This window comes from Balaenoptera acutorostrata, chromosome 2, assembly GCF_949987535.1.
Source record: "Balaenoptera acutorostrata chromosome 2, mBalAcu1.1, whole genome shotgun sequence".
NCBI lineage: Eukaryota > Metazoa > Chordata > Mammalia > Artiodactyla > Balaenopteridae > Balaenoptera > Balaenoptera acutorostrata.
In genome coordinates, this window is record NC_080065.1 from 160,552,759 (window position 1) to 160,624,328 (window position 71,570).

General features: G+C 48.6%; 1 protein-coding gene across 3 annotated transcripts; it reads left to right on the plus strand.

Moving 5' to 3' along the window:
- The first annotated feature begins 10,555 nt into the window (after positions 1 to 10,555).
- Positions 10,556 to 58,551, plus strand: HRH2 (histamine receptor H2). Of its 3 annotated transcripts, XR_009006752.1 has the most exons (4): positions 10,556 to 10,711; positions 35,441 to 37,026; positions 43,801 to 43,940; positions 55,791 to 55,913. XR_009006752.1 is itself a non-coding variant. In XM_057539059.1 (3 exons), the coding sequence occupies exons 2-3, from the start codon at positions 35,951 to 35,953 to the stop codon at positions 55,981 to 55,983; spliced, it is 1,269 nt and encodes a 422-aa protein (XP_057395042.1). In that variant the 5' UTR covers positions 10,556 to 10,711; positions 35,441 to 35,950; the 3' UTR covers positions 55,984 to 58,551. The 3 variants fall into 3 exon arrangements, 2 of the variants coding, with proteins under 2 accessions (XP_057395042.1, XP_057395048.1); XM_057539059.1 differs by lacking the exon at positions 43,801 to 43,940 and having other exon boundaries at positions 55,791 to 58,551; XM_057539065.1 differs by lacking the exon at positions 43,801 to 43,940 and having other exon boundaries at positions 10,602 to 10,648; positions 55,791 to 58,551.
- Positions 58,552 to 71,570: the final 13,019 nt, after the last annotated feature.

The following is a 71,570-nucleotide window of genomic DNA, read 5'->3' on the forward strand; positions in this document are numbered from 1 at the left end:
AGGTCAAAAATGATAAAAGAAAAGATCAACACGTATAATCACATTGTGATTTAAAACTTCTTTATAGCACAAAGCACAGAGACAAAGAACAAAATGAGAAAATATATTCACAACATATTTGACGGACGACACTTGATACTCAAGGAGTTCTTGGAAGTCCATAAGGAAAAGAAAAGCACCTAACAGAAAAATGGGCAAAGGACACAAAACAGGCAACACTGGAAGGAAAGAGATCAGAGTATTGGGCATGTCGCTTGCCCCACACACTGCCCCTTCCATATAATGCACCTTGTAAGGATGGCCCTTCGGACTGATGCGAAGTGATACCACTTTGTAGCGTTGATTTGCACCCCGCACCTGCTTGGTTGGCCAGAAAAGGCATATGCGTTTTTCCTGAATGAAAAACGCATGCGCCCTTTTTGGCCAAAGGCATAGTTGAAGAAGTTTTGCCCCTTTCCATGTGCTTTCGAGGCGACACCAATCTCCCTCTTGAAATCCCGTTCCTGCAACTCTGCCTTGCTTTCAAGTCCTTTTTCGTGACTTACCTCAAGGCATTTTTCCACGTTAGGTATCATTTACAATCCTGCAGGATTGTGAATTGCAGGGCCCCTGAGCTCCACTTGTCAACTTGAATTAATAAGAATTAGGTTCAATCTACGTATACATGAAAAAAATGCAGGAAATGAAACGTGATATTTTAAACTATATTTTTAAACTATATTAAAAACACTTTTTTTACACTTTTTTTTAAAGTAAAAAACACTTTTTTATTAATAAAATAAATTTAAAAAAAAACACTTTTTAAAAATTTGTGGTGTGTGTATGTGTGTGTGTTTCAGATTCAAATTGCCTGGGTTGGAATCCCGGCTCTGACATATTAGCCGTATGGCCTTGGGCAAATTACTTGACCTCAGTTTCATCATCTATAAAATGAGGAATAACTGAATCATCTTCAAATGGTTATCTTATGAGTATTAAAACATATGATATCTTAGAACAATGCTAGGAACATACTAAATGCTCAGTAGCTGGGAGCTATCATCACCATCATCATTCATAGAGCAAAAAAAAAAAAAAACTAGAAGGATACACATCAAATTGTGAATGTCCACAGCTGTGAGAGGAGGGATTGGGGTGGGGATGACACTATTACGTTTGACTTTAGGCACGTCTCTATTAATTAACATTTTCATAACAAGTGTGTTTTCTTTGGAAACTAATAGAAAGCAATGAGGAAGATTTCTCCTCTAAGTGGAGGCGCTGTCAGTAAAGAAGGAGAAGAGAGAGGAGCTGGTGGGTGGAGAGAAGCAGAGACCCCTCCTGGTCCCCAGAGGGTGATCAGTGAATGAAGTAGCTGCAGGGAGTGGGGATGGACGACTTCAGCTTCCTGTAAGGCAAGGCAGTGATTTGTTTATGGTGTTGCTCTGTGTTCTTACAAAAAACAGCCTCTTTTTTTTTTTTAAACTTAAATGAGTTCCAATAGCTTTTTGTTCCTGGTAACCAAAAAATCCTGACCAAAACAAGTAGCTGATAACATAAGAAAATATACCCAACCTTATTGAGAAACAAAGAATTGCAAGCTAGAACACAGAGATATCTATTTTCACCTATCGTATTGAAAAATATTTAACAGATTGTTAAATGCTCAGTGTTGGTGATGGGGGGTGGGAAGAGTCAACATTCACACACGGCTGAAAGCATACATTTGGTCGACCTTTGGGAGAGCACTTACCCATGAAATTAATTTTTTTAAAAAAAGAGTTACATTAGATTTATTTGCATAAATATAGGGAAATGTCCCTGTTACTCTTGTGTTTAAAAAAAAGTAGATGGGGCTTCCCTGGTGGTGCAGTGGTTGGGAATCCGCCTGCCAATGCAGGGGACATGGGTTCAAGCCCTTGTCTGGGAAGATCCCACATGCCGCGGAGCAGCTAAGCCCGTGCGCCGCAACTGCTGAGCCTGCGCTCTGGAGCCCGTGAGCCACAACTACTGAGCCTGCGTGCCGCAACTACTGAGGCCTGCGCGCCTAGAGCCCGTGCTCCGCAACAAGAGAAGCCACCACAATGAGAAGCCTGCTCACTGCAACGAAGAGCAGCGCCCGCTCGCCGCAACTGGAGAAAGCCTTTGTGCAGCAACGAAGGCCCAATGCAGCCAAAAATATATAAAATAAATAAATTTTAAAAAATAAAAAATAAAAATAAATAAATAAATAAAAAATAAAAAAGTAGATGGCAGAATAGTATATGTGATATGATCCCATTTTACAAATAAATGTCTAAAAATATTTGTATGAATAGCTAAAAGTCTGGAATGAGATATAGATCAAACTACTCATAAGCTTATCTCAGGGAATAAGATTTCGGGAAACTCATGAAGGCCATATGGTTTGAATTTTTAAAACAAGCTTTATTGCTTTGAGACTCAAAATAATAATAATAATGAAAGTATTTCCATTTAGGAAAAACAATAATAATATATAGTTAAAATATCAAAGAACTTTAAAAAATATATTTTGTCATATGTGGGAGATACCGCTTAATGGCCAACCCAACACTTCCATTCCCAGCCCTCTTCTCCTTTGCCTGCTGTCCACATAGAGGCTGGAAGGGTGACATGGTCACTTTCTATGGTCACAGCTAGGGATGGCCATGTGATAGGTCTGGACAAATGAGACATAAGTGGAAGTCCAAAAGGAGGACAAATGTCACTGGCTTTCTCCCGTTTCCCTTTCTTCCTGGCCCCACAAAGTGTCCCCTGGTGGAAAGAAGCCATTGGAAGACCATATGACGTGTGCTATGATAGTGAAGGGGCATCAGGTGAAGAAGGCTTCATGGAGGGGCATGGGATCCAGACTGGGAACTTGAAGCTGAACTTCCAGAGAAAGTTAATACCTAAGCTTGGCAGGGGAGCAGGTGGAGAGGAAAAAGGAAGAATGCCCCAACAGAGGAAAATTGCCTTAGTTGCGGCATGCATGTGGAATCTAGTTCCCTGACCACGGATCGAACCCAGGCCCCCTGCATTGGGAGCACAGTCTTATCCACTGCACCAGCAGGGAAGTCCCTGGGACCTTGTTAATCCAGTGTGAGCTATGGACCAACATCATCAGCACCACCTGTGAGCTTTTAGAAATGCAGACTCTCAGGTCTCACTCCTACTTAATTAGAATCTACATTTTAACAAGGTCCCTAGGTGGTTTGTATGAATATTAGAGCTTGAGAAGTACTGGTCAGACACAGGTTCTCAAAAGTACCTTCATGTTGGAATTACAGGGGGAGATTTAAAAACTCCCAATGCCTGGCGTGGCAGAGGGATCGATTGGGACTTTGGGATTAGCAGATGCAAATTATTATATATAGAATGGATAAACAACAGGTCCTACTGTATAGCACAGGGAACTATATTCAGTATCCTGTGATAAATCATAATGGAAAAGAATATGAAAAAGAATGTGTATATATATATGTATAAGAATGTGTGTATATATATATATGTATAACTGAATCACTTTGCTGTACGGCAGAAATTAACACACCATTGTAAATCAACTATACTTCAATAAAATACATTTATTTAAATAAATTTATTTATTCATTTATTTAATTTTTGGCTGCATTGGGTCTTCGCTGCTGCACGCGGGCTTTCTCTAGTTGCAGTCAGCAGGGGCTACTCTTTGTTGCGGGGTGCAGGCTTCTTATTGTGGTGGCTTCTCTTGTTGCAGAGCACAGGCTCTAAGCACGCAGGCTTCAGTAGTTGTGGCACACTGGCTTCAGTAGTTGTGGCTTGCGGGCTCTAGAGCACAGGCTCAGTAGTTGTGGCACACGGGCTTAGTTGCTCCTTGGAATGTGGGATCTTCCCGGACCAGGGCTCGAACCTGTGTCCCCTGCATTGGCAGGCAGATTCTTAACCACTGCGCCACCAGGGAAGCCCCAAAAAATACATTTTAAAAAACTAAAAAAAAAAAAAAAATAATGCCCCAAAAGAGGAAAATTGAGTCACCATATTCTCAAAGAGCAGCAAATTGAGGATTGAGGATGGGATCACATTTTCTGCACATGTGTATGTTTCCTCCTTGAAGCAAGATGTGTTCAGCTGTAAATTGTAAAAACCCTGAATCACAGTGGGTGTTTCATTACTTCACAAGGGAAAAAGTTGGCAGGTCGGTGCTTCCGGGGCTGGTGCAGGAGCCCTACAGCGTGTGGGTTCTGAGTCCATTTCTTCCATGGTTTTTCCCTCACGGTCACAACATGGCTGCCTCAGCTGCACGATCCAAAGAAGGAAGTAGCAGAACAAGCAGGCAGGGCAGCAGGAGAAGTTGTGCCTTCCATCCCTCTTTCCTGTTACAGGTGGGAAATTTCCCACCCCTGCCCCAAAGATTTCCTCTTTCTCTCATTGGCCAAACTGGGTCACATGATAGTCTCTATCTATAATGGAGGCTGGCAAAGCAAGTCTTGGACTTTCCAGCCTTTAAGGTAGGTAAAGCGAGGACAAAGCAGGGGTGGAAATCAGTGTGATAGACAACAGCTCTCTGCTCTCTGCCCCTGCCTGGACCAGGGACAAGCTGCCTAAGACTTCTTAAGCTGGGCCCCAGTCTCACCTCCAAACCCCTTGCCTCCCAGGACTCTGATTAATGACCCAGCCAGGCTGCCAGAGGATCAGCCTAGCACGATTCCCAGACCTGGTTTTTCCTTTATTCCAGGAGTCCTCAGTTCTGGGCTGCCTGTGTCCACCAACACATCGTCCAGCTGCTCTAAATATTGTGTCCCATCCTTGCTTTAAGACATGGCTAATAGCTCCTATTCTGTGCATTAGTCAGGGTTCTTCAGAGAACAGAACCAATAGAATGTGGATAGAGAGAGAAAGAGAATTATTTTAAGGAATTGGCTCATGCCATTAAGGAGGCTGACAAGTCCAAAATCCACAGGGTGGGCTGGCTGGTTAGAGACCCAGGATGAATGCATCATCTCCTCCTTTGGATTCCCATGGAACAGTGTATTTTCTTGTGGAGTGGGCTGGGAGAGCTATTTAAAAGCAGGGGCTTTGGAGGTAGTCAAGTGAATCCCCCAGCTAACTGCAGGACCTTGGAGAAAACTCTGATTTTCTGAGTCTCAGTTTCCTCATCTGCAACCTGGGGGAAATAATAGTATTTACCTCACAGGGCTGTGGTGAGAATTATTTGAGATGATGTGTTATACAAAGAACACAGCATAGTATACAGAAGATGGTAGCTGCTCAACAAATTGTGTTACCTCCTATCTTGTGTGCCAGAACTAGGGCATCATGCAATCTTAAAGTCACTGGGAAAATAGCCAAGTTGGGCTCCTTGGAGTAGCCCCAGTAGGGTGGGAAACTGCTGCATCTGTCTGGGGAATCCAGCCCTGAGACTTTTCTGATGCTTCTCTCAAGACTCAGAGCACATCATGGCCAGGAAATGCACCCCACGCATCCCAACCACAGTCTAAGGTGCCCTACCACAAACCCAGAGCCTCTCAGAGCGCAGGACGGAGACAAGAAATAACTGATGACAAAACCAGTGGGCTTCATTGGAATTTTCTGCAGACCACTTCAGTAAATATTATCGCTATACCATGTCATTCGTTATGTTAATTGTTGCAAACTTTTTTTTTTTTTTCAATTTTAAGCTGTCAGACTCGGCAGAGATGACTCATCCAAAATGAGTAATCTCTCTCTTTTTTTTTTTTTTTTTCTATTTTGGTCAAATAGTGACTTGGGTTTCCTCAGAATGAGAAGGTTCTTCCAGCTTCCTTTGATAGATGGTTCTTACCTATTCAGAGCAAGGAGGAATTTGAGGTCATCAGATCTCAAAGCCCTCTTGCATGGTAAGCAGCCTACCAGTAATAATGATGATGTCTTCTATGATCAAAGTGCTTAGCTTCCAAAGGGCTTCAGATTTTTAGTACAGAACTGGAAACTTTCAGAGCTGGAAGAGTTTGCAAATGTCATCCCAATCTGTTGGGTGGCCAACCATGGATTGCCTCACTTTACAGTGTATGAAGGGTGTCAGTTCTCTATTAAAACCCTCCAGTGACTCAATTTCATTTAGGATGAAGTCCACATGCCTCATCATGACCTTGCGCCAATACCATTTCCAGCGATGGTCCCTCCCTCTCCTACACTCAGCCATGATGAACTTCTTCATGTTCCTTGCTGAGGCCAAGCACGTCCCTACCTTGGGGCATTTGCACCTACTGCTCCCTCTACATGGGACACTTCTCCCCCTTATCTTCATAATCCTGGCTCGGCTCAAATGTCACAAGCTCAGAAAAACTTTCTCCAACTGTCTTAAACAAAGTACCACCCCCAGTCACGCTCAACTACACTACCCTGCTTTGCTTTTCTCATAGCGATTCTCTTTAGCTAAAATTATCCGGCTTGTTTATTGTCTTTTTATGTCTTCTAGCATGTCAGATCTTTGTCTATCTTGTTCATCACTGTATCCCAGAGTTAACTCAGTGCCTGACACATTGTAGGTCCAGTATCCTGTGTTGAAAGAATGAATGAATTTAATATTCATTTCTTTTTTCATGTGAGCCTCATCCAAACCCTTTGAAGCAGAAGTTACTGTTATGCTTATTTAATGGTGAGTTGACATGGTTGAAATAAAGACATCTTTACAGATATCCAAGAAACGTATAGGTAACCCTTCAGTAAAAGGTCATAAAGTTAATGTCCATCCATGTTTTCTAAATGATTAGCCTCAGTTTTGTAAACCATGAAAACTGTAATTCTCAGACCATTATATCAGAAGAACAAGAATGTTTCTGAATGCTTGTAATCTGTATTTTGATTAAGGAACCTACAGCGGATTTTGAAAGGTTTTATTTAGACTATGTATGAAATTGACACATGTTAACTAATAAAATTGAATGTTTTTTAATTTTTTTTTTTTTTAAAAGCCTATTTCCTAAGTGGGCTTAGAGATGCAAACTGATTCCCAAGGCCCCTTATCTAGTTATTCATTGTTTTGTAATAAACCACCCCAGAGCTTACTGGTGTAAAACAACAAGAATATGTCATTTCCCTCAGTTCTGTGGGTTGGCTGAGTGGGTCTTGTGCTGGGCTTGCCTGAGTTCACCCATATGGCTATAAGAGCGCGGACAGCTGACCCTCTTCCTCCACGTGGTCCTTCAGATGTCTTCACAGCCTGGTGGCCTCAGGGCGTTATCCCAAGAGAGTAAAATCCAAAGCATCAAGGCCTCTTAAGGCCTAGCCTCGGAAATAGCACAGCATTACTTGCTCTGGGTTCTAGCCATCAAAGGCAGGCCCAAACTAGGGGAAAGGACATAGACTCCACTCTCAGTGGGAGGTGCTGTCACATTGCAAAGGAGCCAGGGCCATGTTGTGGCCATCTTTGAAAATCTGTCACAGATAGTAAGTGCTGGAACCAGCTTGACTGAAGCTCTGACTCAGCAAGGAAGACCAAGGGACCATGATTACCTGTGACTCCGCAAATCTAAATGGCCTGAATCAAATTTATCTCTCACTCACATTACGTGTCCACCAGGGGCTGGCTGGGCTTCTGAGACTTCACTCTGGGACCCAAAGTAAGGGAGCAACCTCTTCCTGGCATATCTCCTGAACAGAGCCAGTCTCGTGACACACAGGAAAGAGAAATGACAAGGACTCACTGGCCCAGAGCCTCTGCACAGAAGTGACACAAATCACATCCACCAATACATCATTGGCCAATCAGGTCACAGACATTTCCTCCTCTCCTGGGAGGGACACTGAATATGGGTGGACAATAATCTCATCCACATGGAGCCCATTTTCCTCTTCAGATCCTTTAAAAAAAATATCTTTCACAGAGCCAAAATCTGTCTCATTCCATTCCTACTGTTGGTCCAAGTGCTTCTGTCTCATCAGCTCCCTCTGCCCACAGAGCAGAGAGACGAAGGTCATTGGAGCCGTCTCTTCTCCAGGATGCACATCCCGGCCCTTCCAGCCACCCAGTGCAATAACCTGCCATAGCCTCCCATTGCTCCAAAGTCCTACCTGTGTCCTTATAAGTCTCCCATGGTCTGATTCCTGCCGGTCTGCCAGTCTGCACTCCATGAATGCCCCAGGCTGTTTGATGCCTTTTGCGGGTCTCCATGCTGTTTCCTCTGCCTCTGTGGCCCTTCCACTGTGAAATGTTTTCCTTTTAAGCTCTGCCTCGAAAACCACTCCTCTCTGAAGACAATTTTTGTTTCCTTTGGCAGGGTCAACCAACTTTTCCTTTTTCTAAACCTCTTCATTATAGCATCTATTCATTCACTCGTTTGACCAACACTTTTTTTTTTTAATTTTTTTTAATTTTTTATTTTTTTTTTAATGCTATTCTTGTCTGCTTACATTCTTTTTATGTATGTATGTATGTATGTATGTATGGCTGTGTTGGGTCTTCGTTTCTGTGCGAGGGCTTTCTCTAGTTGTGGCAAGCGGGGGCCACTCTTCATCGCGGTGTCGGGGGCCACTCTTCATCGCGGTGTGCGGGCCTCTCACTATCGTGGCCTCTCGTTGCCAAGCACAGGCTCCAGACACGCAGGCTCAGTAATTGTGGCTCACAGGCCGAGTTGCTCCGCGGCATGTGGGATCTTCCCAGACCAGGGCTCGAACCTGCGTCCCCTGCATTGGCAGGCAGATTCTCAACCACCGCACCACCAGGGAAGCCCTGACCAACACTTTTTGATCATTTATGACTGCTCCAGCCTCTGAGGAGACACAAGGAATAATACAAACAAGGTTATTGCTCCTTCACTCGTTCCATTCTGGTGCGTTAAAGCAGGCAATAAGCACATAAACAAATGAATAAAAAAAATAATTTTAGACAGTGATACGTGTTTTCATTACAATAAAAAAGGGATGATAGGAAAAACCCAGTGGCATGGAGGTGACTGCTTTAGGTAAGATGATCAGGCTTCGTGGCCTCTCTGATATTTGGGCAGCCGTGGGAAGATGTGGGGAAGAGCATTCCCGGCAGAGGGAACAGCCAGTGCAGATGGCCTGTCGTGTGGCCTGTTCTGGGCACAAGGAGGAACCAACTGCCGCTGAGGCACACAGAGGGAGGAGGAGAATGGTGAGACATGAGCTCAGAGAGGTGGGCCGTGGCCAGATCACGTTGACGGTGAGAAGAAGCTTGGATTTAATTCTAACTACAACCAGAAGTCCTGGAAGGGTTTTCATCAGGGGAGTAGAGAGGCGTGATCTGGTTTATACTTTTTTGAGATGACCTATATTGCTTTGTGAATTGCTGGTGAACAAGAGCAGAGGCTGCGAGACCAGCTTGGAGGCTCTTGCTGTCATTCCAAGATGCTGGTGACCTGGATGCACAGCCTTCAACAGCCTCCCAGAAGCTGTGACCTCAGAGGTCCAGGGAACTGTGACCTTAGTCTCTGCATCTCAGCACACACATAGCACAGGGTGGGCCCACAGGGACAGAATGACTTAGGATGGCGTGTCAATCATCAGTAGCACATGCCTGAAACTTACACCCAGCAGAACCAGCTCCCTTTCCCTCTCCTTTGTGAAGCTTCTGCGGAAACTCCCCTCCAGGTATCATATGCGGCAGCCCAGCTGACCACCTGCCTCGCTTACTCCGGGTTAGCAAGCCAGGCCTGGCACAACCCTCGCCATCCTGCCCATCCAGGCTCCGCTCCACCGAGGTCTGCGTGGTTAGCACAACAGCCTGGACATCTTGATATTTAAGAGAGAGTTTCTCCCATTGAGCCTCCATGTTTTCATCTGGAAGGTGGGTATCATTTTCCCTACCCCAAGAGCCCCTTTTCCCAAGACCCTCCTCCCTACCTCTTCTCTCTCTCCATCTATCCCTTCAACTAGAGCAAATCCACTTGGGGGGTTTCTGAAGCTCCACTGATTTTTTTTTTTCTTTTTTTAAATTAATAACCCCTGAACTGATTTCTCTGTGCCTTAAGCCTCGGGCCCTCTGTCTTTCCAGACTTCGGATCCCAGAATTATCCAGACTTTTCCCTTGAAACTAGTTCTTTCTCCCTCTTCTAGCTTGATTCCAGGCGGCTAGGAGCCGGGCACCCAAGGGAAGGGGTGCCACCTGATCCCGTGGGTCTAGCCCTCCCAGGGCAGGCCCTCCAGCGACGGGCAGAAGCCAGCGCTGGGCCGCAGAGGGAAGTCCCCTTGCACTCAGCCGGTTACTGCACACCTGGAAGCTGGCTCCCAGGCCAGGCAGTGCGGGGAGTGCGGGGAGTGGGTGGGGGGAGAAAAGCGAGAGAAAGAGGGGGCCGCCTGACAGAAAGAAAGACGAAAGGGAAAGTGTCAGAGCCAGAGAGAGAAGGAAAGAAGGTCCAGGAGAAAGGAAAAGAGAGAATGTGGGAGAGCGTGTGGAGAGGGAGAAAAGCCAAGGAAGAGAGAATGTGAGTGTGTGCGCGCCGCGCGCACGGAGTGGGAGAAAGAGAGGAGAGAGAGGGGGAGAGAAAGAGACTTGGAGAGGGAAGGAAGGGAAGGAGCGCTTGGAAGCCAGGAGGAGCGAGTTGGAGGCGGAGACGAGGAAGTGGGTGCGAGGCGCAGGGCGCGGGCGGGGCGCACCGCCAGCTCCATCCCCGGCCGGAGCGCAGCCGGCGCGGGCGCCGGACGGAGGCGAGCCGGAGCGGAACCACCGCAGCGGCAGCAGCTCCAGGTAGCACCGCCGCCGCCTCCCCGCGGGGCCTGAGCTCGGGGTGGGGTCCCCTGGCGGGCGCTGGTGAGTAGAGGAGCCGCCTCGGGCGGCTGCTCCCGGTTCCCCGCCGCCGTCTTGACTCTGACCCCGGGTTCGAACCCCGGCCCCTCCGCGCGCTGACTGTGCCTGACCTTGGGAACGTCGCTGCGCTGGCGAGCTTCAGTTACCCTCTGTGACTCGCGGGGGCGGGGGCGGGGGGTGGCGCCCTGGGACGCCTTGCGAGCGCGGGATGCAACCCCGGTCGGTCTGCGGCAGTGCTCTGGGCGCGGGGTCGGGTGGAGGTCCGCTCAAACCCCCTTGGGGGTGGATTTGGAAAATCCACTTTCGCCGAAATAGCCCTTGTTTTGTTCCCGGGTCTGGGCGCTGGCGGTTTCTCAGGGCCATGTGTCTGTGGGCACAGGGCACGACTTTCTGCTTAAGGAAAGCAGGTAGAGGGCAGGGGGTGGGCGGGGAGGAGGCTCCTAGATCCTCAGGCAGCCTCCGTCCCCCCGGATGCCCGATGCCCGGGAGCGGGAGCTTCCAGGATGAGCCCGGCAAGTGGCCTTGGCTTAGAGGCTTGGAAATCCAGTTGTGCCGCTTGAGTAGGACAGCTGACCTTGAGCGTGGGAGCCTCAGTTTCCTCCCCCATGAAAAGGGCCGTGCTAACGCCGCCTTTGAGGTGGTTGTGAGCATAAGGAGGTGGGGGTAGGAAAGTACCTGCGGGTTGTGGTATTCCCCAGTGGCAGCTGTCATATCCTAACTCGCGTGGCCAGAGTCCTGGTGCTGGTTGCCTCCTGGGAACTCATTTGTACGTGCTAGGTGCTCTCTGGTCTCCTATGCCAGAGATGGTTAGTGGTCCAGCTGGGCGTGAAGCAGGACCCAGAGAATGGGGGGCGGGGGTGTCAGGGGTCCCACTCCCCGACCCAGACATACATCCTGGTGGTTCTTTTAGACATGAAATCTTTGAGATGACAGCTTATGTCCAGTAGACTCCTGGCTGAATCTCTCCGAGCCTCAGTTTCCTTATTTGTGACAGAAAGTTATGAATTCCTCTCTATTCATGAGATTCCTGTTGCTGGAGGTTATGAAAGGCAATTAGTAAATTAGATTTATTGACATCTCTAGCTTGAGATATGAGGAGATTGAATAGAATGAGAAAAGAACACTTCTCTTGCACCTGCCCCGTGAAGGCCTGGTACTCAAAGCATTATGTATACGGTATTGGCTGTAGTCATGGCAATCATCATGGAAGCCGGCGCCATTAAACCCCAATCTACAGATAAGAAAATCAAGGCTCACAGGGTCTGTGATTTCCACAGGGTCACACTGGTGGCATGTGCCTGCCCTGGGACTGGCCCCAGTTCTGCCTGACTGTAGAGTGCTTCTCATAGGACCAAACCACCCCCAAAATATGTCTGTGAACGGTGTTCCTGGCACCTGGTTAGTTGGTTTCTTGTTGGCTGGTTTCTTGTTAAACATGTAATAGGAAGAGCTGCTACATAATCACTGGAGAAAGTGAGTCTGAAGGCTGGTGGTGGGGTGGGGGGGGTGCCTTTGCCAGGTGATTTCTCTAGGGGTCTGGAAGCAAGGAAGGTCACGACTCAACACCACATAGGAAGCAGACACCAGGCTGACTCATTCCAGCCCACCAACTTCTCTTCCTTCCTCTACCACCTTGTCCCAGTTCACCTCACCTCCATTAACCTCAGCCTAGACATCTCTGGGCTGCAAGAACGATTTCTGCATCCTCCCCTGATGACTAATGCAACTGACCCTACCAGCTGATGTGTCCTACGAGAAAAGAAGGCCAGCTGTTGTCCATCTCCACTAAGGCCTCCAGAGAAAGGGAAACAGGATTACGTCCCAATCCCAAGGATTTAGCTCAGCTTAGGGAGAAAGTCTCTGGTGATGGGAAAATGGACTCCTTGCTATGGGAAAATGGGTGTCCCAGCAGGCTGGAGAGGTTCCTTTGCCAAAAATGTTTTAAGAGAAGAGGAAGACATCCAAACAAAAGGATGGAAATATGGACAAAGGCTCTTTCAATTGGAAAGATATTCATCAACAATCAGAGAGCACCTAAATGTCTGACAGTAGGAGATCAATTAAGTAAACTATGAGACAGCCATGTGGCTACTAAAAATGGACAGTTCTTTTTTTTAATGATAAATTTTATGTTATGTCTATTTTACCACAATATTAAAATAAAAAACAAACTTGAATGGTCACCCATCTCAGACTAAAAGCCTAAATTCTTTTTTTTTTAATTATAGTTGATTTACAATGTTGTGTTAATTTCTGCTGTACGGCAAAGTGATTCAGTTATACATATACATATATATATATACATTCTTTTTTTAATATTCTTTTCCATTATGGTTTATCATAGGCTATTGAATGTAGTTCTCTGTGCTATACAATAGGACCCTGTTGCTTTTCCATTCTATATATAACAGCTTACATCTGCTAACCCCAAACTCCCACTCCGTCCCTCCCCCAACCCTCTCCCCCTTGGCCACCACCAGTCTCTTCTCTATGAAAAATGGACAGTTCTTAATGGATGGGGACATGCTTATGCTTATGCATATGCGTATATATGGCATAGTCACAAATTGGTGACAAGCACGTAAAAAAGACTGGAAGGAGATAAGTCAAATGGTGTTAACTGTGTTTGCCAGTGGGAGATTTATTCTTTCTTTATAATTTTTGAACTTTCCAGATTTTATGCAAATATAGTATTTTACACTATAATAATTAGCAGGCATAGAATTGTCTGGCTTCTAGTGACAATATACCCCACCCTCTCCCACCTCCTCCTGGTCAGCACCCAGGACAGGGCTGGTGCATGGATGCTTGTCAGTAATAAGGACACCTCTGTGTTGAGGTCTGGCAGGCACCTTAGAAGGAAGAAGGAATACTAAAATTTTAAGACCACTAATATCTGGCATTGGTTATGTTCTTACTGTGTGCTCATGATAACCCTATGAGGCAGGCACTATCAATACCCCATTTTACAGAGAAGAAACAAAGAGTCAGATACCTTCAGCCACTTGCCTAGTGTCACACAGGATTCAAGCCCAGGCCATCTAAATTCAGAGTCTACACTCCTAGCCAGAGTCCGGAAGTGTCAACAGACTCCATTGGCTGACATTTTAGTACCTATCACAGAAACCCTGGGGGAAGCAATGCATCTCTGCACTTTACAGGTAAAGAAATGGCTCAGGGAATTCCCCAGTGGTCCAGTGGTTAGGACTCGGCACTTTCACTGTGGGGGCCTGGGTTCGATCCCTGGTCATGGAACTAAAATAATAAATAAATAAAGATGGCAGCATCAACACCAATGTTCATAACGGCACTATTTACAATAGCCAAGACATGGAAGCAACCTAAATGTCCATCAACAGATGAATGGATAAAGAAGATGTGGTACATACATACAGTGGAATACTACTCAGCCATGAAAAAAATATATTATATATATAAATAACATATATTTTATATATATATCCTAATGGTTCTGTTTCTCTTCTCTGAAGAACTCTGACTGATACTTAGCATGTCAGAAACGGAACTCCTGTCCTTCCCCAAAGTCTGACCTACCTGCTCTCTTATTCATCTCAATTCATTGGCAGCTCCATCCTTTTGGTTGCCCAGACTGAAAATCTCAGAACCATCCTTTTCTTTTTTATTTTATTTATTTAAAAAAATTTTTAATCAATTTTTTAAGTTGAAGTATCATTGATTTTCAGTGTTGTGTTGGTTCGTGCAGCAAAGTGATTCAGATACCTATATGTACATGTGTTCTTTTTCGGATTCTTTTCCATTGTGGGTTGTTACGGGATGTTGAGTATGGTTCCTGGAGCCATCCTTAAAAGTTCTCTTTTTCTCATATATCACATGCAATCCATCATCAAATACCATTGGCTTTATCTTAAAAATATGTCCAGGGCTTCCCTGGTGGCGCAGTGGTTGAGAATCTGCCTGCCAATGCAGGGGACACGGGTTCGAGCCCTGGTCTGGGAGGATCCCACATGCCGCGGAGCAACTGGGCCCGTGAGCCACGGTTGCTGAGCCTGCGCGTCTGGAGCCTGTGCTCCGCAACAAGAGAGGCCGCGATGGTGAGAGGCCCGCGCACCGCGATGAAGAGTGGTCCCCACTTGCCACAACTAGAGAAAGCCCTCGCACAGAAACGAAGACCCAACACAGTCATAAATAAATAAATAAATAAATAAATAAAAAGAGAAAAAAAAAAATTCCATTTGAAAAAAAAAAAAATATATGTCCAAACTTACAGACTGGGAGAAAATATTTGCAAATGATGCAACTGACAAGGACTTAATTTCCAAAATATACAAACAGCTCAAACAACTCAATAACAAAAAAACAACCTGGACTTCCCTGGTGGCTCAGTGGTTAAGAATACGCCTGCCAATGCAGAGGATGTGGGTTTGATCCGGTCTGGGAACATCCCACATGCCATGGAGCAACTACGCCCATGCACCACAACTACTGAGCCTGTGCTCTAGAGCCCGCGAGCCACAACTACTGAAGCCTGCACGCCTAGAGCCCGTACTCTGCAACAAGAGAAGCCACCACAACGAGAAGCCCGCGCACTGCAACGAAGAGTAGTCCCCGCTCGCCGCAACTAGAGAAAGCCCACGTGCAGCAATGAAGACCCAACGCAGCCAAAAATAAATAATAAATTTATTTAAAAAAAAAATCCAGTCAAAAAATGGGCAGAAGACCTAAATAGACATTTCTACAAAGAAGACATACAGATAGCCAATAGGCATATGAAAATATGCTCAACATCGCTAATTACTAGAGAAATGCAAATCAAAACTACAGTGAGGTACCACCTCTCACCACTCAGAATGGCCATCATTAAAAAGTCCACAAATAACAAATGCTGGAGAGGGTGTGGAGAAAAGGGAACCCTCCTACACTGTTGGTGGGAATGTAAATTGACATAGCCACTATGGGAAACAGTATGGAGGTTCCTCAACAAACTAAAAATAAATTTGCCATATGATCCTGCAATCCCATTTCTGAGCATATATCTGGAGGAAACTATAATTTGAAAAGATACATTCACCCCAATGTTCATTGCACTATTTATAATTAGCCAACCTAAATGTCCATCGACAGATGAATGGATAAAGAAGATGTGGTACATATATACAATGGAATATTACCAGCCATAAAAAAGAACAAAATAATGCCATTTGCAGCAACGTGGATGCAACTAGAGATTATCATACTAAGTGAAGTAAGGCAGACAGAGAAAGACAAATACCACATGATATCACTTATATGTGGAATCTAAAATATGTCACAAATGAATGTACCTACGAAAAAGAAACAGACTCACAGACATAGGGAACAGACTTGTGGTTGCTGGGGGCGGGTGGGGAGAGGATGGAGTGGGAGTTTGGGGTGAGTAGATGCAAACTATTGTATATAGAATGGATAAACAACAAGGTCCTACCGTATAGCACAGGGAACTATATTCAATGTCTTGTGATAAACCATAATGGAAAAGAATATGAAAAAGAATGTATGTGTATGTATAACTGAATCACTTTGCTGTTCAGTAGAAATTAACACAACATTGTAAATCAACAAAACTTCAATTAAAAAAATGATTTTAAATGTCAAAAAAAAAAAAAAAGATCCCACAAGCCGCATGGCATGGCCAAAATAAAGGAAAAAATAATTAAGTTAAATTTCTTTTTAAAAAAGAAAACAAACGGCACAGCAGTGACCTCCAAAGTGCCAGGCCTTGTGCTGGATGCTGGGGACCCAAAGGTACATAAGGTGCCCTCCCTACACGGGTGTGGGGAAGAGTGGTGTGTAAACAGTGTCCCCAGGGCTTTCATGCAGGTGGGGTTGTTTAGGAAACTGTGGGACCTCAGAGGACGAAGGGTGAAGGCTCCCCAGACAAGATGATATCTGAAATGCTTCTGGAAGGATAAGCAGGAATCCACCAGGTGAGTAAGAGAGGATAGAACAGTAGTTCTCAACGGGGCACAGTTTGGTCCCCAGGGACATTTGTCGATGTCTGGAGATATTTTTGATTGTTACAACTGGGGTGGGGGGGTGTGCTGACATCTAGTGGGTAGAGGGCAGGTGTGCTGCTGAACATCCCACAATGCCCCCATAACAAAGAATTAACCTGTCCAAAATGTCAACAGTGCTGAGTTGAGGAACCCTGGCTCAGAAGAGAAGGGCCTTCCTGAGCAGGGATCGGCCTGCATGGATATTTACTAAGCGCCTCCTTTGAGCCTGTGATTGCACTGCTGGCTGTCTGGACTCCCTGCTGCCACTCTGCCCCCACCACCCACCAGAGTGGTCTCTTTTTTTAAAACATAAAAGCTGTATAGAGATATAAATCACATGCCATAAAATTCACCCCCTTAAATTATACAGGTCAGTTGCTTTGGGTATATTCACAGAATTGTACAACCATTACTGCTATCTAATTCCAGAACATTTTCATCACCCCAAAAAGAAACTTTGTAAACATTGGCTGTCACTCCCTATCCACCCCCACTCCCACCCAACCACTGATCTACTTTCTCTCTTTGTAGATGTGCCTATTCTGGACATTTCATACCAACGGAATCATACAGTGTGTGGCCTTTTGTGTCTGGCTTATTTCGCTTAGCATAATGTCCTCAAGGTTCATCCATGTTGTAGCGTGTGTCAGTACTTCATTGTTCTTTTATGGCCAAAATAATACTCCATTGTATAGATATACAGCATTTTGTTTATCCATTCATCAGTTGATGGCTATTTGGGTTGTTTCCACTTTTTTGGCTATTATGAATAATGTTGCTCTGAACATTTGTGTACAGGTTTTGTCAGGACATAAATTTTCATTTCTTTGGGGTACCTAAAAGTAGAATTATTAGGTCATATGATAACGCTATGTTTAATCCTTTGAGGAACCGTCAGAGTGTTTTCCAAAGCAGTGTTACCATTTTACATTCCCACCAGCAGTGTCTGAGGTTTCCAGCTTCTCCACACCCTCACCAATGTTTACGATCTGACTTTTGGATCCTAGCCATCCTAGTGGGTGTGAAGCGATATCATGGTGGTTTTGATTTGCATTCCCCGGATGGCTAATGAATTTTTGAACATCTTTTCGGGTGCTTATTAGCCATTTGTGTATCTTGTTTGCAGCACTGTCTATTCAGATCAGAATCATCTTTTGAAATTTGGTTGCGTCCTGCCCTTACTTAGACCGAAATGCAAACCCCATTAAGGTGTACAAGCCCTACAGGACTGGGCCTTGTCCCCACCTTCTACTGCACCTCCCCTGACTCACGCTGCTCTGGCCACGCTGGCCTCAAAGCAGCAAGCTGGTCCCCATGCAAGACTTTTGCACGGTTGGTCGAAACGCTGGTCGTTTCCTCTGCCCAGGTCATCATTTGCATAGCAGCTCTGGGGTCAGCCTCAGAAAGGGCTTCACTGTTCTCTCAGTCTCAAGGGGTTCCCTCCACCCCTAGGCCCTTTCTAGCACATCTCAAGGTTTCTTTTGATCATTATTTTTACTATCTAATAAGATCCAGGGGAACTGGCCTCCTGTGTGACCCTGGGCAAGCGGCTGTCCCTCTCTGGGTCCCAGCTGCCCCATCTGAAAACCAGAGGGGGCCGTATTGACTGATCTCATAGGGCCTTCTCAGCTTTGCCCTCCTTTGATGCCGGCTTCCCTGTGACAGTGCTGCCAGGAGGGCGCAGGCTTGGCGCCGTGGCAGTGAGGGAGAGATGGCTGGAGCCAAGTTGGTCACGGATCGGAACGGAGCAGGTGGCGTGGCTGATTATCGCCAGCCCCGTGGGGACAGTCTCTAGGAGCATGTGGCAGCCTGGACCTGGTGCCCAGCCTCCAGGAACGGCAGGAAGAATTGTCAACAGCTCCAACAAGGTCTCCACCTTGGCCACTTTCAGCTCTAGAGTCACCCACTTTTCCCATGAGAATAATCTTCTAACTTCCAAACCCTCTCTGAGCACTAGAGCCATTCAGTCCCGGGGGTCTGCTTGTGCCCTAGTCCTGGGCAGTGTGCCGAAGACACAGGGATGGATGAATGGGACACCTGCCAAAAGATTCCGGTGTAGTGGGGAAGGCAGACGTGTAACCCACAGTGGGACAGATGCAGCCCTGAAGCCATGAGCAAACCTCAGAGACTCCATTACCCACTGCCTTGGGGGAATCAGGGGAGGATTTGCAGAGCTGGGTGTGCAGGTGAAATGGAGTGCAGCAGGTAGACAGAGAGTGTCCGGGTATTAAAGGTGGAGAAAGAGGTGTGCAGAGACATAGCTGCGAAACCTCCAGGTGTGCTCAGGGCATTCAGAACAATTAGGTTTTGCCTGAGGCGCCAGGGACAGTGGAAGGAGGTAACGGAGGATTCGATTTGCCAGGGCCCTGATCATGAAAAGCCTGCAATGCCAAGCTGAGGAGTTTGGACTTTGCCCCTGTAGGCTGCAGGAGTCACGCAGAGACTTTAGGCTGAGGATAGAGGCGATTAGGTTGCACTTTTGAAAATGCCCTTTCTCCAGACAGCACGGAGGCAGGTGGGGCTGAGGAGAGAGTGGGAGGCCACGCACCTAATCGGGATGCCCTTGCTCTTGTCCAGGTGAGCAGGGATGAAGGCTGAAATGCTGCAGCTGGAGAGAAGACAACAGATTCAAAAGCTGTTTGGGAGGTAAAAGCACGTGAAGGAGGTGAGAGAGTCTAAATAATGAACGACACGGGAAGAGCTGATGCCAGCCTCCCAGGGTCCCAGCTATGACGAAGGAGGCACGGGAGCTGCGGGAGCTGGCGTAGGAGTGTGGCATTTTCCGGGTGGCTGAGAGACAGGATAGAGGCCTCGGGAGAGGGTGATCCAGACCCAGGGGTCAGGATGTACAAAGGCATGGAGGTGTGAGAATGTCGAGAGTTAAGGAAAGGGTGAGGCTTTCTGGTTGACTGGAGCACAGAGGGCATGATAGGAGGGGAGGGGAAACTGAGGCGGGGGAGGGCAGAAGGGGCAGAGGCTCTGGCATCGGGAGGCTGTTAGATGCCGGAGCAGAAGTCCCGGCTACAGCACTATTAAACCATCACTTCCAGACGCAGAGCGCTCACTACCCCCGAGAAAGCCCATCGCTAGGGTTAGTCACCCCTCTCCTGGACTCCTTACCAGACTTCCAGGGCAGAGATGGGTAAATGTCAGCCTGATCTTCAACCAGGAAGAAGACAGACTCCCCCCGAACAACTGACCAGTGAATTTGGTCTAGGGCAGAATTCTCAAAGGCATAATGAAAGGTAGGAGGGTGGTTAGAGAAGCAGGAAAATCCTGGGGGCTGACCTTGCCCTCCGAGAATACCGGGAGCGTGCCAAGATCATAGACGGTAGCTGGTGGAGGACATGCGCAGGGAACTCTAAGATATTTTTTTTTCAAAAGAGCCAACATTTAAAAATGAGGTTTCATTGAAAAGTTTGGATATTTTATTTTAAAGCCAGAAGAATTCACGTAAAAGCCAGATTTCCAGCTTCTCTTGCAGAATGTGGTGACTGGGGGGCGCTGGGCCCGTAGTGACCACAGTGGCCCCCCCTCTGGCCCAGGCAAGCATCCGCTGTCTGGGTCACCATGCCCACACCCACACAGTCCCACAGAGGGTGCAGACAGTTCACACACAGCCTGCCTGGGTCAGGAGGCCTTTGGATCTGGGAGGCAGAACCAGCCTCCTAACTTTCTCTTCCCCGGTGCCTTTCCCTTGCCCTGCATTCCCTAAACGGGTCCTCATTCTCAGGGGACCCTCCACGGTAAAAATAGGGCTGGGTGGGGGGACGGCGGAGAGCGGGTTCTAGGACCTTATTTGACCTTCTGGAAGCCCTGCAATCCAGAGCCCCTGTCAGTCACAGCACATGCCCGTGAGCTCAGTCAAGTCCACAGTAAGGCCCCAGCTGACTTGATTTGCCCCTGATTCATTCCCAGCACAGATTCCTTTGTTTAAGTAGCACCTTGTCCCCATTTGGGGAAATACTGCCTTTTTCGAAAGGTTTATTAGATAGTTAGGGCTTTTTCTTTTCACTTTTTGATTAAATAAAACACTGATACGGTTCAGAAGTGCAACATACAAAGGCGCGTGGTGTACAATCTACAAAGGCCCCCTCCACCCTGGCCCTGTCTGCCCTGCCCAAAAGAGAGGGTCAATTTTGTTATTTTGTTGCGATGTATCTTTTCAGATTTTCTTTATCCAAAAACATATACACTTCATATACAAACACATGTCTATGTACATATGTATTCTCACCTTTGACACAAGGGGAGCATATTATACACAGTTTTGCATCTTTGTGTTGATTTTTAGTCCCTGTAGAATTAATTCTTAGTGTAGAAGATTTTGAATAAGGAGATGTAGAAGAAAACAGTGACAAATCATTGTACTACCATCCAAAGAAAACCACTATTACCATTCAGCCTACCCTTCTACACATAAATTTTTTTTTAATTTATTTATTTATTTATTTATGGCTGTGCTGGGTCCTCGTTTCTGTGCGAGGGCTTTCTCCAGTTGCGGCAAGCGGGGGCCACTCCTCATCACGGTGCGCGGGCCTCCCACCGTCGCGGCCTCTCCCGTTACGGAGCACAGGCTCCAGACGCGCATGCTCAATAATTGTGGCTCACGGGCCCAGCCGCTCCGCGGCACGTGGGATCTTCCCAGACCAGGGCTCGAACCCGTGTCCCCTGCATTGGCAGGCAGATTCCCAACCACTGAGCCACCAGGGAAGCCCTACACATAAATTTTATTTGTTGTGTTTCTCCCCTGCCGGTTATCAGGGTAGGCGTAGTTACAATCTATATATACAATCTGAATCCCTCTATATACAATCTGAATCCTGCTGTTTTATTACTTAAATATAAGCATTTTCCCTTATTTCATAGTTTCCAAAATGTGATAGCAACAGCTCTAGTAATTCCATTACGGCATCATTTACTCAACTGTTCTTCTAGTTTTGACCGTGTAAAAGGCATTTGCAGTATTCACCTATCGTAAATAATAGTGAGACCTACAGTTCTGTATGTCTTTGGAGTTGTGTTGAGTGAGCACCTTCAGAAAGCCTGGCATCTAGAGCAGAAGCTGAGTAGCCATGAGTTGGTCCCCCAGGGCTGGTGGCTGGGGGGCTGGGAGAGCATAGCTGAGGGAGGGGATGTGGGTGAGGTCCTGGAAGAAGGGACCAGGAGGCCAGTGGGCAGCTGCAGGAAGGCGGGCTCTGGGCCCAGCATTGTGCTGAGTGCTTGTGCATCCGTAGAGCGTTCACACCTGCTGAGGGCTTGGTAAGCGCTGGGGCTTCACACACATTTGCCCAGTTACTCCTCACAACAGTCAGATAATGTGAGGATTATTGTTGTTTCCATTCTGCCAGGTGAGGAACCTGAGGTGGGAAGAATGCAAGCCGTTGTTCCCTACGGCTGCAGAGAGAAGCAGTGCAGCCAGAATTGGACCCAGGTAGCTGGTCCTAGGAGCACCTTGCTCTTAACCCCCACAAGCCTCTCGACACCCTTGTGTCTTTGGGATTATTATCCCCACTTCTCAGGAAGAAAAACTGAGGCTCAAAGCAGAGCCACCCAGCTAGCAGTGCCTCCCTGGCAAGCAACAGAGCTGGGATTCGAACGCACAGCAGCTGCTGGAAAAGACCTGATTTTCATCAGGGGGTCCTGGAGGCTGAGATGGGGGTGGGGTGAGGGGTGCACTGGGAGAAGCCTTCTGCCCCAAACTCAGACTCCGGGAGCCGCCCCTGTACTCAGACTCTTCCAGATGAAGACGTGTTTACTTGGGTGCCTTCTCTCGCGGGAGAGGAGGACAAGAAGACCAGAGAATGGCCATGGGGAGGGGAGGGACATTTACAGAGGAGGCATCACGCCTCTAGCACCATCCCTTTACCTTCACATTTCATCTTCCCAGCATCATGTGCTGTGGTTTTATGCCCATTTACAGGTGGGAAAACTGAGCCTCCGACTGGTTCTGGGTTCCTTTCCACTCTACGGTGTTAGCTTCCTGGCATGAGCAAAATACTCCCTTAAATGTGGGGCAGGCAGTCCTGGGGGTCCTGAAGTGGACTTGGGTGGTCAGTGGCACAGATAACCACAACCATCCAATCATACAGTGAGTGGGTTTTTCTTTCGATTCTCCTTCAGGCTTTCCTCTTTGTGTCAAAGAAAGTTATCAGTTAGGTGCTAATCTGTCTTTAATACCTTATAGCACAGCCTTTCTAATTAGGAGAGGGTTAGGCTGGCTTTTCAGGCAGCAGTAGCTACACGGAATTTAACAGCATCGTCTGTGTTTCCACTGCCTTTATTTTCAGGGTAATCTATTTGAGGGAAAGTGATCCTGGTGGTTACTGTAATGATAAAACAGTTTCTTTGGCAATTAATTCCATCACTTTAAAGAAAAATGTTAAGTACGAAATAGAACTGGTATTTTGTGGGTTTGGCAAAAATCATGGAGTTGGTACCTGAACGCATGAGGTTTGGGAAACACAGGAGGCTTAGGACAGGGTACGCTGTTGGCAATTGGAAACCGAGAGGGCTCTTCCCACCTCTGACCAGCTGTGTGGCCTCGGCCCAGGCATTCGGCCTCTCTGTGGCATCTTTGCCAAGTGGAGTAATAGTGACTCTGCCCTGGCGGCTCCATGGAGCTCTCCGGCAGGACTCAGGATGAGGTAATGAGCATGTGGAGGGACCATGGAAAGTGGGGGAGGGCAAAGAGGATTACATAAGATAACCAGTGTGTGTGAATGTTCCTGGCGAGCGTTAGCTGTTTGCTGTGGATATCTTTAAGGTGACCCAGCCGGCTTCAGGACTTTCGCCTTGTAAGAGCAAGCTGTACCCTGCTGGAAGGGCAACACCTTTCTGGAGTGAGTTTGGGGGAAAGAAGAACAGAGAGAAAGGAAGCTATGATGTTGGCGGGGGCGGTTCTGGTGCCCAGCTCTGCTGCCGCCGCTGGTGGTGATGGAGGTGGTGGTGGTGATAATGGTAGTGATTTTGGTGAAGGCAATACTGGCAGTGACAATGGCAGTGATGTGTCCAGTTGGAGGGCCTGAGGGCTTTTGTATCCATAGAGAAGCAACAACTCAGGAGCTCTGTGGGGCTGCCCGGAGGAAGGGACATAGATTTGTTCTCTGGGGCTTCAGAGCTTTTCAGGAGCCTACAAAAATGTCTGCAAACTCACACACACACACACACAGACATACCAGATCTAAAATACAAAAAAGACCCCACAAAATTTCAAGTAATAATTGTTTAATTGGAAACTTATGACAGCTAGTCAGTGGCAGCTCATTATACTAAACAGCTAAATATGAATCCTATTTTCTATGGAATGTGTTCTATGGATGTTACAATGCATTTATTATGCAGTATGGGGTATGCCTCCAGGAAAAAGAATACATAGGGCTCTATAAGGTTTTTAAATGGCCATGACTGATTGGCAAATAACTTGTAAGATAGTAAGCCCCCCATCGTTGGAAGTATGCAAGGCAATCAGGGATGACTGCCTCTCTGGGATGCTATAGAAGGGGTTCCTGAACACCAGATGACCACTGAGTTTTGTTTCTACCCAGAGCCCTCCTATTTTATTATTTTGGGGGCTACTGATTCCTTCCCTCCCACCCCCTCCAGACACACACACACATCAAGTTGCTGGAGGAAACATTTGAAATATTCTAAGCTTTTTTGCTGAGGAAACTGGGGGTACTAAACTAGTGGGAGGTAACATGGCAAGTCAGAGTCACACCAGGGACTCAAACTCAGGGTCCAAATTCCCAGCCCAGCGCCCTCTCCACCCCTCCCCGCCCCCCTGGGGAGTTTTGCCACTGGGTGGCAGAGATTCAGACCCCCCTGCAAACATTGGCGATCCAGGGTCTCACCTCCCCCAGAAGAACCAAGGTAGAATTTTCATTTGTCCCTGTCCAACCCCTGCCCTGAAAAGTCCACCCCAGGTCTTTCCCACACTTGCCAGCCCACTGCTGGCCGTGGGCTTTGGCCAAGTTACAAAACACCATAAACCTCAATTTCCTCATCTATAAAATGGAGATAAGTAATGGTGTCCATGTAAGAGGGTTGTTGCAGAGAGATTAAATTGGATAATATAAAATACTTAGAACATTGCGTACACTTTCCAAGGGCCCCATAAATAGGATATTATATTATGATGGTTGTTTTCAGTATGCATCAGTCAATCCAATAAATATTAATTTATTTAATAAATTAAGAGCCCCCATTAAGTGCCTGTCCAGGAACAAAAAATTGATCCTGGTCCTCACGATGCCTACATTCCACTTGGGAGAGAGATATAGGGAACAAATAGGGAAGCAAGAAAAAAAGCCAAGAAAAATTGTGCTCTGCAGAAAGCCAAATGGCAGGGATGTGATGGAAGGTCAAGGGAGCTGCTTTGGGGGTCGAGGAGGACCCCCTCCACAGAACTGGTATTTGCTCCAAGGTGCCAACGTCCACATCGGCAGCAGATCACAGGCAGAGCCCCAAGGAGGAGAGTGCAGCATGTCCAAGGCACTGGGGCAGGGGCACTGTGGCCAGGTAGCCACTGAGTCCTGAGGGTAAGGTAGGAGGTCAGAGAGGTGGGGCACAGATCCCATGGGGCCTTGTGAGCCAACGGGAGTGTGTAAAGGGACAGTGTGGGCGTGACAGAAGCAGGAGGGTGGTGCTGGGGACTGAAGGGAGTTGCAGGTTGCCTGTCGGGAGCAAAAGTCCAGGCAAGAGATGGTGCTGGCTTGGACTAGGACCAGGATGGCAGCAACCAAGGAAAGTAGCCGTACCCAAGATGTAGGTATTTCAGAGGCAGGATCCACTGGGCTTGCTGATGGGTTGGATGCTGGGGATGAAGGAAAGACAGGAGTCCAGGACGATGCTTGAATATGTAGCCTGATCCCCTAGGTGGATGAAGGGGAGGCAGAGGCTAGATAAGAGACTCAGGGATCCTCCCTCAGTCCCAAGTTACATGCACTTTGTGCCCACAATGTCCAGAATAGTCAAATCTATGGAGCCAGAAAGCAGGTTGGTGGTTGCCAGGGACCAGGGAGAGGGAGTGATTGCTTAATGGCCATGGAGTTTCCTTTTGGGGTGATGAACATGTTTTAAAACCAAATAGAGATGGTAGCTACACAACATTGTGAATGGACTGAATGCTACTGAATTGTACATTTCGATTTTACGTTATGTGCCTTTCACCTAAATTGAAAAAAACATATGAAGGAGAAATAAAGACTCTCTTAAACAAGCAGTGACCAAGGGAATTTGTTGTCACCAGATGTGGCTTCAGGTTCCCACATCAGCCATTGGCAGAAGCCAGGTAAATGGCCTGGGGTCTTTCACTGAAAAGAAAACACCACAAAAAGAACTGGTCACACAAATAGTCAGCGAATGAACTGGATTAGATGCATGTCTTGGAGGGGTGGTTGGCTTGGACACTCAGAGACTATGAAGTCAGTCAAAGCCCTGCCTGCCACTTTACCAGCTGTGTGCCCTTGGACAAGTGACTTAACCTCTCTGAACCTGAGTTTCACCATCTGTCAAATGGGAATAATAATAATCTCTGCCTCACAAAGATATTAAATTATCTGTGGGTGCTCAGTAAATGGAAAAGGTCAGTGTCCCGGCCTTTGGTCCAGGTCACCTTCCCCCTCACCGTGATGCTCGAGTGATAACATTCATCATAAGAAAATGTCCACTTTGATGCCACCATCCTTTTCTGGGCTGGTAGACACACATCGAAGGGGTGGGTGGGGCTCTTCAGCCACGGTTACAGAACCCGCCCCAAATTCCAGACAATATTTGGGTCTGTTCACCTCTCAGGCTGTGCAGAGGGGACCCGCCCCCCCCCCCCCCCCCGAGGGGCTGCAGTGCTTGGGACAAGATGAGCTTGAGAACAGAAGTGAAAACAATCCTGGCTTCTGGCCCCTCGTGGCTCAGAAGAAATGAAAGAGTGGGACCAAAACTCAGACCACCAGGAGCCCAGGGCCTTTCTCTCTAAAGAACAGCCTCAACCAGAAATCTGTTACTGCCTTAAGAGGCTTTTACCAAACGTCCAGCCCACTGTGGGGAAAGAGTTAGAAATCTGCAACCACAAAGATCAAAGACACCCTGGAATGGTATTGCAAAGGTGGAAGTATTTTCTGCTGCAAATGCCAGGGGACTCGTGCTATCTCTTTGAAAAGCCCTAAGGGTAGTTTCTTTCTCTATAGGAAAAGTGAAATGGTAACAACTGAGAACAGGGATTCTGGAGTCAGACAGACTGGGGTTCAAATCCTGACTTTTCCACTTGGTGATGTTGTGACTTTGGGCAACTTAACTTTTCTGAGCCTGGGTTTCTGCATTTGTAAAAAGAGGAAAAGATCTCTTGCCACAGGATGTTGCAATAAAGCATAAGTGAGAGGGTGTTCAGAGAGCAGAGAGCCCCCGGAGTGTTGTGAAGTAAGCATCCTACAGATGTTAATGAGTGAGAGAGGCCTCATTGATTGATGGCTGACTGGGATCCAGAGATCTGGGGTCCCAGATGCTACCAGTTCCCTGGGCAACCTCGGGCCTGTTGATTGAACCTTCAGGGCTGCCTATTGCCTTCAAAACTGAGTCCAAACTCCTTAGCACGCCATCCACAGCTACATTTCCACCCCCACCCTGAGAATCAGCTGGAGAGGTTGGCAGAGGCCAGATCATGCAGGGCCAGGGCTTGGCAGGCACTGGCATCTTTATGCAAACAACAGGGGAAACATTGGAGGGGCCTGGCCTGACCAGCCCAAGGCCTGCGCGGTGACTGCGGGGAGAGAGGTCCCTGAGGGTGATGAGCTTGGAGCGGTGGACTTACTGTTAAGGGGCTCCTGACTGAGCAGACCGAGCGCCAGCCCTGGCCTGGAGCCCTGATCAACCAGGTCCCGTTCCTAAGCATCACCTGAGCACACAGCTGCCTTTCCTTTGCTGTTGTTCCCTCTACCCCGTGTGCCCTCCCTCTTCCCTTCTCCACCCGCCAAACCGTGTGGCCTGGATGTTAGTTTGGCAATAGGTAACATCTACCCCAGGTAAAAAGATTCAAAAGGTCCCAAAGGACATACGGTGAAAGAAGTCTTCCCCCCACTCTTTGCCCAGCCCCCATATCCCACCCTGGAAGCAGTCAGTCCCTTTTCACACGTGCCCTTCCTGGGCCAGTCTGTGTGTCAATGCACGAGTGCACACACACGTTCCCCCTTTCGCATGTCACACTCCACACACGTGGAACCCATCCCACGTCAGCCCGAAAGCCTGCGACAGTCCTTTTTTTTAATTTTAATTTTTATTTATTTTTTATTGACGTATAGTTGATGTACAATATGATGTAAGTTACAGGTATACAATATAGTAATTCACAATTTTTTGATTAAACTCCATTTATAGTTATTATAAAATATTGGCTATATTCCCTGTGTTGTACAATATATCCTTGTAGCTTACTTTATACATAATAGTTTGTACCTCTTAATCCCCTACCCCTATATCACCCCTCCCGCCTTCCCTCTCCCTACTGGTAACCACTAGTTTGTTCTCTATATCTGAGTCTGCTTCTTTTTGTGGAAAATAGTATGGAGGTTTCTCAAAAAACTGTAAAAAGAACTACCATATGACCCAGCAATTCCACTCTTGGGTATATATCTGAAAACAACAAAAACACTAATTTGAAAAGACACATGCACCCCAATGCTCATAGCAGCTCTATTTACAATAGCCAAGGTATGGAAGCAACCTAAGTGTCCATCAACAGGTGAATGGATAAAGAAGATGTGGTATATGTATACAATGGAATAGTACTCAGCCATAGCAAAGAACGAAATATTACCATTTGCAGCAACATGGATGGACTTGGAGGGTATTATGCTACGTGAAATAAGTCAGACAGAGAAAGACAAATACTGTATGATATCACTTATACGTGGAATCCAAAAAATACAACAAACCAGTGCAACAGTCCTTTTGATGACTGCACTGCATGCTGTCACCACAGGCACTTTTACACCATTTCCAGGTCACACGATAAATTCCTAGAAGTGCAACTGCTGGGTCAGTAGTCTGTTTTTGTTTTTTCTGTTTTTTTGTTTTTTATTAAATTTATTTATTTATTTATTTTTGGCTGTGTTGGGTCTTCGTTTCTGTGCGAGGGCTTTCTCTAGTTGCGGCAAGTGGGGGCCACTCTTCATCGCGGTGCACGGGCCTGTCACTATCGCGGCCTCTCCCGTTGCAGAGCACAGGCTCCAGACGCGCAGGCTCAGTAGTTGTGGTTCACGGGCCTAGTTGCTCCGTGGCATGTGGGATCCTCCCAGACCAGGGCTCGAACCCGTGTCCCCTGCATTGGCAGGCAGATTCTCAACCACTGCGCCACCAGGGAAGCCCGGGAGGTGGATTCTCAATCGCTGCGCCACCAGGGAAGCCCCAGTAGTCTGTTTTTAATATTCATGGGGTTTTCCAGGCCCGATAAAACGTTGCTTTCTGCACACATATGTGCACACACACACACACACATGCACACAGCTGTCACCGGCGACCACCCACAGCATCAAACCTCATTCCTCCCAGTTTGCACAGCCTCTTGCTGCCCCCATCACGGCCCCTGCTACTCACCGCTAGGCTGTGTCTGAAGCGCCGGGGGCTGGGACCCCCCTCGTCCTTCAGGTTAGTCTCCCGGCCCTGGGCCTGCATCTTGCCTCGGGCTCCTGTGTGGAGGTGAGAAGGAGCCCCAAAGCGCCGCCAGCCTTTCGGAAGTGGAGCTGCAGCCAGTGGCTGGGCCTCAGTCACGTGGGTCAGCACCCCATGTGCGGCGGCCACCGTGGGGCTTGGAAGGCTCGTCTTCCCTCCTTAAAGAATGAAAGTCACCCCGCTGACGTTAACTCCCGCCTCTCAGGCCCCTTTGGGACTCCTGCCAGGGGCAGAGCTCCCGAGGGTCTGATGCTGCCGCCACTCGCTGATGCCCTCGGCACCGGGTACCCAGGACATTCAAAACGGCCAATGACAGGGGGAGCGTTCTGAGACATTACGGCTCATAAAGCTGAGGAACTGCCTGCCAGGGGCCCAGCGACACCAGCATCGCATTACCTGTGGTGGTAACTGGGAGCGGCCAGCAGGGCCCAGCTGGGCCTGCCCCCGCTGCCGCTCCCCCGGCGCCTGATGTCCCCGCGGGACAGCCGGACGTAGAGCCGTCTTCTGCCTTCCACTCACGTCACCCTCCGCTCACACTCCCCCCTCCACCCCCGCGGCTTCCCACGGTGCTGTGGTTAAAATCCACCATCTCTCTGCCTCCAAGTTTTTATAGGGGCTGTTCTCTGTGGAATCTACTTGTTCCCCATTTTCACTGAGTTAACCTTTTTCCTGTCTGTACAGATCTCAACTCACATATCCCCCAGACCAAGTCAGGTCTCCACACTACATATTCCTGGGTCTCCCTATGCTGCCCTTTTATATAACTGTCAACACACTGCAGTTAAATCAGCAGCTCTGCCGTGAGTTACTTCACGTTTGCCCCACGCCAAGCTGTCGTAGAAGCTCCAAGACGTGTCTGCCGGGCTCACCGCTGTACCCCAGCACCCAGCACAGTGTCTGCCCCTGAAAAGCACTCCATAGATATGTGGAGCATACGTGAATGCTATTTCCTGGTTGTGCCGCTTTAGACAATAATAAAAAATAATATTTATTATTATGAAATAATAATCTTATACTATTATTATGTATAATGTAATCTGCCATGCGCCAGGTACTAAGTGTTTTACAGACCTTTACTCTCTGCATTTTCACATTCACCCAGTGAACAAGGACATATTGTTATCCCCATTTTACAAATGAGAAAACTAAGGCTCGGAGGAGTTGCAGTCTTGTGCCCGAGGTCACAAAGTTATTAAATGACACCACTGGGATTAAAACCCAGATCTGTCCAATGTCAAAGTCCTTGCCTTTCAGCCCCTGGGGCTCCCTTCACTTCTCTGAGTGTCAGTTTTTGCAGAATAAGGATCAAACGACCTACTCCGCAGACTTGCCCACCGGCTCCCCCAGAAGGTGCCTGGCACACAGTGGTTGCCCGCTGGATATCGTTTAAAGAAAACAATTGTAAATGATGGCCTGGAAAATCAGATTCACCTTCAAGGTCAAGTGAGAAACCCATAGGAGCCTTAACTGATTCCCCCAAATTGCTGGCTACTCCCCCAGTGGCTGTGCCTGGGGTAACAGAAAAGGGGAGCTTCATTTTACTTCCTAATGAAAAGAGAAAAGTGTTGGACTCGGTTTGATAAAATTTGATGGGAGGAGACTCCAGCCCCCAGACTAGTTAATCTTCTAGATGACCTCGCCCCTCTGCTGGCAAACAGAACATACCACCAGTGGCATCTCTTCTGGGATTTTGTGGGTGAGGAGCAGTGAGAGGGGAGTTGGGGCATCAGGCAGACCCGGTTGGCCTTTGGGCTATACCTCTGCTGGTGGGGTGACCTTCAACCCTTCAAGCCCCCATTTTCTTTGCTGCCACAGGGGAGGATTGAGGAGGGTAATGATATTCTGGATTCCACCCACCACAACTCATTCCTAGGGAGACACATTCTGATGGGGAATCACCAAGGACCACACTCAGAGGAGAATTTTCCTAGGGCCCTGGAAACTCAGAATTCTACCCACTGGCATTAAAGAACCCCCCCCTTCCTGTGCACCCCAGAAATCACAAGCCTCTGCCAGAGGTGGGTATAAGTGGGAGGTAAAAGTGAGACGGGATGGAGCAGGTACCTCTGGAAGACTTCCTGGAGGAGGTGACAGCGGAAGCCAAGTCTTGAAGGAAGAGTGAGAGTTCCCCAGGCATGGAAGGGAGGAAGGGCACTCCAGGCAGTGGGAATAGCATGTGCAAAGGCACAGAGTCAGAATGGGCCTGGGACTTTCAAAACCAGGAGGAATTAAATGCCACCAGAGCTGTTTCTCAGAGTGTTGTCCAACTAAAGGGCACTCGGCAGCAGGAGCTAAGGCTAAAGAGAGAAGGCAGAACCAGGTCACGAAGAACCTTAAATGTCACATCAAAGATCTATCTATACTTAGAGACAACCAAGGCTGGTAATGGGAAGTGATCAAAGCAGACTTCCCCAGGCAGAGCCCAGCACAGTGGGTTTAATACACACCTATGAGCACATTGAGTGCATTTAACATACTCAGCTGCGGCTGCTCTTCAGGGCTAATTGGCCACCGTGGCCTCCCAGAGGCACTTGATGAGATGAGTCAGACTGAGCGGGGCCCTGCCTTTTGTTACGGCCACATTTGCTAGGTGATGACTGTAGGTGAAGGTCAGAAGCCTCCCCAGGGAGCAGTGAGGGACACAGCAACCCACGAGCAAATTCTCCAGAAAGTGCCTTTTCAGAGGCCCTTAAGACAAAGATGAGATGATGTGAGAGGAAGCAGTGTGACACATACAACTGCAGCATCTGTGGTCAACCTGCGAGATGGGGAGAGGAAGTGGCTGAAGCCGGTTTTAATGAACCCCATATCATTTTCACAGACACACATATATACATACACACACACTCTGTGTACCCTGGACCTCTCCCTTAGACAACAAGAAATGTTTGCTGGAGGGATGGACGGACAGGACAGATGGATAGGTGGATGGAAGGTGGAGAGGGGTGGTCCAGATCCAGGACCTGCTTGCGGACAGACGCAGAGCCGTATTAACAATGCAAGGTGCCAGCAGTATAACTCAGTACAAAGTGCGGGAGGGGGTGTCCCTGCCTGCAGGCGTTCAGGATGGGTTCAGGGTGCCCCTGCTTTTTGAAAGTTCACTTTACCCCACTTCTCTTTTACCAAAGACCTACATTAGTACCTGTTTTTGCTAACTGAAAGAAACCCAAGGAGGATTTTTGCTTTCACGAAAAAACGTGAAAAGCAAAAATAGCGTTCAGGTTTGTCTTGCGGTAAGCCATTATAGAGGCAGCATGCATCCCGAGCATAGGGCGGCCCCCCCCAGAGCTCCTTCCCCAGGAACCACATTCAGCATCTCAGCAACAAGTCACCGTAGCTGTGAACTGTGTCTGAGCATCTGTGCTTTATCTCGATTTATTGTGTGCATCCCTTGACAAGATGTGTCCTAAGATAACTTCTTTGCTTTACGCCATTTCAGCTTTCTAAAGGTTTCAAAAGAATGCTGTACTTTCAGATGGGGTGGGGGTGGGGGGGAAACGTGTTTGAGCCAGGCCTTGAAAAGGGAGTAGTTGACTGAAGACAGGGAAGAACGGGACTCCAGGTGAAGGAGACAGCAAAGGCAAAGGCAGGAGGGAAGAGACATGCTGCATTTGGGCAAAGTCCTGGTTGCCTGAACGGCAGAGTCAGGGGGACAATTACAGGGCTGTTTGTTGAGATCCACTTAGAAGGACAAGTTGAAGTCCGGTGCAAGAACGGGCATGAAGGCAGGCTGGAAGGGTGTGAGCCGAGTTTGAATCCAGGCTCTCTGGACACTTACTAAGGGTGAGATGTCACTTGGCCTCTCCAAGCCTTGCTCTCCTCAACTGTTAAATAGAGACAGTGATTCCCCTCACTTGGGGGTCATTGTGAGGATGAGATGATATTTCATTTAATATGTATGATATCACCTTGCCCAGGACTCTTCTACAGTACAGATGTGTCATCCTTGGTTGAACCATTCCCCTGCTGATGGACACTCAGGTTGCCTCCCATTGTTTGCCACTTGCACACCTGCTGATGCACACGTCCTTCTTCATGGCTCTTCTCATGGTGGTGGTTGTATTGCCACAGCCTAGGTTCCCAAAAGAATGAGTTAGATCTAAGTGATCCAGAGGGGTGTCCGTTATATAATAGGCATTTTAAAAGAAACGAGGAAAAGAAGTAGCAGTGTAATGTGTACAGTGTGTATAAAACAGTGTCCTACATGTGTCTGGTACATGCAGAGCTTCAGAGGAAGAATGTATGGTCTCCATCACACCAAATGGTGAGCAACGGTCACCTCCCTGGCGTGAGGGCTTGGGTACGTGATGGCCCAAATAGTTGGCCCTTCCTGTATACCTCAGGACCCCTGGTTTACTTCAATAAGCATGTCATTGCTTTTAACATTTGAAAGGAAAGTTCAAGAAAGCGTTTTTTATATTAACTGTGATAGTGACAATGACATTGATCATGATGACGGTGATCCTGGGGTGCCTTGACCCTCTAGGGCCATCATTCTACCCACAGATTGGCAAAAGCTCCTGCCTTCACAAAGGTCACTGGAAACTTCTGGGACTTAGGCTGTAAGACAGAAACATGACAGGGGTGGTTCTTATTTGAAACTCCAAGAAAAAAGGAACCACCACTCTAGCCCAGCCTGCTAGAGCGGCAGAAGGTGACCAGGAGCCGTGATCCCTGCACCAACACAGTGGTTATGACTAAATGATGTCTCTCGTATTCAGGTTGCAAAACAGCTCCAGGCAAGAGCCTAGGAGAGGCTTAATTTATGTCAGATGGTAATGAGCTTGTTTCTGAGAGGGGTTCCGCTGTCAGCTTGATTTTCTGCACACTCCCGGATCCCAGGAGATTGCCTGCTGGCTGCTCTCTGGAAAACCAGGATCAGCTTGAGATAAAGGGTCCAGGAATCAAACGGGGCCTTTGCTTGTTTTGCATCAATTGGAATCATAGAATATCACCAGTAGGAAGGAATTTAACCTGAGATTTAACCAAGAAGCATTGCATGTACAGCCATTCTGTTGAAGTGATGTTTGCCGTGAGACAGGAGGTAAGAAGGAAGGAGGAAGGAAGGAACTAGAAACAACCGAAATACCTGTGATAGAGTGATGATAAATAAACCACAGCCAGCCAACCTGGGGACTGTTATGCAGCCATTAGAAAGACTGAGTGAGTTCTGTACCAGCTGACCTGGAAAGTGAGGTTTAGAGAGGTGTTAAGAGCAGGTGTGGAGAGGGGCTGCAGTTGGCAGACTACAACAGCAAGCTAGATCTGGTCCTCTTCTTGGTTTTGTGCAGCCCATGATCTAAGAATAGCATTTACATTTTTAGCTTGGAAATTGTTTTAAAGAGTTTGAGAAAAAAAATCAAAAGAAGAAGAATATTTTGCAACACGAGAAAATGATGTAAAATTCAAATTTCAGTGTCCGTAGTAAAGTCTTCTTGGAGCACAGCCATGATCACTCATCTGCCCATTGTCTGTGGAGGTGCTTTCACACTAAACAAGAGTTGAGTAATTGCAGCAGAGACCTTGAAGAATGCAAACAGAAAATATTCGCTACCTGGCCCTTTCCTGAAAAAGTTTTTTGGCTCCGCATTTAGAGTATGGTGACATTTTGTAAAACGAGAGTGTGGAACACTGTTTTAGGCGCTTTATCAGAGTAAATGTATTACATTTGCTTATTTTTTGATTCATTTTATCATTTATTCATCATAGGCTTAATGCCTACCGGTGGGGCCAGGCACTGGGAACTAGCAGTGAACAAGCAGATGCAGCCCCTGTTTTCATGGAGCTTAGAGTCTGTGTCTAGACCTTTCTTTGTCTAGTATAAACAACCCTAGCCCCTCCAACTGTATCTCACATGATGACTTGGTGGTCCAGCCCCTTGCTTCCTGTTTTCCATCCTCCTCCCGCTATGTATGTTGATTGCTTCTGTCCCTTCTAAGGAGTGGTGCCGGACTGGTCCCATGCGTCCTGGTGTCTCGAAGGGAGGTCAAGGTCTTGAATCAGGTCACACTCTCAGTCTGGTTTCAACATGCTCAACACTCAATCTTTGCATTTCTAGCTCACGCTCTCCAGTGGACCCCAGAGGGAGAGGCAACAGTGCTAGACCCCCGTCACGTGGATGGGAGCAGCCGCCCGCTATGGAGAAGGCTGCAGCCATACCGCCACATGATGCCTCCCAAATAAAACCAAAGCCACCTCCAGACTCATGCCCCGGTGCGTCCGTCTCTATGCAAAACCTGGAGAGTGGAGATCTGTTCAGTCCCAGGAGGAAGCCGGCTCTGCCAAGGGGTCATTTGAGGACTGGCGTTTGAACCAGGAACCTCGCTTCAAGGACTAGCTTTCCCTCATCTTCCTTCATACTCATGCCCAACACCTCCTAAGAGACAGCTTTATTTATTTCTAGAAAAACAGCACTGGCTCGGTCATTGCAGCCTCTCCACATTCGGACACTTCTCTTGGCTCTGTTGGGCAGCTTGGAGACCAGTGGTTGACATAATTGACCCTTTGGGGAGCTGGAAGAGAAGCAAGCAGGGGCCGGAGGCAGGGGAAGGAGCCGTAGGGTCCCAGGATGGCATCCAATGGCACGACCTCTTCCTTTTGCCTGGACCCTGCTGCGTTGAAGATCACCGTCAGCGTGGTCCTCACCCTCCTCATCCTCATCACCATCGCCGGCAATGTAGTCGTCTGCCTGGCGGTGGGCTTGAACCGCCGGCTCCGCAGCCTGACCAACTGCTTCATCGTGTCCTTGGCCATCACTGACCTGCTCCTCGGCCTCCTGGTGCTGCCCTTTTCGGCCTTCCACCAGCTGTCCTGCAGGTGGAACTTCGGCAAGGTCTTCTGCAATATCTATACCAGCCTAGACGTCATGCTCTGCACGGCCTCCATCCTCAACCTCTTCATGATCAGCCTCGACCGGTACTGCGCCGTCACAGATCCCCTGCGCTACCCCATGCTGGTCACCCCTGTCCGTGTCACCATCTCCCTGGTCTTAATTTGGGTCATCTCCGTCACCCTATCCTTCCTGTGTATCCACCTGGGATGGAACAGCAGGACTGAGACCAGCAGTGCCAATCACACCATCCCAAAGTGCAAGGTCCAGGTCAACTTGGTGTATGGCCTGGTGGACGGGCTGGTCACCTTCTACCTGCCTCTGCTGGTCATGTGCATCACCTACTACCGCATCTTCAAGATCGCGTGGGACCAGGCCAAGAGGATCCATAACGTGGGCTCCCGGAGGACTGCCACCATCAGGGAACACAAAGCCACAGTGACCCTGGCAGCCGTGATGGGGGCCTTCATCATCTGCTGGTTCCCCTACTTCACCGTGTTTGTTTACCGTGGGCTAAAAGGGGATAATGCCATCAACGAGACCTTCGAAGCCGTGGTTCTGTGGCTGGGCTATGCCAACTCAGCCCTGAACCCCATCCTGTACGCTGCACTGAATAGAGACTTCCGCACGGCATACCAGCAGCTCTTCTGCTGCAGCCCCGCCGACCACGACACCCACAGAACTTCTCTGAAGTCCAACAGCTCTCAGCTGATGAGGATTCCAAGCCAAGGACCCAGGTGGCAGGAAGAGAGGCCCCTGAGGCTCCAGGTGTGGAGTGGGACAGAGGTCACGGCCCCCCAGGGAGGCACAGACAGGTAACTGCCCTGGCAGTTTGTGTGTGGGATCGGGCACAGGGACGGGGTCCCACTCGTGGTAACAGCTGTTCACGAGGTGCTGCTTTGGATGTTATGTGCTGGGAAATCTTTATGAGCACCTTGCAAACCTCGTGTTATTCCGTCCTCCCAAACACCCCCTGAGGTAGAACTTTTTACCTCCATTTTTAAAAGGAGCAAGTCAAATCGCAGAGAACTTGGCCAGGGCCACACAGCTGGGATCTGGATAGAGCTCCCCTGACTCAGAACTGGTGGACCTTTTTTCTAGCTACCCTGTCCTTACAATCAGGAGTCCTAAGTTTGAGGTCCAACTCAGCCACTTAGTTAATGGTCATAAGTGTTCACCTAAATCTGCCAGGACAGCCCTCAAATGGCCATGTAATAATGCTGCTGCCTGGGGGTTAAATCAGAGACCCCACTCAGCCCACCATCACTGAGCACCTTTTATGCATCAGCTCTTACTTTCGGGGTGCTCAAGTGGGAGGAGAAAGAGGACTGGCCAAGTTGGGAAGGCAAAGCCTAGAAAGCCAGGCTTGGACATTGTACTGTAGGTCTTAGGGGAAGATGGAAGGATCAGAAGCAAGGATGGGTATAACCCAAGCATCTCTGTACTTTGGAAAGAGGGCTCTGGTTGTCCCCTAAGACATGGACCAGAAGAATGAGATGGGGACAGCAGTGAAGGGGGATGTGGTACTGGTCCATGAGAGAGAAGAGAACAGAGCAAAATCTAGGAGGCTATTAAAAAATAGTCTTGTAGACCATTGGATGTCTGGGATGCAGGAGATGCAAGAGAGAGGATGCCCCAGGACTCCACCCCCGAGAGGTACCCAGGCTGAAAAGATAAACAGGATCAGAATGACATTGAGATCAACTCACTGTTGACAAAGCCCATGCAAGGTATTAAGGGGTACCTCACCAAAGACTTGAGTGGCCTGAGGAAGCTCACACATGGACAGAAGGTTTATAGGTCTGAGCAAGCTCTATCTAGCTGTTGAGAGGAATAAATGAAAGGATGCTGGTAAAACATCTGACACATACAAATGCTCAATAAATGTCACTTTCCTTTGTCTTCCCACAGACCATGCCTTTGCCCCCCAGAATGCTGGTCTGTGTGACTGACTCATCCATCCATCCATTCATTCATTCATTCATTTATTCATTCATTCACAAACATTTGTCAACTTCCTATCACATGCCAGGAACAGTGCTGAGCGCCAGGGATGTAGAAGTGACATTTTGGCGTATGTTTTGATGGACAGGTATGGCAAGTCAACTGTACAGCCTCGGTCTCAGCTCTGTGGCTTGAGCGAGCCTCTGCCCCTCTTGCGCCTCAGTTTCCTCATCTCGTAGAATGTGGGGTCTGTCTTCAAGCAGCCTGCCCTGGTCACCTCCCAGAGCCACCTGAAGCACACATGTGCTAAGGGGCGCCAACAGGCTCTAGGACCCCTGGTAGGATACTTGTCGTCTCTCGACCTTTGAGCATCAGACTTGAGAAAAGCTTGGATGGACTCTGCACACTCACCCGCTCTGGGTGCTGGTCCCTGTGGAGCATTGTGGGGGTGAAACTGCCCAACTGGACCCCTCGGCCTTGTGTCCCTCTGGTCCTTGCTGGAGCCAGGTGTGGAGTGTCCCCGCATAGACTTGGGTCCTGGACCCTCCACCTGTCCGCTGCTATCCTTCTGGAATAAGCTTCATTGCTCCTGCAACCAGCCTCCTCCAGGCCTCCCTGCCTCCAGTCTCTCCCTCTCAAATCCATCCTCCAAGCCACCCAAAGGCATCACTCCAAAATGCAGATGGGGAGGCTTCCACGTCTGGCCTTGATAGATAAGATGACCCTGTCCTTCCACACTGCCTCATTCAGGAAGCAGACTCTGGTACAAAGCAGATTTAGTTCACAAAACAAACAAAGGACAAAGCACGGGGTGTGGACTCTAGAGAAGGCCGTTGGCACTGTTCATTCTCGTTGCCATCCCACTTTCTACTGCTCTTACCTGTGGGACCCGGGTTAATAGGCTGCCTGTACCCCCAGTCCTTAGGGAGACACTCAGCAGGCACTCACCAGCAATGGCCAGCCCTCACTGAACACCCACTAGGTACCAGTTTTAGGTTTGCCACTATTTCTAGGTATTAATCTTTCTGTGACAGCATCTTATCCCCACCCCTGTACCAGGTGCTAGGGTGCAAAGGGAAATAAAGCCAGCCCCCCATCTCATGCCACCACCTTCACCACCTGTCTGGTTGAGGAACAGACTGGCCACGGTTCAGAGCAGCACGTGCCCAGGCTTGAAACCCAGTGCGCAGGGCAGCCAAAGGAGGCGGCGCCTGGCCCAAAGAGCCCGTCCCCGGGAGCAGACCTCTGAGCTGAGCCTCAAATGCGGAGGGGAAAGACCCATTCCTCCAGGGTGGTGCTGGATCCTTTAGACCCGGGGCCTCATTTCATTCTGCACACAACCCTGTGCAGTTGATGCTTGTTAGTTTCCACTTTACAGATGGGGAAACTGAGGCTCAGAGAACTTAAGTAAATTGTTCAAGGGACACAAGCTAGTGATGCAGCCAAAGCCAAGAGCTGAGCAAAAACGGAAACAGCAGCCCCATTACCACCTGTCTTCTGGGTGCCGGGCACGCTGGGGCAGGGAGCGTCCACCTCCTCTTCTGACCATCACAGCCACCCTGGCCACCAAGGCCAGCTGAGAGGCCGTGCCTGCCTGGATCACACACAGCAGCCGCGGAGCAGAGGGGTCTGGCAGAGGAGGATGGGGAACCGGTTGGAGGGCCTCATCCTATGGTTGGGGGGATGGGGATCCAGGAAGCCAGGAACAGCCAGAGTTTGATTTTCCAGTAGAGGCTGCCAGGGCGACTGGGGACTTGTGTGGCCTTCCATAAGGTTGGCGCCCAGCTTCCCTGATGACCGATAGTGTGTCCTTCCTGCTCCCCATCTGGGAACAAAACCCAGCATTGACCTGACAGAGAGCCCTTATCCCTGCCAAGGGGCCAGGTGTCTGCCCTTGGTTGGTGATGGCGGAGGTTGCGGGGGGGGGCGGGGGGGGCGGCACAGTCACCCAAGGGGAGACTCCAGGAGACAGTGACAGCTGGCTGGTCCTCCCTGCCCCGAGGCCAACCAGCAGCCACCTCCCCAGCAGGATGCTCTGTCTGCCCCTTCCTGATCCCATTGTCCACCCTCACCCCGCCCCTCATCACCTCTGCCCTTCTCTGACCCCGGGTCCCCAACCTCACCCCTTCTGCTCCACTGCTTCTACTGAATACAGGCCTGCATTCGTTTCCAAGGTAGGGCTGCTGTAACAAATGACGGTGAACTCAGTGACTGGAAACGAGACGGATTTCTTTTCTTACAGTTTGGGAGATCAAGAGACTGAGATCAAGATGTTGGTAGGGCTGGTTCTTTCTGGAGGCTTCAGAGGAGAATCCGTTTCCTTGCCTTTTCCGGCTTCTGGGGGCCACCCGCTCTGCTTGGCTTGTGGCCCCTTCCTCACATCACTCTGACCTCTCGCCTCCATGGCCACATCTCCTTCCCATCTTCTGTAGCCAAATCTCCCTCTGCCTCCTTCTTTTAATAAGGGCACTTGTGATTACATTTAGGGCCCACTGGGATAATCCCGGATAACCTCCCCATCCCAAAGTCCTTAACTTAATCACATCTGCAAAGTCCTTTTTGCCATATAAGATAACTTTCTCAGGTTCCAGCAATGAGGATGTAGACGTCTGGGGTCCATGTTCAGCTACCACAATTCCCAGCTCCCTGGCTTAGCATTAGAGACCCTTCATGATTTGGTCCCTGACCACCTCCTGACACCATCCCCAAGCCCACACCCACCCTCCAGCCCCTTCTGTCCCCACCAAAACGAACCACTCAGAGTTCATTCATTCACAAGCTCTCACCATGAATTTGCTACACGCCAGCACTGCTGGGGGTGTAGCAGTGAGCCAAGCAGAGGCCCTCCTCCCAGACGGATGTTATTCTAGGGCAGTGGTTCTCAAAATGTGGGCCCCCAGCCAGCAGCAGTCTTCTGGGAGCAAAGTAGCTGACATCGGGCCACACAGCCTCATCCATCTGTGGCAGAGCTAGGATTCCAGCCCAAGCCCGTCTGACCCCAAAGCCAGGCTCTTTCCATGAGGAAATGCTGAATGGACTTGAATTTAGCCCAGGCTCTGAGTGCTACTCCCATAGACAGCAGATGAGGCAACTAAGGCCCAGGGAGGCAAGTGACCTGAGGCCCAGAGCAAGCTGGGGAGGGGCAGGGAGTAGACCCTGTATCTCTGGACCCCTGCCCAGGGCCCTTGGGTCTTTCCCCATACACTCCCTTGCCCTGCGTAATCTCCCCAGGCAGGGAGATAAGGCTCCTGAGCGCCAGCCGTCTCTCTCCGGGGCAGGCGGGCACTTCCTCCCCTCTGCAGAGGCCCTGTGCTTGCGGCTGTCACCCTCCCAGGGTCTGGAGTTTGGAGTCAGAGCTCAGGAAGAAGAGGCGCAAAGGGAGGCCAGGAGCCACGGGTGCCCCCCTGCTGCCAGCTCTCTCCCCTCACAGGCCTCTCGCCAGCATTGCCAGGGCCCGCCCTCCTTCTGCTGCCAGTGAGAGAGCATTTCCTCCAGCTGGGAATGGGCCTCTGCTCTGCCCTTCTGGTGCTCTTGGACTCTGATACAGAGTTCTTATCCTGACCAACAAGGCCCTGCCCTGCCCGACTCTTTCCGCTGCCCTAACTCCTCCTCTGGGCCCCGCGGTCCTGTCCCCAGGCCATGCCTAGTCCCATCCCACGCACCCTCCTCTCAGCCCAAGGCAGTCTTCTTACCCCTCTTGGGACATCCTATCTGTTCTGTGTCTGCTCCCCAAGACCGCAAGCTCCCTGAGGGCAGGCTCACGTCTCTGTTGGTCCCTGTCTAACACCTAGCACAGTGCCTGGCACAGGATGCCCAGTAATATTTGTTGAATGAATAAGTGAATGAATGAATGCATGAATATCTCATTCTAGGTCCCCAAGAGCCCTGAGAAGTGACTAATACCACCAGTCGCTTTAGAGATCAGGGAACCAAGTCTCGAAATGCTAAGTTCCAGGAACACAGTGGGAACTCAGAAATTCCTGGTTCCCTTTTCTAACTTTGACATCACCGTGGGCCTCCCTCCAAGTAGTGGTGTCAGCAGCGGGCCTCACAGAGGAATCCACCGGCCGCTCTAAATCATAGAGTCTGCGGGTGGAAAGAGTCACACCCCTCACCCTGCCTCCCAGGAGAAGCGAAGGGATCCCGGAGTAGGGATGGGAATCCAGAGTTCGGACAAGCTGGACGCGGTCCATTGCATCTCCACGCCATGTCCCCATTTGGCCAGAGTTTGGGGGCTGGGGGAGGGCGGAGGTGGCTTTATCTTCTGCTCAAAGTCCAGTCTGGTCTGGCGGAGGAGGCTGCAATTCCCTTAGCAGTAAAAAGTTTACATGACTGATGTACACACACTTCTTAAGAAGGAACTTTGCTCAGAAAGGAAGTTTTGCATAATTTACCGCTTCAAGAGCCCAGACTTATTTATTTGTATCATTTGGGTCCTGAAATAGTCTAACTTTTTGGCACATTGATTCCAGCATCTCTTAAGGGGCCTTTCTGAGCACTCTTTGTAGAGGCGCCCAGAGCAGCTGGTCCCCCTTCCTTCTCCCCGCCAACCTCCCAGCCCCCGCCCTACCCCCGGCTAAGGGGCCTGGCTGCCCCCTGCACACTGGTATCCTGCTGGCCGCTGCTTTGTCACCTCTGCCCTCTGTGCCTGGCGGTCACACCACAAGGCTACTGGGGTGTCTTCCTGCCTCCGTGTGGAAGTTAGGGAGCCCGGTCTGAGCCCTGGTCCCCCACTAGTTAGGGGTTGGGTGATGTTAGACAAGTCGTTGACAGTCTGAGCTGAAGTTTCCTTACCTATAAAACTATGATAATTATCAGACCTACTTCGCAGAATTGTGAGAATATAATGGAGTCAAGGATACAGGCACTTAGCACAGTTCCTGGCAGGTGGCAGGCGCTTTAACAGACTTAACAGACATGAATTTTCCTTCTTTGCCATCCATCTCTTTCTCTTTTTCTTTCTTTTCATTTTGTCTCTTTTCTGTCATTTTCTGTCTTTCTTTTTTATAACAGTTTTATCGAGATATACTTCACATGCTGTACGATTCACTCATTTCAAGTGTACAGTTCACCGGTTTTTGGTCTGTTCACAGAGCGGTGCAGCCATCACCACAATCAATTTTAGAACATTTTCATCACCCCAAAGAAACCCTGTAGCCTTCAACTATCAACCTCCCGATCCCTGCATTCCCCAGACAACCACAAATCTCCTTTCTGTCTCTATAGATGTGCCTATTCTGGACATTTCAGATAATCCGTGTGCTTTTGTGCCTGGCTGTGTCACTTAGCATAATGCTGTTGAGGTTCTTTCGTTATTTTCTGTCTGTTCTTCCTTGCTTTCCTTTTTCCGTTCTGTTTCGTGTTTTCTTTCCCTCCCTTCCCCCACTCCCTTCTGTGTCCATGGTCCCGTTTCTCCTTCACCAGGCGCTCGGGCTTTATGGCAGCGCTCGGCGGTTGGTAGGCCCTTGGGGAGGGGGGCGGGAGGCTGCATCCTGGACCCGCAGGCGGCCCACGTCCCTACCTCCCGCCTGGGTGGGCTCGGAAAGGCCGTACTCAGGCCTGCGGGGCCCGCGCTTCTACACAGCTGCGGGCAGAGCAGCGGACTGCAGCAAGGTATTAACCCTTTTCATCTTCTGTCTCTTCAGAGAGTTTGGGGAGTGAGACCCCCTTCCCAGCCCTGGAGAGGAAGTCAGGGGAAGAGCAGAGGGAGAGGAGGTGGGAAGCCTTTTACAACCTCAAAAGTCAAGGAGAATAAATGGTGGCCCCCCCAGGAGTCACTTGAAAGGTAGAGAACCCCTCCTTTACCTCCCTGGTGATTGTGCCTTTGAAGCGAGCTGGAGGCCCCGTCTGTGCCCCGCCATCCTCCCTCCCTCCCTGGCTTTGCACAGACCCCTGCGCTCTCCCCACCTTCCCTTCTGGCTCCTTGTGCCGCAGATCTGACAGGACTGCTATGGAGCTGCCTTCCCAGGGGCTGCGAAGGGGAGGGAAGGGGAACCATGCCTTCGGGGCCGCTGCTAGTTGCTTCGTACCCATGAGAAAAAGGTGAACACTCTAGGTGAACAAATTAAGAGAAAGCCCTTTCTCCAGGGGACCCAGCCCCAGGCCGCACAGCTTGGCAAGCAGAAAGAGGTCTGGATTTCAGCCCCGATGCTCTTGTGCAGAGAACAGCCTGCGCAACTACAGGGAGGCCCTGTAGACCTTCCAGACCCCTGGGAGACGGCAGGGTGGAGGGCAGGGCTCTGCCAGCCTCTTCTGCAAAGGGCCAGATAGTAAATAAGTTAGCTTTGCGGCGCCTATGTTCTCCGTCACCACTACTCAACCCTGGCGGTACGGCACAAAAGCAGCCCCAGACGATCCTTAAATGAATGGGGGTGGCTGTCTTCCAATAAAACTTTATTTAGGGGCACCGAAATTGGAGTTCCATATCATTTTCACCAGTCACAAAATGTTATTCTTCTGTTCACTTTTTTTTTCAACCATTTCAACAAAATAGGTGGTGGGCTGAATTTGGCCCACAGGCTATCGTCTGCCAACCGCTGGTGTAGGGGAAAGAAAAGGGTGCCAATTCCAGCCCCAGCACTTGCTGGCTCCTGGACTGTAGGCAGGTGGCTTGCCCTGTCTGAGCCTCAGCTTGCCCATCTGCAAAATGGGGATAAAAATACCTCCCTGTGAGGATTGTGATGAGGCTTAGCACCGATTTGTGCAAAGCTCCCGACACAGGGTAGATGCTTGTAAGGGGTCATTTTTCTTTCTTCCTTTCTTTTCCCTTTATTTCTTCCTTCCCCCCTCCCTCCTTCCCTCCCTCCCTCCCTCTCTTCCTTCCTTCCTTCCTTCCTTCACTCCTTCCCTCCTGTGGCCCCTCTGTAAAGGAGCAGCTGAAAAGTCTATGGCAGGCTCTGTGGACTTGTGTCTCAGCTGTGGCCACTGAATCGCTCAGTTTGAACATTGACCCTGAGGCTCGTGTCCCTCCTCTGAAAATGGGGGGCTTGGATCCATCTCAGGGGACCATTCCAACACTAATTATATATAAATGCCTAACAAGAGAGAGAAATTATGCCAAACCCCCAACTGTGTTTGTGTCAAAAATCTTCTGGCGAGGGCGAGGAGGAACCTGTTTTTCATACTAATGAGTCACCCTGAGCATGGAGGCAAATGCAGTAAAACATGTCTTTGTCGCAACCTGAGCCTTGAGTGCAGGGGTCACAGGCAGGTAGGGATGCAGATTGGGTGCAGGACAGAGCTCCTAGAGAGACCCAGCCTGGCAGACAGGGGACTGGGGTTTCTCACTGCCTCTGCCACTGACAGGCTGTGTGGCCTTTAGAAGATCACATCCCCCTCTGAGCCCCAGTTTCCTCATCTGTCAAGGAGAGCTAAGGCTTCTAGCAGATGTCACTGCTCTTAAAGAAACAGCAGTGAGCCACAGGGCTCTCTGTTTTCGGGTGATGCTGTGTTCACTAAACCTACAGCAGCTGTTTGTGGTCGTGTCAGGGGACAGGGACGGGGTGTGCCTGAGACCCAGTGGGTATTTTAGGGCGTCCACAGCCCCTGAGGATCCCCTGAGAAGTGAGGACCATTCCCGCGCTGCCCACCTCTGGGCAGGGAGGTGGGGGGCAGGGGAGTTTGTCCCAGCTCCCCAAAGCGGCACGTGGCTCTGCTTGTCCACATCTGATCGTGCAGAAGGCTGCAGCTTGCAGGAAGGGCCACAGGCTTTGGGACCCACGGGCGGGTGGATGAGACTCAGGGCTTCCTCATTCCAGGACTGAGCACATGCCAATGTCACCCAGGGACAGACGCTCTGGGTGGGTGGGCAGCAGGGCATTCCCCAGCACCCAGCGGATTTGGGGGAACTTGCCTTTTCCACACTGACTTGGGAAACACAGAATATTTACGAATACTTCATCATCATTGAAATGGAACATTAAAATTGAAAGTCAAAGAGAAACCCCATTCCTGTTGCCATCTCACACAAGCCCTGAAGTCACGCTCCGTACTCCCTTTCTGTCACTCATGAGAGAGGTGGTCCTAATACCATGGCGACAAGAGGATCCGCATGTGGAGATCCTAAGCAGGTCTCTGCTTTAGAGGCTGCTGAGTCTTACTGATTCATTCACTCAGTCGCCCTTTAGTGCCCCTTCCCCGTAGGGGGTGGGGGGTGGGGGGTAAAGGGGGCGACTAATGGATGTGTGAGATGAGCTGTGGGATAAGTGCTGGGACCTGGCAGGTGTGGGGACCCAGGGGGCCCCGGGGTGGCCCGGGAATCGGGCAAAGCCTCCTGGAAGGGGTGATGGCTCAGCTGACTCCTGAGGGACAAGCAGGAGTTTTCTAAGCTGGAGGGCAGAGGTTAGAGGTGCCATCCTAGGCAGAGGAGCCTGGAAGTGGGGGAGGAAAGGAGGGACGGGGAGGGGACGGAGGGACCGGGGATTCACAGACGATGGGAAGGCGACTGATGGGCAGGTACTTCCTTTGCTAAAACTTTGCCCCCATCTGAAAAGTAGGACTGATCATCCCAGCTCCTCCCTCCCAGGGCTGGGAAAGGGACCAAGGGCGTTAATGCTTGGCCTGGGACGGAAGCTTAGGGCAGAGCGCTGAGTCCGCTCAGGTGTAAGATTCTTTGCTTCATTCTGCTCTGGACGCCCACAGGCCACCACTTCACGGATGGTGGAAAAACGTACATTTTCCAGGTCAGGGGCTCTCAGGCACTTCCAGCTGTAAACACGGTGACTTTGGAAGTTGAACCCAGTCAATACAAGAGTCTCTCCACTGCCCCCTCCTTCCCTCCAGGGCAAGCTAAGTTCCCGGAGGCTGTCTGGCCCCCATGGCTATCTTCTCCCTCCATGGTGCCCATGCCATGCCTGGGCCCTGGGGACACAGCTGGCCTGCTCCAGGCCGCCCCTGGGTTGCTGAGGAAGAGCCACACCCTCCCAAGGGCCTCGGCCTCTGCTACAGGCCCCCAGGCCCCCAGGAATCCCCCAGCAGGCAGGCCCCAAGGCCCAGCCACACGCTAGGGCTCACTGTAGGTCTGGGAGATTTTAGGGGCCTCTTGTACCCCATGTGAGAGCAGAGGAACTGGGGTACAGAGCTCCGTGAAGCCTCTTCACGGCCATGTCTGCAGGCCCACCCCCCGCCTTGTCCTAGGAAGCCGAACACAAGCCCCTCTACTTTCAGACACTCACACTCATCCTCCAGTGACCCCCTCATCTTGCCTCCAACGAGCATTCTGACCCCAAAGGACAGGCTGGGGGCAGGGCCCACTCTAGCAGCTAACTCAGCCTCCTGCCCCAGCTTCCTCTCTGGGTGCTGGGGAACTGCTCTCACAGGCTTCTGAAAGCCAAATGCCCTTGAACTCTCTCACCATTGTTTCTGTTTCTGTTCCGAGTCACTGCCTGAAGGGCGGGGGGGGGGGTGGCACTGGCAATGGGGACAAGCCCACTACATCTCAAATTAGTATCCTGTCCTACCCCACCAGCGACACACCGCACACCTGACACACTGGCCCACGTTCAACACCTAACTAGCCGGTGATGGTGACTATTAACCACCACTGCCCTGGGAATGGCTGAGCCTGGTAGAGTCAGACTGCCTGGGAGCTGATGGACCCTGGGCACGTTACCTCTCCGTGCCTCCATTTCTTCATCTGTAAATGGGGATGTTGCTAGTACCCGCTTCAAAAGGTCGTTGTAAGGGTTCGAGGAGAGAATAGATACACAGGCCCCAGAACAGTATCGTCCACAGCAGTTCACTGGCAGGCATGGGGCTCCAAGAGGAGCCTCGAGATTGACTAAAATGTTCTCCTATTGTTGTATTTTGCCCTTGTCTCGACGTTATTTTTGCTCTTATAAGCAATCCTCTGATGAACATCTCCATGCCGAGAATATTCTGTTTCTTTCAAATTATTTCCCCAGAAACTGAATTTCTGGAACCGGAATTACTGGTGAAAGGAGAGGGATATTTGAGGCCTTTTGTTACACTTTGCTTAATTGTTTTCTAGACTGGCTGTACGGGGGCCCACCAGCCACCTCTGAAGGCATCACTTCCTGGGTGCCACGCAGGGGGAGGGTCCTAGAAGGGCTGTGAGGGGGGCTGAGTAGGGCAGAGGTACAGCTGGCAAGGAGAAGGGGTCTTTGGCATTTAAGGATGGACAGAGGGGCGGGGAAGAGGGAGAAGAAGGGGCTAAGGAGGAACCATCAGAGAGATGAGCCCACGTCCAGGGCCTGAGCCGTTCAGAGACTACAGAGCAAATAAGTCTTCAGTCAAAAGAACTGGCATAGTGATGCCAGGAGCTGAGGCCGGGATGCAGCGCCCGACCCACCTTGATGACCTTGGGCAAATGGCAGCCTCTCTGAGCTTCAATTTCCCATCTATGAAATGGGCGTGACCTTTCGCCTGCCTCAGCGGGGTGGGATGGAGTGAGTGATAGGACATGACTTTGAGACTTGCCTCGGGCACTGTGGGTTCTTTTTCCGTGAGCACCCACTGGCGTGAGTGGGCATGGTTTTGGGGGTTTCCTTCAGTTTTAAAAGACATTCCAGAGTTTCAGGGAGAGGATTGGGCAAGCCAGCCAGTCTCAAAGAGAGGTTACTTAGGGTTGGAGCAGCCGGGCAGGGTGAACACAAGATCTCCCTTGGGACTGGGGAGGTCTGATCATGGCCCAGAGTCCACATGCATTGGACGGGGAGGGGAGGTGGGGGCAGGGAATCTCCAGCTTTGCAGGTGGGCCAAGCTGGGCTCTTTCAATCCTCCACCACTTATTGGCTGTGCAAGTGAACTAAAGTTCTTTGGGCTCAGACTTCCTCATCTGTTGGAGATAAGAATATCGTAACTCTATCATATGTATCACATGGATATTGCGAGAGTTCAACGTTAAGTGCCTGACCCATGATGACTCTCAACGTTTTATTATTCTGCCGTCTCATTCATCAGCAAAAAGTGGGTGACACGGAGGCAAAGGAAGGGTTGAGTGGAAGTGAGCCGCGGCACGCCTTCACTTCTCCTTCAAGCAGCAAGCCCAGCGTGCTATAACATGCCCAACACTCCTTACCGGCTGTGTGACCTCGGGCAAGTTTCCTAACCTCTCTGTGCCTTAGTTTCCTCCTCCATCAAATAGGGGGACTAACGGTACCTACCCCTTGAGGTTGAGCTCATATTTACAAAACGCCCAGAACCAGGCCTGGCGTGCAGCAGGAGCTCCGTGCATAGCGGCTGTCATCTGGTTGCTCTTAGGGCTCAGAGCACAGGCTTTGGACCTAGCAGACGTGGCACAGAGCCCTGTTCCTCCACGCACTGGTGTGACCTTGGTCAGGCAGGTCACTTAATCCCACGAAAAGCCAGTTCCCTCATCTGTAAAGAAGTGGGTGGTGGGGCCCCCAAGGCACCCCAAACACACAGTAAGCACTCAACGTGACTATTGACTGAGGGCCTTAAAGAGGACCCCATGGAAACTGCCAGACCCATGCCCTGAGGCCTTGGCTCTCCCAGTGGTGGGTGCATGCTTCTCCCACCTTATTTGTCATGAAAATGAACACTGTTTTTGCAAAACTCCTGCAGGAAGCCTTTGCCCAGCTTGAAGGACAGAAAGAGAGCTCCATCTATGGACTTGGCCATGGGCGCCCATCATCCTACCCCGGCCCTCCACCCTTCAAAGCAGACGCTGATGCAGGCAAACCCTCTGTGTTTACTTCCAGAAAAGTATGAGAAGGCCCTGAAAAAAATCATTTCTTTCATGAGCGGAGGGCTGAAGTTTGGTCATTTCGGCCAAATACTGGGTAGTACTGGTTTGTGGTAGAAAACAAAGTTATTTGAAGATAACACTCATACGAGTGGGCTCTGGGTAACTTGGCATCCTGAAATTTCCACCTCATAGCTTATTTTAGGACAACCAGAAATTAGGTCTGCTTGGAGAAGAGGGTCACCCCTGATTTTGGCAAAAGCGTAAGGCAAGGGGACAGATGCTTGGTGGGTTGTGGCTGGCTCCCAGGACACTAGAGGGCCACTTCCCCTTTCTAAGTTCCTCCACTTCCCTTTCCTCAAAAAGGAGAGGGGACTTTGCACTGACCCAGTTCGCAGGATATATGTGAAACTGCCCTTCTGGGTGTGGCAGTTCCCCCAGATGCTTGGGTGCAGGATAAGCAAGGGTCTGGGTTCAGGGATCAACCCAGCCTTCAACACGCAGTCCCTCAAGTGCCAGTTCTTGGTGACCCTCAGGGAAAAGCAGCTAATGGCTGTACCCATCGCGGGAAACAAAGGAGGAGGGAGAAAGGGAGAATCTTCTGGAATTTCTAAACGTTTCTCTTCTCCCATCACTTCTCCTGGCTTCTACAGCACTTCCCCTGGGATTATGCCCATTTTACAGATGAGGAGATGGGCTTCGACAGGGAGGTGGAGCTGTCTGAGACCCGACAGCAGGGGAGTGAGGAAGCCTCAAACTGAATGCATGACTCCTGGTTCTAAATCTCACATTTTGTCCCAATCATCCCAACACAGGGCTGGTGCTCAGCAGGTATTTGCTGAAATGGTCACCATGCCTCACTGTCTGTCCCAAGGTCCTGGCTCACAATGCTCTTCTGGGCTGGTAGTAGTGGGAAGGTAGATATAGAAATAAAGCCAGCATGAGACATCACACAGAGGGGTAAGGGCTGTCCCACAGCCAGGGGAAGTGCTTCTGCTTCTGCTGACCTGTGAACTTGGGAAGTCAGAAAATGGGAGAATCACTATCGAAAATGAGATTGGCTGGGTTTTTCATTCATTAGTTCACACACACGATTGAACACCTGCTATAAACTTGGACAGTGGGGTAGATGATGAAAAATCCAACACCTGCCTTTAGTCTGGGAGTTAGACAGGTAAACTGATGGTTAACCCAAGGAGGTTAAGTGTCTCAGCGGAGGGGCTGTAGGAGCCAGGAGGGAATCAGTAATCCTGGGAGACCTCAGAGACAGCTTCCCAGAGGAGGTGATGCCTGAACAGAACCTTGAAACACTTCAAAGTGCACAGCAAAGAAGGTAAAGGAATTTCAAGCAATGGGGATGACATGTGTGTAGGTGCAAGTACAAGACAGAGCAGAGTAATGTGTGCATGAGGTGGTTCTGTGTGATAATTTGTACTATAAGCAGTAGTAGATGGTAATGGAAAAGGTCACTGACAGTCATTATCTGAGTCCTTACAATTGTCCTGTGAGCTTGATATTATTAACATATTTCACAGACGAGAAAACCGAGGTTCAGAGCGAGACTGAGCAAGGCTTCTCACTGAAACTGGGTCCTGACCCCTGGTGGCTGAACATATTATAGCACCCACATGTGAAAAGATATTCAAAGAACATTTATTTAAGAATGCTACTAGGACACTATTAACTGCCAGTAGCAGAAACCCAATTAAAAGAGGTTGGGATTGGTGGAGGTAGGGAACTAGCTTATAGAACTGAAGAAATCAAGAGTAGCTTCAAGTTGGATTCAGGGGCTCAAATGTCATCATAAATTTGTCTTTCTCCAGCTTTCAACGCAGTTTCACCCTGTGTTGCCTTCATTTTCAGTTAGAGTCTCCCCATGGTGCCACCAGGAGCTCCAAGCTTACATCTTACCATCTTAGTAGCCCCAGTGGAAAATATGCCCCTTTCCTCCCGTTCCAACAGAAAGTTTTAGGCTTAAGTTTCATTGGCTGGATGGGGTCCTGTCTCTACCTCTGTACCCAGACCTGGAGCCAATGCAATGAATAAGGTAAATCTCACCTCACCCACATGGACAAAGAGTAGGGAAGTTTGGATCCCAAAGAAGAATCAAGATGTTATTGCCAAGAGAAGGGGAATTGATGATGGGAAGGTAAAAATAAGATGTTTACCATAAGCACTTACCGAATGGCAGACAACCTATTATGTGCTCTCCTAGAACCCCATTAACATCTCCTAGCCTCAAGTGTCAGAGCTCAGGGCAAAGATGGGACATAAAGGAGTCCAGGAATATTAAACATACAAGTATCTCTAGACGTGTGTAATGTAATGAAGTCTACACAGTGTGGGAATCCAGCTTAGTGTCTCATCCCAACTTACCTTTGGCATGGATGGCAAGCTAAGCAAAGGAGGAAGGGCCCCATACCACTAGACATTATTAAGTTAAATATGCATGGCAAAAAATTTTAATAAGAGGATGGAAATTCCATATGGTAAGGAGGAAAGGGAAGGAGAAAAAAGACAGTTTAAAACAAAGCAAAAAAAAAAGACAGGAAATATTAGAAAAGATGGGACAAATGTAGAACACAAAATCACATAGAAGAAATTAGTCAAAATATATCAGTAATCACAGGACATGTAAATGGAATAACCTGGGCCAATTAAAACAATGGAGATTGTCAGACTTGATTTTTTTTAAACCCAAACAAATATTTTTACAAAGAGATACACTTAAGGAAACAAAAAAGTTGAAAGTATAAGGAAGGAAAAATAAGATACACTAGGCAAATACTAACCAAAAGAAATCTGGGTAGCTATATTAACAGCAGACAAAGTGAACTGTAAGCAAAAAATATTACTAAAGATAAAGAGGGTCACCATCTTTTGAAAAAAGATTCAATTCACTAGAAGGATAAGAATTCTAAACTTGTATGTACCAAATAAACCATCTTCAAAAAGTAAAACTGACAAAGTAACATTGACAAAACTACAAAGAGAAATTAATCATTAACATCATAAGCAAACAATATTAAGACTAAAAGGGAGATATTATTATAGATTTTGCAGAGATTAAGAAAGATGATAGGAACATTGTGGTCAATTTTATGCCCAAAACAAGGGAAAATTCAGATGCAGTGCACGAATTCCTAGCAACAGAACGTGCCAAAACTGACTTGGGAAGAAGCAGAAAACCCGAATGGTCCTATAACCATTAAAAAATAAAGAAAGTGAATGAAACACCAGTAGTACTTGGTTTTGCCAAGGATTTCTACCAAACACTCAAGGAACAGATTGTTCCAGTCCTGCTCAAACTCTTCAGAGGAGAGTAAAAGGGAAACTCTCCTGTTTATTTGATGAGGCCAATAGAGTGTAGATTCAAAAACAAGTATGAGAAGGGAGAAGATAAAAATGAGAAACAACCCAGATGTCCACCAGCAGGTGAATGGATAAATAAATTGGAGTATCTTCCCATGATGGAATACTTTATGACTGTGAAAATGAACTACAGGTTCACGCATTGACAGAGTTTAATCTCAAAAGTATAATGTTAAACAACAACTAAAAAAAGGAAGCTACAGAAAAGAATCCTAAAACATGGTTCCATTTATATAAAAGTAAAATGCCGGCAGAACAACACAGTATATTATTCAGGAGGACATACATATTTGCTGAAACAAGTCGGGGACTGATAAATTCTGTTTCTTAACCTGAGAGGTGGTTACACTTGTATTCATTTTAATATTCTTTAATATTTTAAGCCACACATATGTGTTTTTTATATAGCCTCTTTGATGTATTTCATTTACAAATATTTAATGACACAATCTCCATGTAGCAAAAAGATATGTCTGAGTAGAGGAGTTATTTGAGATGTTTATTTTCTTCTTTATGTTAGTCTCTATGTTCTGAATTTTTTACTATGAACATGTGATACTTCCATAATAATATTATTTTAAATGATTTTACAGCCTTTTAGAAGAAGGGAGGTAATTTCCTAGCCTAGAGCTAGCTTGTCTTTGATAATTTCACTAATCTACGTGAAAGTCACTTTATCACACTTCAGGCTCCATCTGGAATGTTAATCCAAGGGTAGATACCTGCCTACTTGGTCAAATATGTACACTGCTGGCGTGGAGAAGAACCGGAGCCTCTGAAGTGCAGGGGTGTGACCTGGAGGTCCAGGTGAGGGCAGGTGTTCTGGGGGCGGTGGGGCTGGCCAAACCCATGAGAGAGCTTGGGCCATGCAAGGCCTCCAGCACTGGCTAAGCCAGAACACACCATGCACTGAAGGAAGCTTGGGTGTTGGCTGTGGGTGCTGGCTGTGTCATTGTTCACAAAGCCTTTACAAAGGCAGGCATCCAAATCTACACCTCCCCTCTGATGGTCTCTAAGGGGAAGCATGATGCTTTTCTCTCTCTCCATGTGGAAGGGAGTGAGTTCGATTCCTCTGGCGGCCAGAATACCCTAACAGATGATGGCTAGAGCTGAGGCCAGGCATGAGTTTCATGGGACATCCAGAGGACCCACAGTGAGTCTCAGGACCAAGCAAGGGCTAGCTTCCAGCCTGAAACTGGACGAAGAAAACTACTGCTCCAGCCTAGGCAGGGAAGCAAGAAACTAGGTGGCATCCATTGCCTTAGACAGAGCTAAAGCCAGATTTTTTCCTGCCCTGGAGCTGCAGAGACCCCAGGCAGAGTGTCTAGGGACACCAAGCAATACTTAGCTTCTCCTGCATTGGGGCCAAGCGTGAGCCAGGATGGGCCAGGACTTGCAAGGACACTCCTCAAACCACACTTGCTTGCAAATCCCCTTCCCTGTGCAGCCCATAATCCTCTCCCAACTGCATTATATTCACTTAAATCTCTACACCACCTGGCTGTTCTCACTGAAATATATTTATAAGACTTTATATCATCACCATAAATGGAAATGCAGTATCGCTTGTGGAAAACAGAAAGTACTTGTGATCATAGAAACAATGACACAAAACAATGCCACCCAAGTCTGGCCAGATCCCATTGCCTGATGAAAGCTCTGAGCCTGTCCCCACTCCAGGTTATAAAGGGACACCTGCGTGTTGAGTACTAAAAACACAGGCCCTCCACACTGAGGCTTTTTCTCTTGACCTCAGAAGGCTTGAAATAAAAACAATGAAGGAATTCTTACTCACTGAAAGTATCAGAAGGAAAAAGCAGGTCAGCTGTCTACATCTTAGCAGGCAACAGGGCAAAGGAATTTTGTATAACCAGATATGGGGGAAGTCTTCATCTTTCTGACAATGTATGTCAAATACTTTTTTAAAAACTTTCCTCCCAAGTGTTTGGCTAACTTACCTTTAGTGACCTTCAATCAGCTTGACTCAACGGACACAACTGATGACCTACTACGTGCCGGTAGCCACTTAGTAGGGGTTTGAAAGGCAAGCGCCTTGCCTTCAGGGACCACACATTCTAATGGAGAGACGGACGCATTCACAACTGATTTTAATGCAAGGCTGACTAAATCTTTGTGTCTTCTTCTCCCAGCCTTCCCCCAACTCATGCAAAACATGATGTAGGTGTTCAGGAATCATTTTATTCAGACACAGAAATAGCAAACATTCATTGGTCTCCTACCATGAGCCAGGCAATGTGTGGGATACTTTTAAACATATTTTATAACACTTAATCCTTTCAAGAATTGGAAAAGTGGTTATTTTTACCTCCACTTAAGGTTCAGAGAGGTTAAGTAACTTGACCAAGTGTACACAGCATGTTAGAAGCTGATTTGGGGTTTGAAAGCAAGTCTCCTGAATGCTCCCCATTGTGGGTTGAGGGAACAAGTCCCTGTTGCACGTGGGAGGTTCCCCGCCCCATACCACCCCACCCTTCCCAGCTCCCAGCTTAGAAGAAGCAAAGGCCAGAGGCTAGGTCTGGCCCTACTGGCCTTGCTCGGTGGTCACCTCGGCCCTAACCTATGCTTGTGTCTCCCCAGGAAGCCAGCGATGTCCTGCACCCTGTGCTCCAGCAATCTTCTGAGCTGCTGCAAGAGGCTGTGGGCGCTTAGATTCCTCCAGAGACACGTGGGAGGCCCCTTGGAGGAGCAGCCGGGAAAGCCACTGTCTGAGGAGCTGCTAAGGACACTGGCCCAGGAATCGGTGAGGATGCTGCCCTCCGAGGCTGTCTAGACCCAGCCCCAGAACGCTGAAGATCCTGCTTCTGGTCACCAACATTTGACTCCTGGAGCCACTAAGGACCCAGCAGCCCCCCCAAACCACCGAGGACACACCCTAGCCTGAGTCTGGGATCTCCCAGGGCACATCGTGGGTGCTGGGGTCCTCTGGCCTCGGATGGAGCAGATGATCTGCGCTCAGACTCCCCTGGGTCTGGGTCTGCTGAATCCCATGGGTTCAGAGCTCACGTTGGTGCTGGCCCTGAGTCACGGGCAGAGACGGTGGGACTTTCGGGGATGCGCACACGGGCGCGTACACGGAGGTGTATGTGCAGACACACGCCTGCCCTCTGAGCACGGCGGAGGGTGGTTGCCATGAAGCATTGGCCTCTCACTCCCTCGTGGGTCCTGCGGGATGAAGGGAGGGAAGGGAAGGGAAAGGAAGGACGTTAGCCTTTAATGAACACCTACTGTGTGCCGAGTACACATGAGCTCATGCCGCATGAGCTCACGTCATCCTCGTTACATGTGGCAGGGATGGTCGACCTGTCTTTACAGGAATGGAGATTGAGGCTCAGAGAAGTAAGGGGCCACTCAGCTAGAAAGTGTGCCTGGCACATAGGAAGCACTTGAGAATAGTTGTTAAAGGAAGGAACAAACAGACGAATAGACCAATGGGAGGATGGGTAGAAGCCCGTGCTCTTGACACAACACTACACTGCCTCTCAGGAGAGGCCACGATATTTCCTTGACTCAGCCGACCCTCCTGCTAGCGAGGCTCAGACCCGGAGCCTGGGGGGTCCCTTCATGCTGCAGTTCTGACCCTCTCTGGTGCTTTCCATCAACAAGGAGTGGCATGGAGCAGACTTGCTGGGGAAAGTGTGCGGGGCCACAGGGACGGACAGGGAGAGGTGGGGTGGTGAGGACATGACAGGCGGGGGTGGGGACGTTGGCCCCGCTGCACTCTCTGCTGGATGCGGGACCGTGGGCGTGGCGGTGGACACCTTGGAGCAGCTCTTTACTCCTCTGCCCCAGGGGCTACGCTCCCCTTTCCTATTTTCAGGGTTGTTGAAGAGGCCCAAGGAGGTGGAGCCCCAGAGAGATAAGGGTGTTCCTGGGCTCTCCTCGCTGACCGCTGCCCCTCCCTGAGCCCACTCTTCCCTTGGTTCCAAGAACCCCTGTTGTGGTCCCCCTCTCCATCCACCCATGCCTTTTCAGTCCCTCTTTCAGCCCACCGTTCTCTCCCCAGCCACCACATGTGCTGTTCCCCAAGGCTCAGTCCTGAGTCTTCTCCTCTCACTGCGATTTCTCGCCCTCTGTGGCCTCGTCTCCACCCTCTGAAGGTACTAGGAGACTTATCTCTAAGGAGATTACTCACACATGTGTACCTGGAGCCCAGGCTCCTTCTGGGAGCCTTTGACCGGCTTTCAACCTCACCCTGAGCATGTCCACAACTGCACCTTGACCATCTCCCTCCGCCTGCTCCTCTCCCAGGGTCCCCCTTCTCGGACAGAAGCCCTGCCATTGGCTTCAAAGGTCAATCTTGGCATCGACTTTCTCCTGGCTCCACATGGTCCATCCTCTTGTATCCTAGCTCCCACTTGTATCCACCGTTTACCTGGTTCTCTCCACCTGCCTTGTCATCACTCAGTCCCACTGCCATCCCCTCCATCAGGACAATTGAAACAGCTTCCCGTATTCCCCACTGGCCTCCCTCCAGCCCACCCTCCACCCCATGGCCACACTGGGCTGTGCAAAATGCAAACCCATACAGAAAACCATCTTTCCCACAGCCCTCAGGCCCCGCGTGGTGGGCTCCGACATGCCTTCCAGCCTCCTCTTGCCCCACACTCCCTTCCATCTCTTCATCCCAACCCTACCGGCCTTCTCCTTTGGGTTTATTTATCTCACTACTCCTTCCAGCTACCAGGCCACACACAGAGCTGCTTCCATGACTTGAAAAGCTCCTCTTGCCCTTTCAGCCATAGGATCTCAGCCAAAACGTCACTTCTTGAGGGAGTCTTTTTTGACCCTCCCTACTGGGTCAGTCCTCCCACCCATACCCCCAGAACTGTCCTTGGAAGCCATGGGCATGGTTGTCATTTACAGTCATCTGTGTGGTTCCCTGACCCCTGTCCGTCTCCCCTACTCAGGAGGTCATGAGTCTTGCCTGTTTCTGTTGACCATTTTATGTCTAGCCCTTAGAAGACTGTTTGGCCTATATAGTAGGAGCTTTAAGCAGTTTATCTGCCAATACACCTGAAGGCACAATTTGCCCCAGTGGCCCCCAGAGATGCTCAGTCTCTTGGCTGGATTCCTTCTGGAAACCCCAGAATCCCCTTCTTGGAAATTTCCTCAAGAGTCTGAGACAGGTGAATCTCTAAGTCATGGCCAAGTAGATAGAGCATAAGACTGGTCTGGCTGATCACAGACTCAGCTGGTCAGGGCTGAGGTCAAGGTGCTCACATGCCACTTGCCACTGCAGGTCTGTCTCTAGCTGCCCCTGCCCTCCTGGGGGCCTCCTGGAGCCCCTGCTGGCTGAAGAAGTGAGGCACATGCTCCCTAGAGGAGAACCATCTGTGGTGGGCCCCCAAATCCATGTTTTGTGTTACCATCATGTTCCAATAAAGCAATCAAAACAGATGCTGCCTTGCGGTTTTATTTTTTAACTTCCTGGTGAGGAAATACTTCCCAAACTTCATCATATGGTGTGTCTTGATTTAGAAAAAGAATTATCATAAAATGTTGGGGTAAAGGCCAACTGGGAAATTGCCTTAAAAGGTGAAAGAGTTTTCAGGTAATTAGGTCTCATCTTGAAATGCCCTGTTAGAAATGAGGGACGGGCTGATCATAAACATCAGATCTTCTTCCTGCTCACCTAGTGAGCCAGGTACATGGTAGGCACTCAGTGTTTGTGGAATGGAATATTTCAGAAATTGTCCGATGCAGAGATGCTTTTGGTAGGTGGGAGAAAAAGACATCTTTAAAATGGAAAACTTGTCAATCGGGGAAGTATTCCACAGTCACGAGTAGGTGGGTGAAGTGTAAGTAAAAAACCAGGTCAAGGAAAAAATTCGTCGATTCTGTGCAAGGAATGATTCCCAAAGGCACCCATGAAAGGGTTTGGAAAATGGAGGGAGTTGACCAGTGTCAAGGTCACCATTTGATAACTGCAGTGTCGGCGGTGAGCAGTGTCCCCTGGGGTGGAAGGAGGAGGCTGTAGGAGGCTGTGAAATCTTGAACTTCGGGCCTTGCAGAAGGAGGCACCAAGACACACCTTGATGAATTTCCATAGGAGGCAGAGAAGAGATCGTGAGTCATCACAATCAAAGCTTACAGGAGCTGATCTGCCAGAAATGGATTTTGATATATTTCAGGGCAGAGAAGACAAAGCGTGTTAAGAGGTCCTTGGGGAAGATGAAAGTAGTAGACCGATGGAGTCATTAGATGATGTCAAGCAGTTCTATGTAGATGGTATAAAAAGGATGGGGAAGTGTCCCCTGAACGATCACTGTGCGTGCAGTGAATATCGGGGCACCCAGCCAGGGCTGGAAGCCTGGGAACCACAATTTCCAGAATCCTGTTCCAACAGGTTCAGCTTCCAGCAGTGGGAAGCAGAGGAGAAGCAAAACCATTGTTGCCAAGTAGGCCAAGGGGGGAGGGACAGGAGGAGGGGAAGTAGGCCCAGGTGGGTACAAGGGGCTACCGCAGGAGTCTTGGAGCAGAGAAGTTCTAGAGGGAGCTGCACTAGGGAACGTTGTCTCATCCTGTAAGTAATGGGAAGGCTTTGAAAGGCCGTCATCAAGAGGGGACTAAAATGATGAGGTCTGTACTATAAAAAGATCTTTCAGAGTCCAGTCTGGGGAAATCCACTGAGAGGGCAGCGGGTAGAGGCGGAGTGAGTGCAGGCAGCTCCATTGCAGGGGTGGGTTGACAGCTGCATCTTATTAGGATCTACTCCAGACCCTACAGCAGACTTCAGGCTACAGGCTGGGAACCCAAAGGAATCAGACCCTCCATGCCCTCCAGAGAGACAGTCATTACCAGGGAATGAGAGAAGGAATGGGACATGGGGACCAGTGCTGGGGTCGCTCAGGGTGGAAAGTGTGGGAGGAGAGTGTGTGTGTGTGTGTGTGTGTGTCTGGAGTGTGGAAGGATGTGGACCAAAGCAGCATGAACTTCTAAGAGGAAACATTCCTGGTGCACATCGGCTGTGTTTAAACGCAGGGTAGAAGTGTGGCAGGTGGTGGGAATGCTCGGAGCCAGGATGGAGGGAATCCACTTGGCATCTCATCTCAGCTAAACCGCTGACAGTCAACACTTGGCTGATCAGATGCCATCTGGAGCTTTGGGGGAGAGTTTATCGTCTTCGTTGTCCATTTTAGGGGGCTCTTTCCAGGTCACTCAAGCAAGGAATGACAGCCTAGGACACACTTCTCCCACCCCAATTCCCAAATCCCACCAGAATTCCAAACATTCCAGTGATAATTCAGGAGCCCTCAATGGTCACCAACAGCCCACAGGGTGACTGGGAAAAGGCCCCCTTCGCCTTGCCAGCAGCCCTACGGGGCTCATAATTTTGTGATTTTGGAGGCCATTGCGCCATGACCCCAACCTCCCCATTCAGGGTCACGCAGAGCAACATGTTTCTCACACCCTGAGATGCCACCGTGTGAGTCAGAGCACCGGCCTGGTTGGACCTCAGCCCTCACCCCCTGGGGCTTTGCGAAGGCTCTCATGTGCCCGGTGGGCCTGGCAGCATTCCCAAGGAAACAGAGCCCCAGAAGGACATGCCCTCTGGGCTGTGCTATTCCCGGATAAACCTGTCCTTCACTTTCAACTGACAATTACCAGCCCTTTCACGCATCTAGACGTTACGTCAGCCCCTCCACAGGCACTGGTCCGGTTTTTCCACTGGGCACAGGCAGAGGTTAACATCCCCACCGCCTGGGGCCTGAACAGGGGCAGGGCTCACCCCAAGTTAAAAATCCAAGTGACATGCTTTCCAGCCCAGACCTGCTTGTCTCCAAAGTCCAGACATTTTTTTAATCATTCATATTATGAAATTAATTTGTAAGGATTAAGCAATAATCAGACACAGCCTCTTTTCAAAATTGTGACACTACAGAGAAAGCCAGAGTTCCTTGGACCACCCCTGCCCATCCTTTTCCTCTAGTGATTTCCAAGGCAACCACTGCTAACAAGTTTGCTGTATGGTGTTTGGTTCAGTTTTGCTTGGTTTTCAACATAAAAGTTATACTGCACCTCAGGAACTGAACTCAGTAATCTGTCTTCAAGGTTCAACCATATTAGCACATAAAGGGCTCCTTCCTTATTTTGTCCCATGGTATCGGTACCCACAGTTCATTTAGCTGTTTCCCCTAGCCATGGATATCTGAATCGCTTCTAATTTCTAGCTATTTAAATAATAATATACTTTTCCATTATAGGTTATTACAAGATATTGAATATAGCTCCCTGTGCTATACAATAGATCCTTGTTGTGTAACGATTTTATATATGGTAGCTTGTATCTGTTAATCCCCAACTCCTAATTTATCCCTTGCCTGACCCTTTCCCGTTTGGTAACCCATAAATTTGTTTTCTATGTCTGTGAGTGGTGTTTCTGTTTTGTAAGTAAGTTCATTTGAATCACTTTGTTGTACACCTGAAGCTAACACAACATTGTAAATCAACTATACTTCAATTTAAAAAATAATAATATGCTGACCATCTGAAACAATGTTTCCTTGTGTACACCTGCAAGCGGGTTCTGTTGTTATTGGGGGTGGTGCGTGTGTGTGTCCGTCTGTCTGTGCACGTGTGTTCAGCATACCTACAAGTGTAACTGTGGATATGGAACATATGTGTTGCTGAATAGCCCTCCAGAGAGGCACAGCTCGTTCAAGCTCCCACCAATAACACTAGGCGGGGCCTGGGTCCCCAAAGCCCCACCATCCACTTGTGCCTTTTCTACCATGCCCTCTGGCTTCTTTCATCTCTGAGAAATTAGAATATTCCTCCTAGAGATGCCCTACCTCCAGTCAGTGCAGGCAGGTCATCTAGGTAGAAGAAATTTTCAGAGACCCCCTTGTGTTCACCCCAGGTTTCCCATGAGCTCTACCAAGCCTTGCCTTCCTCCTTGGGGTCTCTTTAGTGGAGGGCAGACTTGCTGAAGCCACACCACTGGAGAGAGGTTGTATCAGTTCACAAGAGCCATGGTAGTGCTGCATAACAAACATCCACAAACACTCTCAGCATATGACAGTAACATTTATATAACTCATGAAGCTGTAGGCTGGCTAACAAGGATGAGCTCTGCTGGGGTTGTTCATCTTTGCCCCATAAGTCTCTCTTCTTCTCTTGGGACCATCAGGCCGACCCAGGCATGTTCTTCTCACAAAAATGGCAGGGACACAAGAGAGCAAGCCCAAGAACACAAGTGCATTTCAGACTCCTGAGCATCTTGCCTGCAAACATACCATTAACCAAAGTAAGTCTCATGGACAAGTCAAGGACGGAGTGAGTATATCTACCCCTCCCACGGAATTGAGGTGGAGTGAGGGATGAATGTTACTGGATGACCATCTAATGCACTACAGTGGCAGAGCCTGGGTGGGAACTGAAGTCTGCCTGACTCCAAATCTCGACATCCTCAGGATGGAGGAGACCTGGGTCTCTCAAGTGATTGGAAATTCCCTGGAGCTCCCTAAATCTCCTACTCCTCAATATTACATTTGCTTCCAGCCTCCTACATACCTTATGCTCGTTCTTTACCCTGGCCTACAGCAAGATCTTTAAGACTCAAATCTGGGCCTTGGTATTGCCTGGCTGAAAACCCTTCAGTGCTCCACCACCACCATTTCTACTGCTCCCTCAAATTATCAACACTTGAGCAGGGCATTCAGGGCCACACCATGGTCTGGCTCTGCCTAGTGGTCCAGGCTCATCTCGTCCCTCTCTCCCTATGCTCCACCCTCCCCATCCAGCCCAAGGCCCTAGCCTCTTACACAATCTCACTCTATGACTATGTCCCCTGCAGAGTTCCCTTCCCAACCTGAAGAACTTCCCTTAGCCATACTTCAAATTTCAGCTTGAGCATCACCTCCATTTCAAAACCATCCCTGCCCCTTCTTAGAATAGCTTATCACTTTCTTCCTGGTGCACGCCTCTGTCACAGGACACATCTCACTCATCCCAGGGGTTCCCAGACTCGGATGCCCAGTGGGGCCACCTAAGTTCACTGGTGTAAGACAACAGAAAAGGGCACACTGGTGGTTTTTGACCAACATTCCTGCAGTTGGTCTATGCCCCTGCCATACTAATTATATATATTCTGAGTAACACCCCAGCTGAAAGGGGCTGCAGCAACTCCGTGCACAGTGATGTTACTTTTTGGGGATGTGGGGCCTGATTCTATTTTTTAAGAGAAGTCATAAATCTGGATTTCTATTAGTAATTTTCAATGAATTAATATTTGTAAAGATCTCAGAAAAGTGCTGGGCACATAATAAATATCACAGAAGTGTTTGTTAGAATAAATGAATGAATAGATAGATGGATAGATAATAGAAAGATAGATAAATAAGCTAGAGAGACAGATAGATGATAGATAGATGATAGATAGATAGATAGATAGACAGATAGATAGGCATATCTATCTTTGAGATAGATCTTAAAGAGATCTTTGAAAAGATGGCAAAATTTTTTTAAAACACTGTACAGGCAAAACCAAGACTTTTCACAGGCCACATTTGACCAGAAGGCCCAGTACGTGGCCTCAGATACAGGAGAAGTGCCCTGTTTCTCTGCAGGAAACCTTGGAGGAAAGAGCAGGGATATGGCATGTAGCTTCCCACTCAGAGCAGACATCACTGAGGATGTCCCCATCACCCACACTCCCAGCCCTTCCTGCTTCCCTTCTCCCTCTGGGTGAGGTGGTGAGGGTGGGGAGAGAGCAGAGGAGAAAAATCATGGAGAGAACGTGAATTGCTTCTGTCTTGAAAAACGTTTCTCTGCAGTGCTTGAGAGATCCAAAGAGCCTCCTGGTCTTCCAAAAGGATCTTCGATGTGCTCTCTCCTCCTATCTCCATGACCAGCAGCCTGGATCAGGCCTAGCTGTGCTTTCTTGGGTTCCAACTAGCTTTGCAGTCTCACTTCTCTCCTCCTCTAATATGTCCGGCCACCTTGTTGCACCCACAAAGGGTGAGTAGATCATGGTCTCAGTCTGGCTTTGAAATCTGGTTGTGTGAACAAGTTACTTTACCTCCTTGCACACCAGGGTTGCTGGAGATCATGCTTGCAAGGTGCTTAGAAAAATGCAATAAAAGAACTTAGATATTAATACATGCTCAGTAAATGTCAACCATTGTTACCGCTAAAAGGCAAATCATTCTCGGCACTCTTGTGCTTAAGCACCTGTGTGGCTTTCATCACCTGTGGATACAGACCAGGCTACTTGGCTTGGCATTCACAACACTGCCTGATCTAGCCATGCTGTCCCTTGGTGCTCCCATCTGGACGTAGGTTCCAGCCATGAGATGTACACACCCTACCTTGAATGGCTGTGCATTCTTGCTTTGTCAGTTCTGAGCCTTCCAAGTGTTGAGACCTGGCAAGCCACCCCTTCCCCAAAGTTGGGGAAATCCCCCACCACCCTTGGAGCTCAGTCTAGGATGTGAGACCAAGTCAGGGCTTCCCTGGTTACCCAATATCTCATAGAGATTTAGGGATGAAGATCATTCTGAGTTTACTTCAAGCCCTTCTCCCTGGGATCCAGTGTGCATCTGATCTAGTGGGCTGAGCCAGACAGGACAATGAGAGTGACAGATGCAGTCCTTTCTGACCCTCATTTCCTCATCCGTGAAATGGTAGTGCTGCATACATTTTCCTTTATGCTGTTTCTAACCTAAATGGCCTTTTTAAGAGAAGGCCCCTTTATTGTTAACTGAGTCCCCTTTTTTCTGTTTAGCATCTGGATGAATCTGAAAACACATTTATTTGGGAGAAGAATTTGGAGTTCCTGAGGCACAGTCTGGGGTGGCAGATGGTGAGGAGGAGGGATGGGAAAAGAGGAAAGAGACAAGTGCCACCAAGATGGGAATCATGCACATTCCCACAATGACACTTCAAGGAAAAGGGAATGCCTAGTGTTCATGTTATTTTGGGGAGCATTAATGTGATGTAAACCCTTCTCCTCCTCCAAAAAGATCTCCAGGAGAGTCCACTGTCCTTGTGCATATTTCGTATGAGTGGCTTTTGGGGGGAATCTGGGAAGGGAGTGGAGTTTCACACCTGGGTCCATGTAGAACATAACAGAAGGGACCCTAGAGGAGGTAGGTACCCAGAGACAGAGGAGACTGTAAGAATCTGAGAGCCTGAGCCCTTCGGGAAGTCACCAGAGTCTTGGGGAGGGCTGTGGACTTCTTAGAGGGTAGTGAATGAGTGGGATCAAACCAACCTTGTCCAGATCTCAAAGGATCGGGAGGCTTCAGATGTCATTTTGGTTACACAGTGTTCATAAAATCTACCTTGTAGGTTTAAGAGATATGATGAATAAAAGCATTGATGAATACACTGAGACAATGATCTGAAGTGGATTTTTCTCATGGTTACACCCTCCAAAAAATGGCTGCCTCATAATGCTAGACACAACATGATGAAATTTCTAATTTGAAGAGCAGGCCTCACAAGCATAAAATGCTAAAGCACCAGGTGGATCTAAGCAGGTGTTTCAAATGGTCTGAAAAAGTTTAGACTCATATTACACGTGGGAAGAGGAGATGAGAGGGTCCTCTCAGTTCTTGGAGCCTGTCTCCACTGAAACAGGTCACTAAAGACAGTCTCAGCCCAAGCTGAACTATGGTTTGAGCCAGGCAGGCAGGGTAGGGAGCTCCGAAACGCCATGGAAATAAGCCTCAAATATGTTCACTCTGATATCCAGACCATTCTTTTCTCTTAGATGGCAAAATGTGCATTGACCTCTACACTTGCAACAAAGTAAATGTCACCGTCTTTTGGAATTAAAAAAAAAAATCTCTTGCTGTGCTGATCCTTCTCTGGGTTTTCAATTTTTTAAATTGAGATATAATTCACATACTATAAAATCCACCCTTTTAAAATATACAATTCAGTCCTTTTTAGTATATTCACAAAGCTGTGCAACCATCACCACTGTCTAATTCCAGAACATCTTCATCACCCCAAAAGAAATCCCATGCCCACTGGCAGTCACTCCCCCAGTTCTGACAACCACTCATCTCCTTTCTGTTCTCTATGGATTCGCCTATTTTGGACATTTTGCAGTATACACGTGCAGTTGGAGAGCACTTGGAGCCCACGGTGATATCTGCTGAAATTTAGAAGCTCAGTCATTTCTGCTGCTTACCAATAAAAATCACACTACTTACCAATAAAAAAAAAATGTATTACCTAAAATTAAAACTCTTTGCTCTACCTCCCACTAAGTTATTTGATTTAGATACTCCCCAAAGGAACCTGAGGAAGGAAACATGATCACAAAAAAAAAAAAAAAAAAAAAGGAAATGTTTAGCTGAATACTTTCAGAACTGACTCTGCTGGGATGATGAACAGGAAGGAGTAAATGACTTTCCTTCTGTATGTAGTGTTTACTAACAGAAAAATCCGTTTTCCCCTGACCCATCTGCATAAACGTGGAACAGAGATTGAAAGACATAGATTTGAAGGGGTGCCAAACTATTGACCTGCCTGGGTACCCCCTCATCTAGGTCCAGCCCTGACCGTGGCAAAGACTTGCTCAGGAAACCCCTTTTCTACTGTTAAGAAAATTCATTCAAAACTTGGGAATAAAGCTAAAGGGTGACAACATGTCCTTTGAATGTCATATGGGAGTGTACCTAGCAGACCTGACCGGGATTACTTGATTCTCTAGGGGAACATCCCTTTGTTTGATTTACTATTTACATTTGATTAGGGACCAGACTCTGCAAAGTTACATAACTTGTTTAAGAGTGCTAAGTTGCAAATAATTTTCTTTTGGACCAGGAGAAATGCAAAGGATTTCTGTACAGTAGAAAAGATAAGGCCAAAGGTTATGGTTTATTGTTCTGTGGGACACCAGCCAGTTTTGCGTCTGATTTAGCAATTTCAAGATTCTTCTTTTCCGGATATATAGCTGCTTCTCAGATACTTCTTTGAGCTGGTTCTACCTTCCTTCTTGTTCCCTCATTAATGGGTTAAATTAATCTGTCACATGATGACTATACATTTGTATGTCATGTTTTTAATCTTTCGGAAATTATACTTTAACAAAACGTTAGGTTTCTAACCACAGCCAGTGAGAATTAATGCTGCTGGAAGTGTCATTCTATCCACTGGACACCCTGAGCACAAGCACTTCCAAGATGTGCAAAGATATTTGGGACCTGAAAAAAATTCAGAGCCTCCAAAATATGAAAAGAAAAATGTAAATTAAAGAATCAATAAGTGCTTAGTTAAATATCTACAAAATACAATATTTTAAATGTCTGCATAAAGTATAGCTTATCATCATAGATCACCTCAACTCATGATTATATAGAAATTATTTTTAATATGGGATATTCTCCGTGGTCACAACTTCTGTTGTCGGGAATCCCTCAAGACAAAAGAGGAAGGCATATTCTGTGTGCCGGTTTCACCAACTGTAAAATGGAAATAAAAATAGCTATGTACTTGGAGACAATCTCTTAGAGGGACAGCTGGTCCCACCTGCCTTATTTCTAAGATGAGATTGATTCTAGGCTACAGAAACCCAGGTCCTCATGCCAAAGCCACCTGGGATTCCCCAGGATCTGGTGGGAGAGGTTGGGCACAATTTATGCCCTCCTGTGACTTCCTACATCTCCAGGCCACTATGTCATCTCTCTCTGTCAGTTGCCATGCTTCAGGGCCTCTGGGTTAGGCTGGGGTCATGATGCACGTCAGCTGTCCGTCCTGGCAACAAAACCCACCTCCCCCTCTGCATAACCCACCAAACTTCATGGGAAAGCATTCCAATAGGAGGCTCCTTCTACTACCTCGTGACAACAGCCAGCCAACTGATTTGGTTTCATAGAATCTTTGCTGCAGGCCGTGAGGACCTGGCACTAAGAAATACTAAGAATATTCTGGTTTTGAGCTGTCTTCCGGGTAATCCATTCACCACTGGTAACCATGGTAACCCTTAGGGGCAAAGAAGAGGTCTCAACAGGGATTTCATGTCCTCACGTCCACAAGGTCGGGTCATCAACTAATTTTTTTAAAGATCCTCATTTCATTGTTTGATAATCTAGAAGTATCGATTTTGATCTGCCATGGACAGAAAGTAACGTTATAAAATAGCATTACCATCTGTTTCAAGCACAAGAACCACACCAAAATCACTCTTAACAGCCATGGAGTGGAGGTTAAGGCTCCCATTCTCACTGTTCTGAAATTGTGGTCTGGCCCACCATATCACTGTTGACAAAGCCAAATTCTATTTTGACCCAAGATAGGAGGAGAAAGCAAATACGCAAGCCCTGGGTTTCAAGGTTTTTACTAAGAAGAACCCCACTCCTCTCTCAGCCTCAAAACCTTAAGATCTGAATTCCTGCTCCAGTTCAAGTCCTAAGGAAACTTTGGGGCTTGTCACTTACTAATTTGTACCTCAGTTTCCCCATCTGTAAAATGGGAGTGTCCATTAGTGTAAGGATCAGGTCATGATTGAATGAGACAATGTCTACACAGTACCCAGCACCTATTTGGTACCTAGTAAATATTTGCTTTATAAGTCCCACAATTTTAAAGTAAATAACTATTTCACATGTCACCAACTGAAGGTAGTAAAGGTTTCTAGGTTTAAAATAATTCTGTAGTTTGATGAGTGATGAAGATATACTAACCTGGGAGACTTACTCCACATCTTATCAACATATGAAGATGTTTTCAGACCCCATCTTAAATGACTCTATTAGTGTTGAATTCAATTGCAGTTCACCAGCTGGCATAATATTACTGCTTGCAGAATATGTTTAAATATAAACATTGATTAGTTTTGATTTTGCAGTCTTATTTTTATATTCTGGAATAATATGAGGCAGAAGCTACACGGGGGAGGGTGACGAACAAGTGAGAAGGGCAGGAAGCGCTGAGCTGAAGGTTATAAACTGCAGCAACTGCCGTAGGAGCACTCATGGAGTTGTTTAAATATTTAACCAACGCTGAAATAGAATGTGACTTGCAAAGAATTGGAAAGGATTGAAATCCTTTATTTGGCAATATCAGATCAATCCTCCTCCTTCCAACCAGTGGTCTCCAAAAACAAAAGTGACATGCTATTAGGAGAAAATGTAAATGTTTCACTTTTGCACATTGCTGAGTTAAGGCTGCTGGGTTCGCTCCTGCTAAACTTGTTCTTCCGTCTATTTAGTCTATTTCTTGCCCTGGCAGGCAGCTATCAATCATGGCTGCCCAAACCTGTGAGCACCCCCTCCCTTTTTTTGTAGTATCCTCTGTTGTGAATTTCTCCTGCCCAATGGAGAATGCAAACATCTGCCTTTGCCTCGGATGCAGACATGTGACTTAGAATTTCCCAATCAAAGGCAGTAAGAGCCTTTGATTTAAAAAGAAGCTCTGTCGGGAATAAAGACACAGACCTACTAGAGAATGGACTTGAGGATACGGGGAGGGGGAAGGGTAAGCTGGGACGAAGTGAGAGAGTGGCATGGACATATATACACTACCAAATGTAAAATAGATAGCTAGTGGGAAGCAGCCGCATAACACAGGGAGATCAGCTCGGGCTTTGTGACCACCTAGAGGGGTGGGTTAGGGAGGGTGGGAGGGAGACGCAAGAGGGAAGAGATATGGGGACATATGTATCACTGATTCACTTTGTTGTAAAGCAGAAACTAACACACCATTGTAAAGCAATTATACTCTAATAAAGATGTTAAAATAAATAAATAAAATAAAATAAAAAGAAGCTCTGTGCAAAAAGTGGTGGGTTCAGGCAGCAGTGCATCAAGCTGGTGGGCAGGACGCAGTCACAGCTCCAGCCAGCCACAAATCTGTGAGCTTTCTAATAACCCCTGTGCTGATAAATCCTTTCCTGCCTAATACCCAGCTCCCGGCATGTAATAGGTACTCAGTGAATTCTCACTGAATGAGGGTCTGTCGAACCAAAACCTCTGCTGGGCACAGCTTTTCAAGAACCCGTATGCATGCTTGGGGGAGAAGGACTGGATCTGCTTCGAGTTATGTCTTCCCTGGTTCACTGAGAAGGCAGGGGCTGTGCCCTTCAAATCCTTGGTTGCCTGGGCCTGGCAAGAGCTTGGCACAGAGTGGATCCCGATGAATATTGAATCAGGGAGGAGGGAGCAGATGTGTGGCAACAGCTCTGACCCTGGGCTGGTATTTTTTCATGACCTCTATCCTCCCTTTCATTCCTGTCTCTCTGGGGTGGCTTTTGCTCAGGTGTATCCCTGGGGGTACCTCACCCATCTGAGAAGGTTGGAATGAGGGTCTCTCCCAAGATCACCCATGGATGCCAAGCAAGAGGGCCCCCACTGTGGTTCCTGTGCTTTGGAAAATCCTTCTTTGGCCCTCCAGCTGCACCTCCCGGGGTCATGAGTCTGTCCGGCCAAGAGGATGTGCTCACAGGAACCCACTCCTCCCGTGTAAAGCACACTTGGAGGAATTAGATCCCTGGATTTCCTCAGCCACATGGTGCTAAAGCCCAGTTCTAGGTCCTGTGCAGCCCTTGCGCCAGATCTAACCTCGAGAGGGCAGACTATGCACTATATGCATGGCTGGGCCCCAGGGGGCTATTTGCAGGGGGAGACGTAGGGGGTTTTAACCCTTGAGTATGTTACAAGACCTGGGATATGGGGGATGGAGCCAAGGTGGAAGAGAGGAGGGGTGGCCTCATGCCAAGGTCTCTCCCACCATGTTCTGGTACAGATCTCCAAGGAGTCTAAAGATTCTAGATTTGAACCTGACCTTCCAGGTAGTTTTTAAAGTATACTTTGTCAAGGTCAAAGGATAGAACGTATGTAATTTTAATAGTTTGTCTTGTGTACTGGTTACCTATTGCTGTATAACAAATTACCCCCAAACTTAGCAACTTAAAACAGCACACATTTGTTCTCTCACAGTGTCTAGCATCAGGAATCTGGGACCTGCTAAGTTGACTTTTCTGCTTCACAGTCTCAGGAGGCTGCAACTAAGGTGTGTCGGCCCAGGGGCTACGGTCTCATCTGAAGGCCTGACTAGGTTCACTCGGTGGTTGTGGGTAGCGTTCTGTTCCTCACAGACCTTGGATCAGTTCCTTGCCACGTGGGCCTCCCCCACATGGCAGCTGACTTCATCAAAGCGTGCAAGCCAGAGGCAAGAAAGAGAGTCCGCTAGCAAGCCATGAAACCATCACGGATAGTTTTGTAAACTATTATGGAAGTGGCACCCATCACCTTTGCCATAGTCTGTTGGTTAGAAGCAAGGCACTAAGCCAGAGTGTTCTCCTGCACTCAAGGGGAGAACACAAAGCACCCCCTTGCCGTGCCCAAAATGTCCCACCCCAGGGGCTCCAGCAGAACCCAAAAGCCGTGGGCTGAGTGTGTATGG

Bases quoted from the DNA above. Each gene is read 5' to 3' on its own strand.
- HRH2 (XM_057539059.1), top strand. From the start codon at position 35,951: ATGGCATCCAATGGCACGACCTCTTCCTTTTGCCTGGACCCTGCTGCG. The intron at 37,027-55,790 runs GTAACTGCCCTG...GTGTCTCCCCAG, and splicing joins CCCCAGGGAGGCACAGACAG to GAAGCCAGCGATGTCCTGCA.